At 39.9% G+C, this 54,138-nt stretch overlaps 1 protein-coding gene across 2 annotated transcripts; it reads left to right on the top strand.

Moving 5' to 3' along the window:
• Positions 1-4,267: 4,267 nt before the first annotated feature.
• Positions 4,268-34,253, top strand: LOC127161019 (gastrula zinc finger protein XlCGF8.2DB). Of its 2 annotated transcripts, XM_051103667.1 has the most exons (3): positions 4,268-4,332; positions 4,966-5,114; positions 32,519-34,253. In XM_051103667.1, exons 2-3 carry the CDS (start codon positions 5,030-5,032, stop codon positions 33,352-33,354), a joined length of 921 nt encoding a protein of 306 aa, XP_050959624.1. In that variant the 5' UTR covers positions 4,268-4,332; positions 4,966-5,029; the 3' UTR covers positions 33,355-34,253. The 2 variants fall into 2 exon arrangements, with proteins under 2 accessions (XP_050959624.1, XP_050959625.1); XM_051103668.1 differs by lacking the exons at positions 4,268-4,332; positions 4,966-5,114 and adding an exon at positions 28,776-28,879.
• Positions 34,254-54,138: the final 19,885 nt, after the last annotated feature.

A 54,138-nucleotide genomic window follows, 5' to 3' on the forward strand; every position in this document is an offset into this window, starting at 1 on the left:
ATCTGATGAGGTATTTTGCACTGTAAAATCATCGTAGTTTTTTTTTTTTTTTTTTTTTTTTTTTTTTTTTTTTTAATTTTTAATACTGGTAAGACAATCTGATGAGGTATTTTGCACTGTAAAATCATCCTACCTGTTTATTTTGCACTGGTAGCATAATCTGATGAGGTATTTTGCACTGTAAAATCATCCTACCTGTTTATTTTATACTGGTAGGACAATCTGATGAGGCATTTTGCAATGTAAAATCATCTTACCTGTTTATGTTACACTGGTAGGACAATCCGATGAGGTATTTTGCACTGTAAAATCATCCTAGTTTTTGTTTTTTTTTTAGTACTAGTAAGAGAATCTGATGAGGTATTTTGCACTGTTAAATCATCCTTGTTTTTTTTATAATACTGGTATGACAATCTGATGAGGTATTTTGCACTGTAAAATCATCCTACCTGTTTATTTTGCACTAGTAGCATAATCTGATGAGATATTTTGCACTGTAAAATCATCCTACCTGTTTATTTTACACTGGTAGGACAATCTGATGAGGCATTTTGCAATGCTAATTCAGGAGACCATTGTGGGAGACATAAAAAATGCTGAAATGTTCTCTCTTCAGATTGACACCACGGAAGACATCAACTCACAAGAACAGTGTTCTGTTGTTGTACGATATGTTACAGACACCATTCATGAAAGGCTTATCAGCATTGTCAAGTGTAAGGAAACTACTGGACAATATTTTGTCAATATTGTTTCAGAGCTGGCTGAAAAGCTCAATTTGGACCTGACCAAGTGCATTGGACATGCTACAGATGGTGCCTCTAACATGCAAGGCCAATTCAAAGGCTTTTCTACACAGATGTCCAAAGTGTCACCAAATCAAGTGAACGTTTGGTGTTATGCGCATGTACTCAACCCAAACAGTAATAGAAAGTGGATCACTGTTTACAGTGCTCAGCGATATTGCTGTGTTCTTTCGTGAGTCACACAAAAGGATGAATGTGTGGGAAAATGAGAGCCAGGGCAAGCACCAGAAACGACTCTCACCAATTGGCGAGACAAGGTGGTGGGCCAAAGATAATGCTCTCAGGAAAGTGTTTGGATCATTTGCAAATCCACATAATTGTCTCTATGTGGATATCATCCTTGCATTGACAGCTATACAAGAGGACATGACCATGAAAACAACTGCTCGCATTCAAGCACGAGGATTTGTTGAGGCTCTGCTTAAGTATGAGATGATACTGACAGCACAAACCTTCCTCAGGATATTTGAGCAGACATCACCACCGTCCAAATACCTCCAAACTCAAGGGATGGATATTTTGTCTGCCCACAGAATGGTTATGGCAACACACAAAAGCCTGAAAAACATGTCAAGAGACTTTGCCTCAGTCAGTGCAGCTGCAGAGAAATTTGTGCTGTGGGCAAATGAAAAATTGCAAGAGCAGGACAAGGAGGTAGAGCTGGAAGTTGAGTCTGCATTGCCATCAACAAGGAGGAGGAAGAAGACAACCAGGCCTGGAGAGACTCATCATGCTGAAACTGTCGCAAGTCCAGAACAGGTTTATGAAGTCACAGTCCACAATCAGATCATGGACACAGCTACCGAGACATTGCACAGAAGGTTTCTGGGTCATGGAACACTCTATGCTGACCTTGCATTTCTAGACCCCAGAAACTTCACTCAGTTAGAGTCCACCATTGATGTTTCAAGAGCTCAACAAATGTCTGTTGAGGTTTGACAGTGAAGCAACAGCTGAGAATTTACAATGTGAATTTAGCAATTTTGCTCTACAGTGGGAAAAATTGAAAATGTATCCACTAGATGAGTACAAGGTCAAAACACTGGAAGACAAGAATGAAGATGGGGGGGGTTGAAATCCGATGTAAGGAGTGCCCCTCATGCAATGAATGCCCACTGTGTTGCTACCAGATTCTCAGGAGGTTTAATCTGATGTTAAATGCCTACCACCTCCTAGGACTTGCATACAAGTTCCTGCTCACCGTCCATCCCTCAAGTTGCCTGTGAACATACATTTTCTTTGCTGAAGTTCATTAAAACCAGACTTAGATCCAAGCTGTCACAGGAGCATTTGGAAGCCTTCATGTTGATGGCAACAAAGGGACATCCTTTTCTCTCTGGACTCTGATGTGATCATTGACAAAGTTGCAGAGAAAAGTGAGCTGTTTACTAAGCTTCTTCTGTAGGCCCTTGTAGTGATATTGAAATATAGTTGCCTCAAGCACCTCTTGAAATATAGTTACAGCTAAAATTTTGTACCCTAAGCATCAATATGTTTCATTAGAATAACAACCATACATCAATTAAGACCTTTCATTATTTACAATAAAACCTGATAAAACAATTAGCATTTTCTTATTTATTATGTTTCAATTCATTTTAATAGTAAATAAATTGTATTTATATTCTAATCAGCCATTTTACATGTATATTGAGTATAATGGAAACTGAATTAATACATATAGATACATACAGTGTGTGTGTGCGTGTGTGTGTGTGTGTGTGTGTGTGTGAACGTGGTGGGCCGGTGTGGATGATGTCCAGGGCTGTTTTTATGTCCCAGTCCAACCCTGGTGTCTCTACTGCTTCATGTGAGAGCTCATTCTCTACTCTGACAAGAATTTTAACACCATTCTGCTAAACAATGCTTCATGAGAGGAAAAAAAAACTTGTACTTTTAGCTCATGAAAAAGCATTAACAAAGGAACTGGACATAGATGGGTTTGTGACAGAATTCTCTAAAACGAGCAGAAAGCTAATGCTGTAATTATTATAGTGAAATAAAACGTTATTTTTCAAGACCTGCCCTGTTTTCATCAAATCTAAATACTACTAAACAGATACAGGATCTGTCATGGGGTTAAAAAAAACTGTAAATATACCAACACATAAAAGCAATGTAAAAAAAGAAACTTTTTTTTTTCTCAAGAAAAATAGAATTTCAGGAAAAAGTTACATTTTAAGAATTATAGATGTAAATAGTAAACAAAATTATAGTGATGTAAATAGTTATTTTATAAGACCTGGCCCTTTTTAAAATTAAATCTGAAGTTCTTACTAAATTGTAGTAAGATCTGTGATAAGGTTTAAAAGCAAGAAACAAAACAAAACAAAACACCCCCCTCCCCTCCAAAAAAAAAAAAAAAAAAAAAAGGTTTAAAAAAAAAAAACATACAATGTAGAAATTAAAAATGTAGTCGGTGATGACCTTGTCATCAGTGCGCCGATATGTAGTGCTATTATATGGAATCATTTCACTCATTTCATCAACGAGTGCAATATCACGCAAGTGCTGTTTATGTCCCAAATATAGCACAAGTGAAATATGATACTGATTTTACAATAGTTCGATAAATAGCCTAACCATTAACAACTTAATATTGTTTTACATTTTAGATACAATCTTGTCTGTTAAGGACAATATTACCTATAAAGAAGATCAATTGTGTGTCTCCGGGCAACAGAGAATGAATCCACGTAATCCGCGTTTAGAAAAGGGTGAACCAATGTTTTAATTGTGCATTCATGAAGAAACCCTATTGAGTAATTTACTTCATTCCTTTACTTCATATATATATATATATGTATATATATATGTATGTATGTATGTAGCTCACCCCCACACCCGTTCCACCTGGAATATTACTTGGCTCACACTTCATCTCGTATCTGGAGCCGGGCCTGATCTGAATGTTAAGTCTTGCTGTTTAAACACTTTTATTTAAACCATCACCATTTCAAGAGATTGTCTCACCTCTGACTGTGGTGTATTTGTTGCTCTTGCTCTAGACAGCCATGTATCTGCTGCTCTTGTTGCGCAATTATGTTTACAGATCAGCAGCCATACTGCAATTACACAATCACTGCTAAGATTGTATTGAAAATCTTATCATAAAGATTTCATTAATTTTTGTTAATAAATAATAAAATAATAATAATAATAATAATATAATTTAATATAATATATAAGAATATATTAATCACAGATACTCAAACATAGCAGTTTTGCCTTTTTGACAGAATCTCTTTCATTCATAGTTCCTAATATGTTTAGCAAAATGGGCAACATTTATTTAAATATCAGTTTCACCAATAACCTCTGAATTCTTCTGACACCTGCTTTATTATTATTATTATTATTATTATTATTATTATTATTATTATTATTATTATTATTTTTTTGTATGTTATACACTTTTATGATTTTAGACAGCAGCGTACGAGCGGGACTTTTATTTTGTTGTTGTGGTATGATGTCATGAAAGAGCGCCGCGCTCTTGCATCTGTTGTGATTCGAATAAAGAAAGGTTTGTATTTAGAAGCATTTAAAATGTTTAAATGGATACGAACCATGCAGTCTACTTTAAAGTTTTTAATAACGTTAAAATGAACCAGTTCCTATTTAATATAACATTGTAATTTTTTTATAGCATTAATAAACGTTATTTTTGTGTGTAAAGGGCTTTTGTACGTTAGTATCTAAAAAAAAAGGTGCATCTCATTTCGATCCCTATTTCGTAAAACAGTTTATAGTAAACACGAGTTCGTTCATTGGCAAGAAGTGAAGGAGAAACGGAGCTTTTCGAAAGTCCGAGTCAACTGAACCAAATGCATTGCAAAATGATTAATTCATTGACCTCACGCTGACGACACCTGCTGCTCATAGCAGTGTAACGACGACAACAAACACAAACACGTGTAATGTCAGCTTTTACAAACTAACTGCAAATGTTTTCATGAATGTATAATCTATTAAATTTAATTTACAATTCATGAAATGCCATATCTAAGTTATTGCTTACAGTGTGTGTATTATGTGTGTATGTATGTATTTTATTTTAGTTATTTATAACTAGGGATCTGATTGAAATGTACCCAGAAATTTAGTTAAGATTTATTTTTCTTTTTATTTAAAATTATTCTCATCTTAAATCTGACAGAGTGTCCAAACAAACAAAACTCCTGGTGAAGTAACTGAGATCAACGTGATATACTATTATAAAGATGGCATTTATTAAAGAGGAGAGTGAACACCTGGAGATTCAAGAAGCATTCAGAGTCAAACATGAAGATACTGAGGAACAAACAGGTTGGTTAACATTCTCAAAGCTGAACTTAGTCAATTGATCCTTATTCAAATTTTGACTTCTAAAGAAGTAAATGAAGAATATTGGAAGAATATCATAAAAGTGTCCAATTAAAGTGGTATTGGGCATAGGTGGGACATGCCCCCACCACTTTCTGCCAGGGTCGATATTGTCCCCATCACTTTTTTTAACATATCGCAGCATCTGGTGCTGGAATCTGAATGCTGTGTTTTTTCTGAATGCTGAATGCTGAGTGCTTCAAATTAAATTATTACATGACTCTGTGGAATGCTTGATTCTGATTGGTCAATCATGACATTCCAAGGTATGTTATTCCCCTGGTAAAAGCTAATAACACAAACTCATCCAGGCACTATATGCTTGCTAGTTTTTTTTGTTTTGTTTTTTTTTTTTTTTTGGTGGAAGCTTTTCATTTGGTTAGCTAATATAATATTGAGAGTTTTAATATTTTGTGTACAATTTATTAATTCTGTCATCCTGGTATCATGGACTTGCTCTCTAGTTTCACACAAACGCAGCTGCTGCCATTTTGTTTTGTACACTGTAATGGATTATAAAATAACTAACAAACTAGTACTGTAAGTAATAGTACTTAATTATTTATGTGGTGAAATGATGTGTAATAAAAGTGGTATGAGTGCACCGTACGCCTTAAATGTCCATCTAGTTTGAACTTGCTGCTTGCTAGTAGGGCTGTGCAAATAATCGGATGAGATTATCATGGGCATTTTATCAGCAATGTCGGATCCATGAGTCGTAAATCTCCATCATCTGCTGTCAGATGGAACTGCATATACTACAAAGAGCCGCAGTTCACTGACAAGCTACGCAATATCACGTTCATCATCGGAGGCGATACATCTCCGATAATGAACGCAATATTGTGCGGTTTATCAGTGAACTAAGGGCTCTGTGTAGTAAGTGCCGCTCCATCTGACTGCACGTGATGGAAATTTATGGCTAATCATGGAACCGGCATTACTGACCAGATGCACATGATAATCGCATCCGATTATTTGCACAGCCCTACTTGCTAGGAGCTGCATTCTTCATGGAAGCTTTGTGTTTAAATATTTCAACTCACTTAAGTATTTCATGTTTAATTATTAACTTTTGTGGCAAGCAGCTGTGTAATAAGTGGGATAATGTACATCCAGCCAGTTGTTATCGCAAAAAAAAAAAAAAAAAAAAAAGTTTCAAAATGATTAACAGTTGAAAATATTAGACATTTAGAAAAGTAATCAAAAAGTAATGAAATGTAATTAAAAAGTTACGCTACTTAGTACTTTTTAAAGTAACTTGTAATCTGTAACTTATTACATTCCAAAGTAACCTTCCCAACACTGGTCTTCACACACAAGCACTTCAATCTATTGCTTAATGAGTTGCAAGACCAGGGACGGAAATTTCAGGCCGTGAAATCTCACACTCATCCAGACCATCCCATACACCCACACCAAATTTTCAAACCATGACAACAATATTTTTTATGACCATCATCATCATCATCACATAAAAAGGTTTAAATTGCAAAACCTTTTTTAATTTGTGGTTACCATGGTTTAACTATAGTAACCATGATTTTTGGTTTAATTTTTAGTAAAACCACGGTTAATTTTCAGATGTAACTGACCTGCACTCAAAATCTTGAACAGGACAGTGTTTTCTCTCTGCTCCACCTTGGCACTTCCACTCCACTCTTGTCTCTCGTCTTGCATCATTTTGGCGGACGCGTGTTGCCAGTCAAGACTAACCGATTCGTGCATGATTTATTAGCTTTATTTTTGAATGGTGACTTCCGAAATAATCACTTCAGCAGGCAACAACAGCATTTAAATATTTAAAAAAAAAAAAAATCAAATTGGAGGGCCTATATGTCAAAAATGAGTTCTATGTCAATACACTAACACCCAACTCCAACCCCCCCCTTCCCCAGCACGCACACACACACACTCCTGTCCCACCCACTTTTTTAAAACAAAGTTACGACACACAGTCATTGCTAGTATTCAGTGCTTTTGTACATCGTAACGCTTCTAAAATTTTGTTTTTTTTTTGTTTTGTTTTTTTGTATAATTATTTTTGTATAATTATGACAGGGAGATGTAAAACGTGAAAAATAATTTCAGGGTCAACCTTAGGTATGTAATTTTAAAGTTGATACTACTACTTCAACTTAAACACCATGTAAAACATACCATATGTAAAAATGTTATAGTTCAAATACACTACTTCTTCAACTTAAACATCAACTGCTGTTGTCATCACTATGTACACTAAATGTGTCCACCCTGTTAGGTTTTCTGATTGAACATTTTGACCTAAAATCATCCATTACACTAAGCCTGAGCAAAAAAATGCTAACACAGAAGGTCTGTCAAATAGAGAATTTTTACTTGTACAACTAAAAATTTCTGTTTCTTTCTTTCTTTTTTTTTTTTTTTTTTTCATATTCTCCTTAACAGGGTGGACATGTTAAAATTAACCACATCAGATTGGAAAGATAAAATAAGTAAAAACAGACAATTAACACAACTCACCTTCCCCAGTTGTTTTTCCTCCAAGGAAATGATGTCAGCCATTTGCTATGATATAATTTCCTTTTTCCAACTTTCATGTGAAAAATAATTGTGGTCAGTCTTAGGTATATAAATTTAAGCAATTATGAGCCAAATTCAATGAGAAGGAGGAACAAAAATGTCCACCGTTAGGGCCAGTAGTCAAATATAACAGGGTAGACAATATTTTGAGAAACAAGGTAATAAACTTTATTAATATGAACTTAAAAAAAATACTGATATACCAAATAAGGTGTCAAACAATACAAATAGCTGTCTCGTCTTCAGAATTTGTAAAGCTGCGCAGAATAAGTGCTCTCCATTTGCTCTCGTGGTACTTTGTTGGCAAACATTACAGTGACATGGTGTCGGTGCTGTCTCAAGTTATACAAAATGGGCCTCATTTATCAATCTAACGTAGAAACGAGCGCAGATCCGAGTGCACAAATCATCTTACGACAGAGTTCATGTGTGATTTATGAAACATGCGTATACTGTCAATCCTGTCATACAAAAGATCCTATGTTAATAAATGTGGTGGCAGAAAACAGTCGTCATTTGAATATCACACCCCTAAAAACATCCTTGCCCCTGGAGTTTACGACCAGGAGAAATGTAACCCGGCCCAAAAGAGAAAGTAATCTCATGAAAAAAAATTGATCTTACTCTAAAAATACCCTTTAACCTTATAATTGCAAACAATGGCATTAATTTATATGTATATTAAATACCAGTAAATATAACAAAACATTTACAAACATTATAAACACTATACAGCCTATTTAGTTCTCCATAATCCACAACAAACCCTTTAAATTTAATGGTATTACAGAACAAGAATGAAAAATGAGTAGCTATAAAATTGTATATTAAACTATAAAGTAAAACACAAATTAGGCTATAGTGGCATTCATTATAAACAGAGTACAAACGTCAAGCTAAAATGAATTTATTAAAGTGAATCTAAACGCATTGGGCTATATATACATATACATACGTACATATATATATATATATACACACTGTGTGCATAATTATTAGGCATGTTGATAATCTGGTCATATTTTTTCCCAAGCACATTTTACCAATTCCAAACCACAACAATCTTAATAACTACTATTAATTTTGTATTTAATCATTTGTAAGTGATACATAACTGTCCGTGAAGGCTGGAACTTCTTATATTCAGGTGTGCATAATTATTAGGCATGTTTTCTTTTACAGATAAAATGAGCCAAAAAAGATATTTAACTGACTGAAAAGTCCAAATTATTAAATGCCCATGAGAAGAATGCAATACTAATGCATTACAAGAATTTGCAAAGTTAAGGCTTGACCATTGGACAGCGAAATGCTTGTTGAGTCTGCATGGTCAGAAAAAACAGGTGGAGAAGAAAAGATGCATGTTAACTGCAAAAGAATTAGGAATTAAGGTGAAGAATTAGGTGTGACACCATCAGGAACCGTTTAGTCTCCAGCGCCACCATTTTCCAGAACTGCAACCTACCTGGAATCTTCAGAAGTGCAATGTGTCAGGTTCTCAGAGACTTTGCTTGGTAAAAAATCCTAAAAAATGCCCCTGACTTAATAAGAATAACAAGCTGACGTGTTGTGAAATACATGAAGACAGTTTTTATTTTTTTTTTTTTTTTTTTATAGGCTTTATAGACAGATAAGTTGAGAGTGACTCTTGAAGGACAAGCATCACATTCTCTTGTACCTCTGATTCAAGAATTTATCTTCCAAAATCTGGCAGTAAGTTTTGGGAGTTCATTTTAGTCCATCTCTGCAAGTCAGACTTTTCAGGATAGGAGACTAAACATGAACTCCCAAAATGTATTGCCAGATTTTGGAAGATAAATTCACTCTGGTGTCATCTTTTGTTATTGGTGCCCCTTCTGGAGTAGCATTGCTGTGCTGCAGTGCCTACAACCTTTTAAATGCTGCATTATTAAATGCATGCTCTGTGCACAACCAGGCTTTGCTTCTGTAAAACATAATGGACAATAGGACTACAAAAAGCTACTTTCTGGGTTGGTGACATCACAGCCCTGGCCCTGGGAACATGCAACAAAGGGGGCGAGGCCATGTTGTGCTGCTTTAGAAAAAAGAAAAATAGTTGTTGCCATGCTGTCAAAATTAGGGGTGCATGAAAAAATCTAGCATTCTAATGGATTCACAAGTTTCAAAATTAATTTTCTACGTAAAACGTCCTGTAAAAGCCGTGCTTACTCTTCACTAATATTCTCTGTGTCTCATGCAGGCTCAAATTGATAAGCAATATTGACGACGCCGTTGTTTACAATACAACACGAGCACATTCTGAGGTAAGGGGCGTGACGTTTTTGGACATGCACTAGGCGGTTTAGTGAATCACAACACACTGGGCCAGCTAACCAATCTGAGCCCATTGCGTATTTCTTTTTATCCACCATCTCTATCTTTCTGTCGTTTGGCTCGCCTAATGTCCGTCCTGTGCTGTGAGCGCTCTCTCCTCCCCATCATGAGTAGACACGCCCCTTACTGCTGATTAGATACAAATTGTTTTGGTGCTCGGCACAACTCACAAGCTTGTGAATATGCTTGGAAATGACTACTATTTTTGAAGACTACTGTTTTAGAGAAAGAAGCAACAGCACATCCTGTCTGTCCTTCACTAACTTGAGCTGAGTCATTAAAAAATGGCAAAATTGTTTCTGATTGAACACATCTTCATTCTCCAATGAAACATCAGTCATAGCAGACATCATAACTCACAGAGTATGAGTGAGTGACTAGAGTGTGTTGCAGTATAACATTTAATGCTCTGAGCATCCCCCAAATGGAAGGATAGTCAACTACCCTTTGTTCAAAATACAGAGTTTTTAACCTTTGTTGTAAATTACTGTGGAAAGTGAGCACTCACAGTCCCCCAAAAAGCTGCTCCAACTGTTTAGTGAAGTGGGGAGGAGCTGGTTCAGAGTAGTAAGCAAACTGAGTAGGGGTAGGAGTAAAGCTGGAACTAATACTTTAATCCCTTGTTCTCTGATTAATTGTTAGTAGCATATGATCTGGCTCTCTGTCAATTCTTATTCTCTTGGATCTTAGCTCAGCTTTTGACACTGTTGATTGAATGCTATTACTTAATCAACTGTCCTTTGTGTATTGGAGACTGCCCTAAACTGGTTCAGGTTTGTCATTTATATTTACCCACTTGGTCAGCTATTAATGTCTTGACCTTAATGTCCCCATGAAATAAAGTTTTTTTTTATTTTAGTATGAATATGTTACCCTTAAGGCTATCTATAAGCTAGTGTGCTCCAAAACAATAACAAAATTTACATTTGCAAGATATAACCATTAAAATCTTCCACCAATATGGATCAATCATTTACGCTGTACTTCAGTTCCCCGTCAGGAACTCGAGCCGTGTCGAAACGCTATGGGAATGCCTTCAGCGTGACCGCGCTCTGAATCACGTGTGCAATCAGACCAACGGAAGAGCGAGACGTCATAGGCCGGTGGTGTCACTGACCAGGAAGCATAAAAGCACGTGCGCCAGAACGAGCGTCAGCTTCTGTCTTTCAGCAGCGCTCTGTGTGTTTGTCTTGTTGTGCTCCTTTTTGGTTGCTAGTTTGCATCACTTTTATTTTGAGCACAATGTCTGATAAGAGTGGCAAAGCGAAAGAGAAAACTAAACATTCAAGCAAGCCAGGTTTTAGAGTGTGTGTTCCTCCCTGGTCTTGTTACATCACGAGCAGGGATACACACACTCTATGCGTGGCTTGCTCTCGAGGGGGCCGACTGCCCGCATTGCGAGCGTCTCCCTCTGCGTACGCTCCGCTCTCGGAAGGCTATCTTTGAGGAGGGAGCACTCTCCCCCCGCACTTTCACGAAGTGTGTGGATGCCGCTCTGGCTCCTTTGGGACTCCAGGGCATCCGCATACTCAAATACATCGACGACTGGCTGATCCTGGCCCAGTCGGAGCAAGTGGCGATTCAGCATCGAGATGTTGTGCTCGCTCACATGAAAGATTTGGGTTTGAGACTGAACGCCAAGAAAAGTGTGCTTTTTCCATTACAGAGGACCACTTATCTAGGCGTGGTGTGGGATTCGACCATGATGCAGGCATATTTGTCTCCTGCTCGGATCGAGTCGATCCTCACTGCAGTCGCGAGAGTGAAAGAGGGCCGGTCACTCACTGTCAAGCAGTTTCAACGACTGCTGGGTCTCATGGCAGCTGCGTCCAACGTGATACCTTTTAGCCTACTGTACATGAGACCCCTACAGTGGTGGCTCAAGACCAGGGGGTTCTCCCCGAGGGGAAACCCACTCCGCATGATCAAGGTGACGCGGCGATGCCTATGTGCCTTAGACATGTGGAGGAGACCCTGGTTCTTGTCTCAGGGCCCGGTGCTGGGAGCTCCTTGTCACCGCGTAATGCTAGCGACGGATGCATCCCTCACCGGTTGGGGAGCGGTCATGAACGGCCACCCTGCCCGTTCATGAACGGCCACCCGGCCACCCTGCCCGCGGCCTGGAGCGGTCACCAACTCACGTGGCACATAAATTGCCTGGAGATGCTGGCCGTGTTTCTAGCTCTGAAACACTTCCTCCCAGACCTGAGAGACCGCCATGTGTTGGTCCGCACCGACAACACAGCGGTAGTCTCTTACATCAACCACCAGGGAGGTCTGCGTTCGCGCCCCTTGTACAAGCTGGCGCACCAGATCCTTGTGTGGTCCCAGGACAAACTCCTCTCACTGAGAGCAGTTTATGTACTTGGGCATCTCAACTTGGGAGCAGACATCCTGTCGAGGCAAGGGCCGAGGCCTGGGGAATGGATGCTTCACCCCGAGGTGGTGAAGCAGATATGGAGAGTGTTTGGTCCAGCCCAAGTGAATCTCTTTGCCACGAGGGAGAACACGCATTGTCCCCTCTGGTACTCTCTAGTTCATCCAGCTCCCCAGGGGCTGGATGCTATGGTACAGACGTGGCCGAGGCTTCGTCTGTATGCCTTTCCCCCGATCGCTCTGCTCCCCGGAGTTCTAGAGAGAGTGTGCCGGGACGGGGTGTCCCTCCTTCTAGTAGCCCCGTTCTGGCCGGGCTGAGTATGGTTCTCGGACCTGATTTCTCTCCTCGACGGCTCTCCCTGGGAGATTCCCGTCAGGAGAGATCTCCTCTCAAAGGCAGGGGGTTCCATTCTTCACCCCCGGCCAGAACTGTGGAAGCTTTGGGTGTGGCCTCTGAGGGGGCGCACCTCTTAGCTTCCGGTCTCTCAACCGAGGTTGTTGAGACCATCCTCCAGTCTAGAGCTCCCTCTACGAGGAAACTGTACGCCTTCAAGTGGAAGCTTTTCACTTCTTGGTGCAGACGCCACCAGCAAGACCCAGTTAACTGCCCAGTTGGCTCAGTGCTGGAGTTCCTGCAGGATATCCGCAGGGTTAACCCACTCCACCTTGAGTTCCTGAAGGGGAATGTCTCTGGTTACGTATGTAAGGAACGAGACGGCGCGTCTCGTGGCCATCCTCCTGCGTCCCTGCGAGTGCTGCTTCTCTCCTGAAAGCTGACGCTCGTTCTGGCGCACGTGCTTTTATGCTTCCTGGTCAGTGACGTCACCCGCCTATGACGTCTCGCTCTTCCATTGGTCTGATTGCAAACGTGATTCAGAGCGGTCACGCTGAAGGCGTTCCCATAGCGTTTCGACGCGGCGTCTCGTTCCCTCGGGGAACCAGGGTTACATACGTAACCTGAGACGTTTCTTATCAATCTTTCTGTTCAATCAGATGATCTCTAGAACCCAAAGGATCCCACTCCCTACACTATAAAACACTGAAATTCCATCTGAAATCGGTTAATTGTTCACAGAATTTGCATTTTCTGTATGGTGAATGTCATGTAGTGCACTATAGGAGATATAAAAAATAAAAAAATTAAAATATGCTTTCTATTGGGGCAAATGAAGTCTGGTATCACACTGTGTCACATGAACCCCTGCAGCATGCATAGTCTGCTCCAGTCAAGTCAAGTCAAGTCAAGTCACCTTTATTTATATACCGCCTTTAACAATACAGAATTGTGACAAGGCGGCTGTACAGTATTAAATAGGAAACAGTACATCAACAATGCCAAAGGCAACATTAAACACTCACATTATAGGTAAAGGTAGTTAAGCAAAAACAATAAAATAAAATGCAATATTGTGTTAAGAGAAAGTGTCCCCAACTAAGCAAGCCAGAGGCGACAGCGGCAAGGAACCAAAACTCCATCGGTGACAAATGGAGAAAAAAACCTTGGGAGAAACCAGGCTCAGTCGGGGGGCCAGTTCTCCTCTGGCCAAAGTTCCCGTGGTCTTGTGCCGACAGCCGTCTAGGTGATGTGGTCTTTAATGTGGATCCGTCTCTGGGGCTCATCTAGTTGATGTGGACTCCGCTGACATTCAGGGCTGTAGAGGTCGTCTCTAGGTGCTGATCCACCGTCTGGGCTGGGTTCGGACTGGATCCGGGGGACTGCAGTGACCATCTGATCTGGATACGGACTGGATCTGGTGGTTAATGTGACCTCGGAATAAGAGAGAAACAGACTAATATTAGCGTAGATGCCATTCTTCTGACGATGCACCGAGTACATCGGGTGTTATGGGAAGTGTTCCCGGTTCCGGTTGACCTAATTAGTGCAGCCTAACAATCCTTTAACGGATTTGAATTATAGGAATGTGGATTTGTTATGTGTAAGCAAGGTTAAAGAGATGGGTCTTTAATCTAGATTTAAACTGACAGAGTGTGTCTGCGTCCCGAACATTGTAGGGTAGATTGTTCCAGAGTTTGGGTGCTAAATAAGAAAAAGATCTGCCGCCCGCGGTTGATTTTGATATTCTCGGTATTATCAAATTGCCAGAGTTTTGAGAACGCAGCGGACGTGAGGGACTATAATGCAATAAGAGCTCACTCAGGTACTGGGGAGCTAAACCATTCAGGGCTTTATATGTAATTAGCAGGATTTTAAAATCTATACGATGTTTAATAGGGAGCCAGTGCAGTGTAGACAGAACCGGGCTAATATGATCATACTTTTTGGTTCTAGTAAGAACTCTAGCTGCTGCATTTTGGACCAGCTGGAGTTTGTTTATTAAGCGAGCAGAACAACCACCCAATAAAGCATTACAATAATCTAACCGTGAGGTCATAAACGCATGAATTAATGTTTCAGCATTTGACATTGAGAGCATAGGTCGTAGTTTAGATATATTTTTGAGATGGAAAAATGCAGTTTTGCAAATACTAGAGATGTGGTTTTCAAAGGAAAGATTACCATCAAATAGCACACCTAGGTTCCTAACTGATGACGAAGAATTGACAGAACAGCCATCAAGTATTAGACAGTGTTTTAGGTTATTACACGCTGAGGTTTTAGGCCCAATAACTAACACCTCTGTTTTTTCAGAATTTAGCAGTAAGAAATTACTTGTCATCCAATTTTTTAACTCAACTACACAATCCATTAGTTTTTCAAATTGGTACGTTTCGCCAGGCTGCGAAGAAATATAGAGCTGGGTATCATCAGCATAGCAGTGAAAGCTAACACCATATTTCCTGATGATATCACCCAAGGGTAACATGTAAAGCGTAAAGAGTAACGGCCCTAGTACTGAGCCTTGTGGTACTCCATACTGCACTTGAGATCGATATGATACCTCATCATTTACTGCCACGAATTGATGGCGGTCAGATAGATACGATTTGAACCATGCCAATGCACTACCACTAATGCCAACATAATTCTCAAGTCTATTCAAGAGAATGTTGTGGTCAACAGTATCAAACGCAGCACTAAGATCCAGTAGCACTAACAGAGACAACCACGATTGGATGACAAGAGTAGATCATTTGTAACTCTAATAAGAGCAGTCTCAGTACTATGGTACGGTCTAAAACCTGACTGAAAATCCTCACAGATATCATATTTCTGTAGGAAGGAAGATAACTGTGAGGATACAACCTTTTCTAATATCTTTGACAGAAATGGGAGATTCGAGATTAGTTAATTAGTTAATTCGTTGGGGTCAAGTTGTGGTTTTTTAATTAGAGGCTTAATAGCAGCCAGTTTGAAGGTTTTGGGGACATATCCTAATGACAGTGATGAATTAATAATATTTAGCAGAGGATCTATAAGATCTGGAAGCATATCTTTTAGTAGCCTAGATGGAATAGGGTCTAGCATACAAGTTGTTGGTTTAGATGATTTAACAAGTTTATACAATTCTTCCTGACCTATAGTAGAGAATGAGTTGAACTGTTCCCCAGGAGATCTATAGCGCACTATCTGATGCGACACTGTAATTGACGGCTGCATAGTGACAATTTTGTCTCTAATTGTATCGATCTTAGAAGTAAAGTAGTTCATAAAGTCATTACTGCTATGCTGATGGGCATAGTCAGTGCCTGTTGGTTCTTTATTTTTTGTTAACTTAGCCACTGTATTGAATAAATACCTAGGGTTATGTTTGTTTTCTTCTAAAAGAGTCGAAAAGTAGTCAGATCTGGCCGATTTTAACGCTTTTCTGTACGATAGGGTACATTCCCACCAAGCAGTACGAAAAACCTCTAATTTTGTTTTCCTCCAGCTGCGCTCCATTTTCCGGGCTGCTCTCTTTAGGGCGCGAGTGTGCTCGTTATACCACGGGGTCGGACTATTTTCCTTAATCTTCCTTAGGCGCAGAGGAGCGACCATATCTAGAGTCCTGGAAAAGAGAGAGTCAATAATTTCTGTTACATCATCAAGTTTTTCTGAGCTATTGGACATACTGAGGAATTCAGATAAGTCAGGAAGATTACTTAGAAAGCAATCTTTTGTAGTAGAAGTGATGGTTCTACCATACTTGTAATAAGGAGTTGAATTTACAGTTTTAGTCATCTGGAGAATACACGAGACTAGATAATGATCAGAGATATCATCACTTTGCTGCAGAATCTCAACGGCATTGACATCAATTCCATGTGACAGTATTAAGTCTAGAGTATGATTTCGACAATGAGTGGGACCTGACACGTGTTGTCTAACTCCAATAGAATTTAGAATGTCTGTAAATGCAGCTGCCAGCGCATCATTTTCAATATCAACATGGATGTTAAAGTCACCTACTATTAAGACCTTATCTGTAGCCAACACCAGCTCAGATATAAAATCAGCAAATTCTTGAAGAAAATCTGTATGGTGCCCTGATGGCCTGTATACAGTAGCAAGTACAAACGTCATAGGGGATTTATCATTAACACTTGTTTCTCTGGATAATGTTATATGAAGCACCATTACTTCTAATGAGTTATACTTGAAATCCGCTCTCTGTGAAACACTAAAAATATTGCTATAAATTGTAGAAACACCTCCCCCTTTACCTTTTAGACGTGGCTCATGTTTATAACAGTAATCATGAGGAGTAGACTCGTTTAAGATAATGTAATCATCTGATTTTAGCCAGGTTTCTGTCAAACATAGCACATCTAGGTTATGATCAATGATCATATCATTTACAAAAAGCGCTTTTGTAGAGAGGGACCTGATATTCAAAAGGCCAAGTTTTATCATTTGTTTCTCTGTATTATGTAAGTTTTTTATTTGTTGAACGTTGATTAGATTGTTACTCTTAAATTGGTTTGGACGTCTTTTGTATTGTCTAGCTCGGGGAACAGACACAGTCTCTATAGCATGATATCTAGGTGAAAGGGTCTCTATGTGCTGAGAATTAACTGATTCTGGTGACGTGAGGCGGCTAGCAGGCGGTCGGATTAGCCAGTCTGTCTGCTTCCTGACCTGGGCCCCAGTTAGTCAAGTGCAAACTCTAAGACTATGTGCCACATTACTAGAAAGAAGAGCAGCACCACCCCTGGAGGGATGAAGACCATCTCTTTTCAACAGGTCAAGTCTGCCCCAAAAACTTGTCCAATTGTCTATGAAACCTATGTTATTCTGCGGGCACCACTTAGACATCCAGCCATTTAGTGACGACAGTCTGCTATGTATCTCGTCACCACGATACGCAGGGAGGGGGCCAGAGCATATTACAGTGTCTGACATCGTACTTGCAAGTTCACACACCTCTTTAACATTATTTTTAGTGATCTCCGACTGGCGAAGTCGAACATCATTTGTGCCGACGTGAATAACGATCTTACTGAATTTACGTTTAGCATTAGCCAGCACTTTTAAATTTGCCAAGATGTCAGGCGCTCTGGCTCCCGGTAAACATTGGACTATGGTGGCTGGTGTCTCTATTTTCACGTTCCGTACAATAGAATCGCCAATAACTAGAGCACTTTGATCAGGTTTCTCAGTGGGTGCGTCACTGAGTGGGGAGAACCCGTTTGATGTTCTGATCGGAACGGAAGAGCGGTGTTTTGACCCGCGACTATGCCGTCTCACAGTCACCCAGTTGCCCTGCTGCAAAGGCGAAGTTACCGGAACCGAACAATGTACGGGACTTCCTAAGCTAGTCGCATCCAAAGCCGTATCTAATGCCCTCACATTCTTACTATCCTCGATTAAAGTTTGGATGCGTGTCTCTAGTTCTGAAATCTTCTCTGTCAGCCTAACTATTTCCCTGCATTTATCACATGTGAATCCCTCGCTGCCGACAGAGATTGATAAACTATACATATGACAGGTGATGCAGGTTACCAGGAAAGGAGAAGAAGCCATTACTCACCGTAGATGTAGAATGATTTCAACTCACCACTGTTGTCTGATGAACTTGTGTAGAAAAAGGCGTAGAGAAAAATTAAAAGTGAATGGCAAGCTAACCGGCTAACACACTACAAACACGCTGCACTCGCGGTTGTAGAATAAAAACGAGCGATCAACGAGAGCGAGGGAAGAAAGGAAAGCGGTAGTAGACGTGAATAGAGACGTAAGTGGGAACGCAAATGGCAGGCTAACCGGCAAACGGAATGCTAACGCACAGCGCGGCGTTGCACTGGCGGTTATAGATTAAAAGCGAGCAATCGGATTAGTTTGATGGATAATAACAGAAATCTGGTGGGGAAAAAAGCTATATTTTATCACTTTAAACAACAGAAAGTAATAGTAAAATAGAGATTTCCTCAGAAGAATAAAACTCTAGGGAGCTACAAACGCACACCACTCTGCAACAGGAGACCGGAACCGGAAGGCATGTGATTTGGGCGAAAGGCATGTGATTTGGGCCAAAGACACGATAGCACGGAGCAGATCGTATACGTGAATCATCGAGAAGGGTCTGGCTGCAGACATCTGCACCTGCACTCTCAGACGCCTGCACTGTCAGACGACTGCACTTCCGGAATTGACGTCACTTGCAGTCGATTTTGTTTTTACTTTATTTTAGTGATTTATTTATTTTTTTAATTGAATCTATCAACATTTTACAACAGTAGCCAGGTGGTGAAGACAAGAAAAAAAGAAACTAAATTACAGTGTCACTCGCGATCGCCACCTGCACTCTCTGCTACCTGCACGTTACTTGCAATCTACACAAATAGTGCATGTTGCCAATGGAGACAAGACGCTGTGGTCGTTAAACAATTTAAACTAATTTAGCATAACATACAGGGTCCTGCAAGTCATAAAGCTTGCAGTCACAAGTCACAAGCAAGTCACAAGATAAAAACAAGACCCACAAATCTGTGGCCATAGAACAGCAGAATATGAACGAATATGAATATGAAGCAGAATATGAACGAGAGAATATGAAGTCTCTCGTTAAGTGTTTTCCTCCCGTAGACCAACATTAACACTTAATATGGCTTAATGTATTAAGATGCAATTAAAAGATCAAATTTGATATAGAGTTTATTAATATAATGTATATGTAGGCTATATAGTGTTTTCCTTCGCAAAACGTGGCATAATGTGGCATAACGGATTAAGATGATAAAGACTAAACTCAATATGCTCCTATTCATTATTAAAACAACTACACATAAGCAGGTGAGCCCAGAATAAATGCAATGCCGCGTACATTCGCGTTTTCCCATAAAGAATAATCTCTACAGCTGTTTCATATCATTGTCTTTTGTTTATATTGATTTTCTATGGGAGGAAAACGTCTATTAACGCATTGCGTTCACGTCTGCTTGCCTATACAGAGTTGGTCCTTTTAATATCACATAATGCCTTTCTTATGGCGTGTTCATATCTGCTGGTATATCATTTGACAACAGTAAGGTTTATACTGAATTTGGTCTTTATCATCTTAGTCCGTTTTGCCACATTAAGCGTTTGCTGGGCAAGTATGTAAGTGAAAGTTTGCGCATTCATGGCCATATGCTTGATAGAAGTACATTAAATTAATAAACAGTATTACAAATTTGATCATTTAATGGCACTTAATGTATCTTAATACATTAAGCCATATCAAGTGTTAATGGTTTTCTACGGGAGGAAAAAGCTTAACGAGAGACTTTGCGCATTGCGTTCATATTCTGCTGTTCTGTGGCCACGAATTTGCGGGTCTTGTTATCTCCTGCAGATGACGTTAGGACCCTGTACGTTATGCTATTAAATGAAGTTCCAAACGTAGGTTCGGGAGGAGCCTAATCATTCAGTCCTGTCAATCATCATTACAAGCCTATATAAGCAGCTCTCATTGCACCGTCCCAGCCTCAGTTCTTCCGGCATATTTCTGAAGATGGTCCGCTCAGTTCAGGCTAACTAAAAGTCAGCCGTGTGCCCTGATGCTACATACTTTGGCTTATGAAGTAGAATACTTTAAATGGCTTGTATCATCAGTACTTGATGTCTCACCCGTTTCATTGGCACATTACATTTCTTTATTACTTTGTTTTACAGTAGGTTCATGATTACATTTTGTTGCTTGTCTGCCTCAGCAGTGATTTCACCCTGGGCTTCCCGTGTCCACTACCCTGTGGTCAAGGAATGGCCTCCTAAGCATTTCCTTCCATTGGGACAATTCAGTGGAGTGCACCGTAATCTATTGTCCCAACAAATGCAGATCAAGTTCTGCCGAACTAATACAGTTAAACTAAACTTTGGTCAGCAGTGCCCTGCTATTAATTAATTAATTAACCCTTACACCGTCCTCCTTTTAATACATCCAAAAATTTCTACCCAGTCATCTGGATTCTCATTTGCCATTTCTCAGCAACCACAAGATTCCCATTGGGCTGTTGCAATCATCACAATACCACATTATTGACGAACTAACCGCAGAGGAATTGCAAAAACCGCAACAACCGCTATATTCACGTTTTTTCCTTTTTCTGTAAGTTCATGCCCTTCTTGTTCTACGCCTATAAATAAGTTAATGATAATGTGTACCATGCTGATTTCTACAGAGGCTGTGTAGATTTGTTCTTAACAAGCCCAAACAGACAGCGAAGGAAAGAGAAATTGACTGAGTGCGGATGATTACCAGCTTCTGACCTTCAGGCCGAGTCATATATTCGTGAAAATAGCTTGTCATTCTCAAAGAAGCCCTGTCTTGGCATTGTCACATTGCTGGCCAGCTGAGCTTTCTAAAGTCGTACTTAAACTTAAAATGATTTCAACAGCACCGTGAGCCATCCACCTTGAGATTTCTTTCAGGAAACTGTACGTATTGGACCCTCGCTTCCCTATTATTGGGTCTGTCTTCCAGAAAATCTTCAGTATGTCTCTGCCGCAGCAGTAACATTTCCCACCATTTTCAAATAAGCTCTGTTATCTCTTAGTGACACTGCAGTGATTTACCCTAACAAATCACTTATTACTTCACTGCCGCAGCAGTGAATTCCCCCTACAAAATGTACAATTTTACTCCCACATCAGCGATTTTTAACCTATCAACTATGATCGCACTTGCTTTTACTATCTACAGAAGAGCTGCTCGTAGCTAAACTAAACTGGGTAAAACTCTGCACAGTCATTACATGCAATTGAGTCCTCACTGATCAGAACTGAACTGAATAGTCACTATTTTTTGCTTCAGTTGACTTACAGCAGAACTCGAATTCATCTCCTTGACAAATTGGCATCATTAATTCTGTTACTTTACTATCAATCCTGCAATCCACTTCAGGCAATTTCTATCGTTTAAAGCTCTGTTAAAATGTAGGGGGGCACTTGATTTGACCTGAAATCACTGCCGCAGCAGAGAAGATTCCCAGAGAAGATATGATGCCAAACTCTATTACTCCCCTCCTCGGCAAGAGACGTCATATCAAACTCTATTGCTCACTGCCGCAGCAGTGATTTCTCCCACTGGCCTCAGCAGATGTGATACTAAACTTTTTGTTCACTGCCGCAGCAGTGAATTCTCCCACAGGCCTCAGCAGACGTCACACCAAACTCTTTTGCTCACTGCCGCAGCAGTGAATTCTCCCACTGGCCTCAGCAGACGTCACATCAAACTCTTTTGCTCACTGCCGCAGCAGTGAATTCTCCCACTGGCCTCAGCAGACGTCACATCAAACTCTTTTGCTCACTGCCGCAGCAGTGAATTCTTCCACAGCAGATGTGTAGAGGTCAGTATTTCTTCCACTGGTCTTGGAGGAGTTTCCATTCTAAATCACTATTTCTCACCTCCGCAGCAATGACATCCCCACCTTTCTTGCAGCAGACGTCATACTAATCTCCATTTCTCACTGCCGCAGCAGTGACTTCCTCCGCCGGTCCAAGAGCAGTTATACTAAAACTCTTTCTCGCCTCCTCAGCAATAATCTCTCCCACTTCCCTTGCAGCTGATGTCATGCTAAATTCCACTTCTCACTGCCGCAGCAGTGATTCTGCACAGCACCCCTTGCAGCGGCCTGACTAATTTTCATATATTTTCTTCCAATTTTGCAAGAGCAGAGATTTCTCCTCCGATGAAAATGTTTCTTTATGTCACTGCCGCAGCAGTGCTTTCCCACTACTCTCCTACAGGAGTGATCTCGTTTGTTAGCCCTTCAACTGCCGTATATTGCCCTAATGCGGCAACAGGGAAACGCATTCTGCACATTCTTGGGGGGGGAGAGAGTCGAGTCAATTAAAAGATCAAATTTGATATAGAGTTTATTAATATAATGTATATGTAGGCTATATAGTGTTTTCCTTCGCAAAACGTGGCATAATGTGGCATAACGGATTAAGATGATAAAGACTAAACTCAATATGCTCCTATTCATTATTAAAACAACTACACATAAGCAGGTGAGCCCAGAATAAATGCAATGCCGCGTACATTCGCGTTTTCCCATAAAGAATAATCTCTACAGCTGTTTCATATCATTGTCTTTTGTTTATATTGATTTTCTATGGGAGGAAAACGTCTATTAACGCATTGCGTTCACGTCTGCTTGCCTATACAGAGTTGGTCCTTTTAATATCACATAATGCCTTTCTTATGGCGTGTTCATATCTGCTGGTATATCATTTGACAACAGTAAGGTTTATACTGAATTTGGTCTTTATCATCTTAGTCCGTTTTGCCACATTAAGCGTTTGCTGGGCAAGTATGTAAGTGAAAGTTTGCGCATTCATGGCCATATGCTTGATAGAAGTACATTAAATTAATAAACAGTATTACAAATTTGATCATTTAATGGCACTTAATGTATCTTAATACATTAAGCCATATCAAGTGTTAATGGTTTTCTACGGGAGGAAAAAGCTTAACGAGAGACTTTGCGCATTGCGTTCATATTCTGCTGTTCTGTGGCCACGAATTTGCGGGTCTTGTTATCTCCTGCAGATGACGTTAGGACCCTGTACGTTATGCTATTAAATGAAGTTCCAAACGTAGGTTCGGGAGGAGCCTAATCATTCAGTCCTGTCAATCATCATTACAAGCCTATATAAGCAGCTCTCATTGCACCGTCCCAGCCTCAGTTCTTCCGGCATATTTCTGAAGATGGTCCGCTCAGTTCAGGCTAACTAAAAGTCAGCCGTGTGCCCTGATGCTACATACTTTGGCTTATGAAGTAGAATACTTTAAATGGCTTGTATCATCAGTACTTGATGTCTCACCCGTTTCATTGGCACATTACATTTCTTTATTACTTTGTTTTACAGTAGGTTCATGATTACATTTTGTTGCTTGTCTGCCTCAGCAGTGATTTCACCCTGGGCTTCCCGTGTCCACTACCCTGTGGTCAAGGAATGGCCTCCTAAGCATTTCCTTCCATTGGGACAATTCAGTGGAGTGCACCGTAATCTATTGTCCCAACAAATGCAGATCAAGTTCTGCCGAACTAATACAGTTAAACTAAACTTTGGTCAGCAGTGCCCTGCTATTAATTAATTAATTAACCCTTACACCGTCCTCCTTTTAATACATCCAAAAATTTCTACCCAGTCATCTGGATTCTCATTTGCCATTTCTCAGCAACCACAAGATTCCCATTGGGCTGTTGCAATCATCACAATACCACATTATTGACGAACTAACCGCAGAGGAATTGCAAAAACCGCAACAACCGCTATATTCACGTTTTTTCCTTTTTCTGTAAGTTCATGCCCTTCTTGTTCTACGCCTATAAATAAGTTAATGATAATGTGTACCATGCTGATTTCTACAGAGGCTGTGTAGATTTGTTCTTAACAAGCCCAAACAGACAGCGAAGGAAAGAGAAATTGACTGAGTGCGGATGATTACCAGCTTCTGACCTTCAGGCCGAGTCATATATTCGTGAAAATAGCTTGTCATTCTCAAAGAAGCCCTGTCTTGGCATTGTCACATTGCTGGCCAGCTGAGCTTTCTAAAGTCGTACTTAAACTTAAAATGATTTCAACAGCACCGTGAGCCATCCACCTTGAGATTTCTTTCAGGAAACTGTACGTATTGGACCCTCGCTTCCCTATTATTGGGTCTGTCTTCCAGAAAATCTTCAGTATGTCTCTGCCGCAGCAGTAACATTTCCCACCATTTTCAAATAAGCTCTGTTATCTCTTAGTGACACTGCAGTGATTTACCCTAACAAATCACTTATTACTTCACTGCCGCAGCAGTGAATTCCCCCTACAAAATGTACAATTTTACTCCCACATCAGCGATTTTTAACCTATCAACTATGATCGCACTTGCTTTTACTATCTACAGAAGAGCTGCTCGTAGCTAAACTAAACTGGGTAAAACTCTGCACAGTCATTACATGCAATTGAGTCCTCACTGATCAGAACTGAACTGAATAGTCACTATTTTTTGCTTCAGTTGACTTACAGCAGAACTCGAATTCATCTCCTTGACAAATTGGCATCATTAATTCTGTTACTTTACTATCAATCCTGCAATCCACTTCAGGCAATTTCTATCGTTTAAAGCTCTGTTAAAATGTAGGGGGGCACTTGATTTGACCTGAAATCACTGCCGCAGCAGAGAAGATTCCCAGAGAAGATATGATGCCAAACTCTATTACTCCCCTCCTCGGCAAGAGACGTCATATCAAACTCTATTGCTCACTGCCGCAGCAGTGATTTCTCCCACTGGCCTCAGCAGATGTGATACTAAACTTTTTGTTCACTGCCGCAGCAGTGAATTCTCCCACAGGCCTCAGCAGACGTCACACCAAACTCTTTTGCTCACTGCCGCAGCAGTGAATTCTCCCACTGGCCTCAGCAGACGTCACATCAAACTCTTTTGCTCACTGCCGCAGCAGTGAATTCTCCCACTGGCCTCAGCAGACGTCACATCAAACTCTTTTGCTCACTGCCGCAGCAGTGAATTCTTCCACAGCAGATGTGTAGAGGTCAGTATTTCTTCCACTGGTCTTGGAGGAGTTTCCATTCTAAATCACTATTTCTCACCTCCGCAGCAATGACATCCCCACCTTTCTTGCAGCAGACGTCATACTAATCTCCATTTCTCACTGCCGCAGCAGTGACTTCCTCCGCCGGTCCAAGAGCAGTTATACTAAAACTCTTTCTCGCCTCCTCAGCAATAATCTCTCCCACTTCCCTTGCAGCTGATGTCATGCTAAATTCCACTTCTCACTGCCGCAGCAGTGATTCTGCACAGCACCCTTGCAGCGGCCTGACTAATTTTCATATATTTTCTTCCAATTTTGCAAGAGCAGAGATTTCTCCTCCGATGAAAATGTTTCTTTATGTCACTGCCGCAGCAGTGCTTTCCCACTACTCTCCTACAGGAGTGATCTCGTTTGTTAGCCCTTCAACTGCCGTATATTGCCCTAATGCGGCAACAGGGAAACGCATTCTGCACATTCTTGGGGGGGAGAGATAGAATCAATAAAGGTTTTCTCTACTCGTATCACAAAAACTACTTGCAGTTGATTGCCTGCCTTGCTGTCCCTTGTAAGCACTTTTTGGGGGGTTTGAACTCTGCGCTCAAACCGAGCCTCGGGTTCGAGCCTCCATTAAGGACAGCAAGCCAAGTTTGTTTATCATTGCCCATCAGGACTGAATGGGCAGGTGAACTTGTGAAATGAAGTTCCAAACGTAGGTTCGGGAGGAGTCTAATCATTCAGTCCTGTCAATCATCATTACAAGCCTATATAAGCAGCTCTCATTGCACCGTCCCAGCCTCAGTTCTTCCGGCATCCCTCCACCTCCCCTTCTCCTCCTCTGTTTGTGTTATTCTCCCTCTAGGTAATATCGTATTGGGGGGGATTCGAACTCTGCGCTCAAGCCGAGCCTCGGGTTCGAGCCTCCATTAAGGACAGCAAGCCAAGTTTGTTTACCATTGCCCATCAGGACTGAATGTGCAGGTGAACTCGTGAAATTAGTTTTAATCGTTTAACGACCACAGCGTCTTGTCTCCATTGGCAACATGCACTATTTATGTGGATTAAAAGTGATGTGCAGGTAGCAGAGAGTGCAGGTGGCAATTGTGAGTGGCATTGTAATTTAGTTTCTTTTTTCTTGTCTTCATCACCTGGCTACTGTTGTAAAATGTTGAGAGATTCAATTAAAAAATAAATAAATAACTAAAATTAAGTAAAAATAAAATCGACTGCATGTGACGTCACTTCCGGAAGTGCAGTTGTCTGAGAGTGCAGGTGTCTGAGAGTGCAAGTGCAGATGTCTGCAGCCAGACCCTATTGGAATCATCACAGACCACAAAATGTATTGGACCCATTTGAATTCTACACACAATGCTATATGTTATAGCATTATTCGATGAGATTGTGGCCTTAATCCACAGTCTCATACAGGCACATATACTAGATCATCACCTCATTGACTCAAACCATGTCAATATGTACCATTTCTCATCTTTCCAGCTGTATTCCTGAGATATGGTTCTCTAATAATTTTCAGTTTAAATAGTTCTAACACTGATGTAACGGTGGCACTTCCTGAAAAATTCATAAATTGTGACACGGAAACAGTCTGACACAAGTAGAGTCGACACATGACTCTAACCATTAGGCCATGACTGCACCAAAAGTCGTGCTATGTGGGAATCGAACCAGCGACTTTCAGGTCAAGAGTTAATTTCTCGTCTTGCTGCGCCACTCAATCCACAACCATGTAAAGGACCTTGGCCATGTAAAGAGTGGGAAGAAAAAAGGAAAAATAAAAAACTTCACAGCAAAGAGGTATATATGTCCAAAACATAAAACTAATACACTTAAAGTGGTCATTGGATGCCCTTTTTCCACAAGTTAATATGATTCTTTAGGGTCTTAATGAAAAAAAAAAAAAAAAGAATTTCATTCTGGTCGAGGCTGCTTTAAATGCAAATGAGCTCTGCTTGCCCCACCCCTCTCTTCTCTCTGTGATGTGATGAGCCTGGTTACTTTAGCCGCGTTTAGCCGCTAAACTTGCTAACTAGCACATTATTAGGAAAGACGATTGCAAAATTAATAAAAAAAAACCCTTATACTCACTTCTGCTGTAAGTCAAGCTGGATCACAAATGATTTGCACGAACATAGACGGATATATGTAGATCAGGAGGTGCATTTCCTTCACAAACAAATGTAATGCACTGCATCTTCAGCGGCTCAGATGTCGGAAGACAACCACTATGTGCATTATTACATCCAGCAACACAACACCTTAGTCGCTCAATTGGAGATATTCTTGTCTAACTTACATCCCTGCTCCGGCATTGAAACAAAGAGGGCAGACTGTTACAACTGATCTAAGGTAAGACGCTCATGTCAATCAATTATCGTGGGAGCGGCCTCTGTCGGTGTGACGCCACAACGACAGGCATCTGAGAATAGCTCAATTTGACAAAGGAGATATTATTTTTACAGATTAATTAAAAACCACTGCATGGATTTTTATCATTATAGGGTAGATTTGTGCATACACTGCCAACACACATTAATGTTCAAACAACATGTAAGAGTGAACTTAGCATCCAATGACCCCTTTAAGGTTAAAGAATATGTGTGAGTATTTGTATTAGTACATGTGTGCATTTGGGTATGTGTATGCATTTGAATGTGTTTGTGAGCAGTTGTGTATTTGTGTGTGTGTGTGTGTGTGTGATTGTGGGCAGAGCAACCGTGGAATCACTGACCAGGTTTGAGCAGATCGCGGGGTTACTGATGAGTGCTTTGGGAAAGTCGAGGCATCTAATTGACAAGAATCCATTTGTATCAGCTGTGCCAACATGTTTAGACCAGAGTCGGTTTGGGTGAAGCTTGTACATGAAGGTACACAATGCCATTTTTCCCAACTTACTAGAGAATGTCCAGAAGCAATAGGTTAGAAACACGTCATACGTCACTTGTCAATCCACGCGTCATGCCGTCAGCTCCCTTTTCTGCAGGTGATTTGCCTCAAGAATTCTCCTAGGGGCATCATTCTCACTCTTTTTATTCACTGTTTTTTATTCATTATTAGAACACGCCTCTTTTATGACATTAATCAAAAAGAAAGTAAATTCGAGTACTTTGTTCTTGGCCCTTCCCATCAACTGTGTAATGCAGGCTCTATAGCTTTGTCAGTTGTTGCCTTAAAGTTGCAAAAGTAAACTAAAAAAATCTTTGATGCCAGCCTGTCATTCAAGCCTTTTGTGCAGAACACTGTTAAGACCTCTTTCTTTCACCTTTCAGATTTCAAATCTTTTCAAAATATTGCATGTTTACAACCCATGCTTTTCTGTTGCTGAAAGGCTGATATACTCTTTTGTTTTCTCGCATGTTGACTACTCTAATGCTGTCCTTGTTGGAGTTTCTAAATCTTCCCCTAACAAACTACAATATCTGCAGAATCCCATATGTGGCCAGGGTTGGTGACAATATAACCCCTATTTTGGAGTCTTGGCCCTGGCTTCCTCTCAGGTACCATGTAGATTTCAAAATCCTTATGCTTACATATAAGACTTGCATGGTGTGGCTCCACAGTATTTGGTCAAGTGTCTAACACCAAACTGCAACTTCAGTCCTCTCAGAGTGGTCTTTTAGCTGTTCCTAAAACAAACCTTCATTCTGTTGGTGATAGGGCCTTTTCATCCTATGCTTAAGAAAAAAATTAGGCCAAAACTAAGTTTGTTTTTGTAGAGACTTAAAAAAAAATGTAAATCCTACAAAGAAATTGCAACGAAGCTTGATGTCGGCGACCCTGAGTTATGCAAAAAGCAAAATAGAGAAACATCTGGACAAGTTTTCAAATTTTCAAATAAAAGTAATTACACCAAATGTTCTTGCATCATACTGCTGCTGCTGTTGTTTTTTCTATACGGGAGTTTATATGCAATAAATGAAATGACAAATCAACATAGAATAATAAAACTTTTTTTTTTATCGAAATGAAATCACAACACCACATAAAATAAAAAAAGGTTTAGTACCTGTCACACCTAGATACACATCATGATTGCATCGTTGTTGTGTTTGGGGATATGCACAAGTGGCACGACATATATTTACATTATCTACAGCCCACCTCCAGCACCGCGGGGGGTCGGAATATTCAAAAAGGACCTCCGTCTTTTCAAACTTTTTTTTTTGCCCCCAAACGAAGAATGAAAATGAACTTCGTTTGAAGTATATCGGGGCCTTTACTGTCTGGTGAAGCTTACCTTGACTACAGCACATCATCACAATATATTCCAGTTTTTCTTGTGCAATGGAGCAGTTCTGCATTGTAACTGAACAGGGTGCTTATTTAGACAGTAAGATGATGCACCTCAATTTTTCTGGCAGCATTTTTAATGTGACTCAAACCTGTGTTGCCAGATTGGAAATGTCCAAGTATTGAACCGGAAGCTCTTATTTATTGTATTTGGAAGAAAATTATCGTAAATGAGTCAAACTTACAGAGTACAATTATAATCCAAACCAGTGGTTCTCAAACTTTTTACAGTCGCAGGCATTTAACATCCTTCCGCGTACCCCCTCTCTCTTACACTTGTAGCCTACTACAGTCACAGTATTTTAAAAATGTATTTAAAAAAAAGTATTTTAAAAATGTGCACAAGAAACACATACACCTTTGTAAAATAATTTATTTCTTTAACGAGATGGGTGTGCTTGAAATTACTTTTGTGAAGCCAAATGAAATATATTTCTCATTTATGCCTCTTTGATGGTCTTTTTGCGAATTGCTGGTGATGGTGAGATGGCGTTTTGGCTTTGGATGCATCGCTGACAGTATCGGTGTCAACCGTATCATGCGGTACACTCATGCTCGCTACTGAAGGACCTGGGGTACTGCTGTCAAAGGGTTGTAGATCAGCCGAGCAGCTGGGAGTAGAACTTCTCTCTGTGGCTGCAGGCCAAATTCTTTGTAGCCACTTGTCCATTTTAATCTTCCGCTTTATTAGCCTACTACATGCGGTACTTCAGGTTGTGCACTTACGCATGACACTTGAGTGGATGCATTTTTTGACTGCAAAATATGAGGTAACTTAATTGGATGTCATGGATTTGACCTTTTATGGCACTACCTTTTTTGTGCACTAGAGGGGACACACGCTTATATATTTTATCTGTGAGAAACACGCTGTTATTTAAGAATGTGATATAATTAACAGTATATTTAAATATTTTGTTCACGTATTCCCTCTGTCCCTTCGCGTTTCCCAGTTTGACAACCACTTATCTACACCAACAACTTTTTGACACAACCTGCAAATTACCACAATACATGAATAACTAGGCATACCTTAGTGGGAAGGTCCAAACACCTTCTGAGTCACTGCCATCAGAGGCCTGCATGTTGCCAGATGTTGAGGGGATTCTTTTGCGATACAGATTTGATGCCGCCAAGGACTGCAACGTAGTGCTTGTCGGCTTAAATGCGGGGCACAGTAGACTTAGGATCCACAGCTAGATCAACGAGCATGCTGAAATGATCATATATTATGGGATTTTTTTTCATTATTGATCGTGCATCGCACAGAGGTCAAGATTATCGTACAAATATGATAAATATATTTCTGGCAACACTAATTCAAACATGAATGCATTGACATTTAAACAATACAAATATTTCAAACATGGAAACTGTAGAAGTTACACAAAATTTCAGAATTTAAAAAAATGTATCACAAAGAAAAAAATGTCACATATCTTGCTCCACCCTTGGAAGCAAACAGGACAAAGCCTTTTTAACTGAATTGCTGCTGTTTGTGAAATGCGGTATACAAATTAACTTCATGTGTCATACCTTTATTAATGTAAGGCTGAAAGTTCACAGTGCTGTTTTCAACCGAAAAGCAGTTAAAGAATGGCATAGTTCATTTGTTTTAAAATATCCGACTTCAGTATAATTAAACTGACTCCACAGAAGTTGTGGTATTAGTCAAACTCTTATTGTTTAAAGGTAAAAGTCTTTCTTAGAAGAGGATAACTTAGTATTTAAAATGAATTATGATATGAACGTGATAATGTGTAAAATAGTGAACTGGAGCCTCTTTGATTTACCAAGCATAAGATAGACAAAAGTCTAAAGGTGTTTAGTTTTAACCTCCTACTACAGTGATTAACGAGTGGATGAAAGTTATATTTAGCTTTTCTTCTTTATATCAATAATACACTGCTAACAGCAGTTTCATCAGGCTGCAAAAAATATTACACTAAGTCTCATCAGTATAACAGTGAAATCTAATGATAATGTCCTTCAGGGAGAGCATATACAAGCAGAAAAGCAGAGGACGTAACACTGAACCCTTTGACACTCAGTACTTTGTTTAAAAAACTATATAAATACATGAATACAACATGAATACAAAAGTCTCAAGCCATCCAAGAAAATGTTGTGGTCTGTGTTGTGGAAAGATCTAGTTGCACTAGAAACTAAAAACTAAACATATGTAAGAGGACACTATTTCTCTAATAACTTAACATAAATGGCAAGTTTGAGTTCAGCCTCTAATTAACCAGTTATCTTGGGCCAAGCTATGGCTTTTATGACAGGGGGTTTAACATCGGCCAGCTGAAAAGTATTTGGGACATGTCCTACAGAAAGCAGACAATATTGAGAAGAGATTCTGTGATTATAGAAAACACCAATTCAGTAGTATACAGTAGTCAACGTTTGAAGTGGATCAAAACTTTTCATCAAAGTTGTCCTAAAACTAAAACAATACCTGTTCGTGTCTTAGGACAACTTCGATGAACTTCTTTGATCCACTTCAAATGTTGACTACTGTAGTGGGTATGGAATCTAGCACAGGGGTTTTCAAACCTGTCCTGGAGGCATCCCTGCCCGGCACATGTTGTATGTTGCCCCTATTAGACAAACCCAAATAGGTTCTTGCAGTCTCTACTAATAAGCTGATGATTTGAATCAGATCTGTTAGATGAGGGAGACATGCATAATGTGCAGGGCAGGGGTGCCTCCCTGACAGGTTTGAAAACCTCTGCTCTAGCATACACGCTGCTGGTTTTAATGCTTACATGTCTAAATGTTTTGATATCTGTTCCCGTTGTAAAATTAAACTGGGGTTAACTTGTATTTGTCTCTATTCACATTAGACCTGATGACACTGAAAGAAGAGAGCCAAGAGCGAGAAATGGAAGAGCATGATCAGAATGAAGAACATCATGGTTTAATAAATGGGGAAAAATCTTTTAGTTGCTCACAGACTGAAAAGACATCATTAGAAGAGAAAAAAAAAGCACAAAAGACAGGAGATTATGTTACGTGCCAACAGGATGGAATACGTTCCACTCAAAAAGGAAACCTTAAACGGCAAAATAGAATTCACACTGGAGAGAGCCCTTTTACCTGTCAACAGTGTGGAAAGTGTTTCAGTCAACATGGAAACCTTAAAGTCCACATGAGAATTCACACTGGAGAGAACCCTTTCACCTGCCAACAGTGTGGCAAAAGTTTCAGACGAAAAGAAAACCTTGAAGTACACATGAGAATTCACACTGGAGAGAACCCTTTCACCTGCCAGGAGTGTGGAATAAGTTTTAACAGAAAAGGAATCCTTGACAGGCACATGAGAATTCACACCAGAGAGAAGCCTTACATATGCCAACAGTGTGGAATAAGTTTCACTCAAAAAGGAAGCCTTACACGTCACCTGAGAATTCACACTGGAGAGTGCCCTTTCACCTGCCAGCAATGCGGAATAAGTTTTATTCGAAAAGGAAGCCTTATACGGCACATGAGAACACATACCGGAGAGAAGCCTTACACATGTCCTCAGTGTGGAAGGAGTTTTCCACATAAACCAACACTTAATGCCCACATGAGAATTCACACTGGAGAAAAGCCATTCGTATGTGGCCAGTGTGGAAAGAATTTCAGATTCAGTGTAACACTTAATCAGCACCTGAAGATTCACTCAAGAGACAACTGATTTATGTCATTGGTGTGGACTGATTTTCACAGACAAATACTTTAAGAGGCATGTAATAACTTTTTATGTGTGACCACTTTAGAAAGACTTGCACAAAGCAAACCTTGACATAAGAATAATATAAGAATTCAGAGTGAAGAGATGCCTTTCACCTGCCCTTTTTTGGGTATGTGTACAGTGCACATACATTTTGAATTTCTTCACACTAGTTTTCACAAGGTGGCAACACTGGCCTGGGGTGGTCTTTTACGGTCTGAAAAGAAACAAGAAGACAGAACAAGAACAATTTGATATCAGAATTAAGTTTATTCACCAAGTGTGTGCAAACACACAAGGATTTTTATTTTTTTTTCGGAGCTCTTGGTACATGCATACCTATTATGAGAACAGAAAGAACATTTTAAAAAGACAAAAACAAAACAATTGTATAAGTGTGGAACAGATTTATGTACAGATTTGTGCATTATTAGCTGTATATGCGGCTGTATAAATGTGTATGTATTTGCGAGAGAAGCAATTATTAGAAATGGAGAAATGAATTACATAAAACAGGTAGGCCCTAATCAATTCTGTGTTAGCTGTTTAAGAGTTAGAGTGACTGATGAAGCAATGCTGTCATCAAAGGCTTTGAATGAGTATACGGCAGAAATGAATAAAACATTTTTTTAACTCTTAAGTTGTAGTCTATTTTAATTAGTGTAATTTCAAACAGAGCTATTCCAGCACTTTTCTGATTCTTAATTTCTGTGCATTTGATCCTGACACAATAAATAAATAAGTGACATCACGTTGATGGAATATATATATATATATATATATATATATATAGCTCAGAATGTAAGTCTGAATATAAAATTAAGAGTCTTGATATATAAATGTAAATTTATTGAAGTGTAAATATATAGAACTAAATCAGAATATATATTTATAAGTCAGAATAAATCTACAAATGTGTGCATAATGTCACACAGAATATATGAATTTAAATCAGAATATATAGTTGTAAGTCTGAATATATATATAAGCAAATCAGAATATATATTTACAAATCTGAATATTTAAATGAAACTCATATATAGTTGTGTATATAGATGTAACTCAGAATATATAAATTTAAATCAGAATATATAGTTGCAAGTCTGAATACAAAAAAAATCTTGATATAAAATTGTAAATCATAAATATATAAAAGTAAATCAGAATATGTAGTTATAAGTATGAATATATAAGTGTAAATTGCAATGTGTAGATGCAAGTCTAAATATATAAATGTACATTATGAATGTATAGTTGTGTTCAAAAGGCTTCTTGAACCTTCTTCCTGTGACCAATCAACATCGGCAACGTCACCATCATGTGCATCACTCGCAGTTGGGAAATGGACCAGGTGCGCTGAGCTGACATGCCGAATGCGAACTCTTTCCTCGAGTAATCTGCTTTATCTCATGTTTGTCTGCAACATCTCATTCTTACTGGTGTAATATAGTTGTGCGTGCATAGAAAGTAAGTGTATTTGTTGTTCTTTATTTAAATCTGCCGATTGTTTCATGCCGCGAGTGAGACTCATTTAGTGCTATTGCGCCATATGTATGTGCGTGTTTACGGCATTATATAGTGGATTTTTCACCTTTAAGCTTGCTTTCATGTTCATCATAGCTGATGCAAGTAATTTCAAGTGTTTATTGTGAGATATGTTATTGTTTTATCGAGTTATTTCGTGACTAATAACTCGCTGTTTACCATATCTTAAACCCGTGCCTCAGTCACGTCTAGTGTAGAATAGCGCCTTCTTGTGGGTTGTCCTAGAATAACTGCTTTAATTATTTGCACAGACGTGTTAAATTGCCTTAATTTGTACTTTAATTTATAATCCAAAGGATTGTTATTGCATGATAATCGTTTGTACATGTTATTTAATAATTTACTCATGTAAGATTATTCTTGTATTCTGTTCTAGAACCACAGTTTTACCATCAGTAAATGCTTTACTGAGATTCTGGAGTCTGGGGTGAATTCATCAAGTTAGATGTCATTGTACAGTTCTGACCGACTGTCTGCAGGGGTTCGAATCTACACGAATCAGTATTAAAATTTGAAACCTCAATTACAAGTGGTCCTTCGAGCCGGAGCTCGAATTACTGCAGAGAAATGACAGCCCGTCCAGAGCCAGAGCCTCCAGTTGTACGCCCCAGACGACATGTAAAGCCGCTTGCATACCTAGCAGACTTCGAAGTACAAAGGCCTGGATCTGAAAGGAGATCCCAGCAACCTGCATGTTCCAGTGATGATGAAGCTAAGGCTGAAGATCTTCCACTGTCTTCAGAGTATGAGTCTCGTGAATGGCGAGATACAAGGGGAGACTTACAGAGGGAGAATGATGAGCTTCGCAGCTGCATTCGACAGCTGCCAGAGATTTTAAGCGCGTTGCAAGGTCTTAAAGCAGAGAATGCCATCATGAAACGAGAGATCCAGCAGTTAGCTACCACCGTGGCCACCCCATGCAAATCAGTGCCTCCCGTACCAGCTCCTCAATTCCATGAGCCAGAAACATGCCATAGCCAGCCAGTGCCCACCACACAAAGCAGAGACTTCCACCAGTACCCTTCTGTGCAGATCAGGCAGATAACAGAGCAGGTGAGGGACTGCACCATTTCATCAATACCTGATGGTCAGCCTGAAGCTACGCCAAGGTATCGTACCCCTGCTCAGAGAGGCAGTACTCCTTCTCATGCTCCGCCTCATCCATATGCTGAACCCATCCACTCAGATGAGAAGGTGTCCAGAGAAAATTATTATCCATACTGGGGTGTCAAAGTGTCCCATTCTACACAACGATCTGAGGACGTTCCCAGAGCTGCAGCGCCATGCTACCAGGAGAGGGCGTACAGAGGACCTAAGCCTTCGATACCCTCCTTGACAACACCAGATCCAAGAGAGTTTTCAAGATTGCGCATGGCATTAGAGAACCTCCTCCCTGTCGACGCCACTGAACGTTTCAAGTATCAGATACTTACAGATCATCTACAGCTAGAGGAGGCACTGCTAGTTGCAGATTCCTATTGCAATTCAACACACCCTTATACAGACACTATGCAAGCTCTCATTAAGATGTATGGGCAACCGCACAAGCTGGTCCTGCAGAACATTGCTGAAGTTATGGATGGTCCAAACATCAGAACTGGAGATGTGAAGGCTTTTAAGGTGTTTGCACTACGTGTGCGGTCCCTAGTGAGCATGCTGGAACAGCTGGGACCTGAAGGAACTGTTGAACTGGACTGTGGGTCGCATGTGTCCCAACTTCAGAGTAAACTCCCTCATGAGCTGAGAACTAGTTTCAAGAGATACATCCACCCACTGAGGGTAACCATACCAACTCTTCTTGATTTCTCTAACTGGCTGGAGTACGAGCTCCAAGTACAAGATGATGGCTCCAGGATGACAGGTCTCCCATCAGAACCCAGCAGTAGGAGAAGGCAGGACCGCCGTGACCCAAGGGCTTTAAGAAAACCAACCTCCATCTTGCTAGGCACAGAGAAACCCATCACTGGGTGTGAAATCCAAGCACCCGCTCCAGATTTAACATTTAAATCTGCCAGATTCAAAGGGAGACTGCGTGCATATTGTCCCTACTGTGACAATTCCAATCATTTCTTGAATGGGTGTGCTAATTTCAAAGAGCTCACAAAGGAACAGAAGGAATGTTGGATCCGTAAGAACAATCGATGCTGGTGCTGCGGACGGAATCATCATGCCTCAAAATGCAACCTGAAATCCCCGTGTAAGATGTGCCATAGGAAGCACCTCCTTATACTGCATGATGTAAATGAACGGACTGTAGCTGACGACACCGAAACAGACTCTAGGGAGAACTCCTGTCTGGTTAACACCACCAAGGACATCCTGTATGTGGATCGCCCAGTCTACAGCCGAAAGGTTCTCCTAAAGGTGAGCAAAGTCATCATCACCAACGGAGACAAATCTATTGAGGCATATGCTCTGTTGGACGATGGGTCGGAGAGGACCATACTGCTTCACACAGCAGCACAGCAGTTAAATCTGAAGGGGCAGCCTGAGGACCTTATACTGTGGACGGTGAGGCAGGACCAACAGGTTCTTCATGGGGCAGCAGTCTCATTCACTGTGTCTCCTGTCGCTAACCGACACACGCCTTCACGGCCGAAAGGCTTGGTCTCGCTGAGCAAACTCACCCCGTTGCATCCCTCCAGAAGATGTACAAACATTTAGCTGGATTGCCCTTGCAGCAAATGGAAAGAGTACAGCCTGTACTGCTAATTGGCTCCTTGTTACCCCAATTGAGCCTGTTTGCCTAAGCCCTCCAGGTGGACCTGCTGCAGTTTCGAACTCGATTAGGCTGGACTATACAAGGCCCTACACACAAGATCAAGCATGGGCTCAGCACTCACCAATGCCTCTTTACTGCCATATCTCCCAATGCTGATCTGTTTGCCCATGTGGAAAAGCTATGGCAGATGGATGTAATTCCGTACCGCAGTGAGAAATTAGTGACGCGGTCTAAACTTGATCAAGAGGCCATCAACCTCTTACAAGAGAAAACGGTGAGAGTTAATGTGGAAGGTGTCATGCATTATGCGACACCGCTCCTTCGCATACAACACATGCCAATTTTGCACATGCCAAAAGAAGCTATTCTGCCACAGCTAAGAAGCATTGAGCGAACCCTGATCAGGCCTGTGCTTACAAAATTGAGATTGAAAGACTCAAAAATGCTGGCTATGTGGAGAAACTGCAACCATGCGAAGCAGAGAGATCACAGGAATCATGGTACATCCCTCACCATATGGTCACACACAACGGCAAGAATCGGGTCGTTTACAACTGCTCATTCCAGTATGAGGGCCAAAACTTGAACGAGCTGCTTCTACCAGGTCCCACCTTAAGTCCCACCCTGTTGGCAGTATTACTGCGCTTCCGTGAACATTCCACAGCCTTAAGCAGTGACATTCGTTTCATCAGGTGAGGTTGCTCCCTGATGACAAACCTTTACTTGCAGTCCCTGTTGTGCCACGTTCGCTCTGCAAAAGCATGTGCTGGACCACAATCAACCAGGAGATCAGGTGAGAGAGGTGATTGAAAAGTCCTTCTATGTTGACAATTGTCTTCACAGTCTCACCTCCAAAGATGCCACCAAAGATCTGGTTGATCAACTCTGTGCCCTGCTGAATAAGGGAGGCTTTGAATTGCGACAGTGGGCCAGCAATTGCCCAGCAGTGATTGCTCACCTTCCCTCTGATAAAAGATCGAACAGCTGTGAGCTCTGGCTTAGTCAGGGACTGCAAGATACCCATGAATCTACTCTTGGACTCCTCTGGCATTGTCAGTCGGACACTTTGCACTACAAGCACAGGGTAGTGAATTGCACTAAAGTAACCATGCGCAGCATTTATCGTGTTCTGGCCAGTCAATACGATCCCCTCGGCTATATTATCCCATACACCACTCGAGCGGAAATACTGGTGCAGCGCCTATGGGATAAAAAGCGTGACTGGGATGACCCACAACCGCCAGGAGAACTGCTCAGCTTATGGAGTTCATGGGAGAACGAACTGAGTGATCTGGAAAAGATATCACTGCCAAGATGCTATTCCAGTCCATACATGGATCTTCCAACTAGCAAACGTGATGTACATATATTCTGTGATGCATCGGAGCAGGCCTATGGCTCCATGGCCTATCTGCGGACCGAAAATGCAGAAGGCCAAGTAGAAGTTGCATTTCTAGCGGCCAGATCACGGGTTGCCCCTCGCAAGCAGCAGTCTATACCTCGCCTTGAACTATGCGCAGCTCTGAGTGGTGACCAGCTCTCCAAGGTCCTTGTCACAGAACTTACAATCCCCATTGGTTCCTTAACTCTCTAGTCAGATTCTATGACTGTGCTTACCTGGCTGTTGTCGAGTTCTTGTCGTTACAAAGTGTTCGTGGGAACTCGGGTGGCAGAGATACAAGAACTCACAGCATCTGCAACCTGGCGTTACATACGATCTGAGGACAATCCTGCAGACAGCATCACAAGAGGTAAACGCCTGTGTGACCGAGTAAAAGGAAGCCAGTGGAATCAGGGTCCTTCATTCCTCAAACTGCCACCAGCAAATTGGCCCGAGCAACCTTCCTTGCCTGCTGAAGAACAGAGTAATGAGTTAAGGCAGTCTGTATTTTGTGGATTGACTACAGTTAAACCCTTGCCAAATCCACAGCAGTATGACACACTGGCTGAGTTCATAAAGGCATGCAGTCAGCAGCTTCACGGGGCGGCGAACGTTGCATGTGCCAACAAACAGAAAGAGGTAGAACAAACAGTGCTTCATCAAATGCAGACCGAGTCCTTCCCTACCGAGATGCTCTAACTGAAGTCTGGGAAACCAGTATCCGGGGCGAGCAGGCTGGCTTCTCTCTCTCCTGAATTTGACCCTACCAGTGGTCTCATTCGTGTGGGTGGGCGTTTAAGACGCTGCAGCGATGCAGAATTGGATTCTATTCATCCCATCGTCCTTGCCCCTCAACATCCTGTGACCAAACTCATTATCAAGGATTATGATGAGAAGCTGCACCACCCTGGACCAGAACGCGTGTTCGCGGAACTAAGATGTTAATTTAATGATTCTATGGCATGACATATGGCATATGTAGAAACGTATGTAAGGTAAAAAAAAGTTTAACTATTGCACTGAAAAAATTATTCATTGAATTTACCCTTTTTAAGGCAAGTGGTTGCAAACTATTTATTTTAGCTACATTTAAATAAAAAAGTTGAAAGTCAGTCAATCAAATTTGTTTATTCAAAAGCTTAAATAAATTGATTGCAACCACTTACCTTAAACTTAAAGGAAAACTTTATTTTAAGGTGTCCTTGATACAGGGTAAATAACTAGTTAAGTACTTAGTAGTAGCCATTGTACTTACATGGAACAAAATGTACTTACCATGTAACTAAGTTATGGAACAGCCTGTAATTAGAGTTTGTAATTGGGTAGATGTAATAGGCAGCTACTGTTACACATATGTAACAGACGAGCCTGTTACAAAGCTAGCTACTTATGTAAACTTAGTTTGATTTAACCCACCAGTACACAGCTTAAATACATGTAATACCTTTCGTGAGCTACTTAAAATAGTGTATCAAGATTGTACTTAAGTGTACTTGTGCGTATTCTTTTTAGACACTTACATTGTTTTTGCTCTGTTCATGAAATAAATACACCCAGGGTTTCTGCAGGTCCTTAAAGAGGCTGAAACGTACCTGTATCAAAATTAAGGCCACAAAAATTCTTAAATGGTACATGTCTTATTTATGATTTCAAGAGTTCTTAAATTTAGGGATGGAAAGACAAGAATTGCTAAATGGCTTAATGTGACAATTCAACTTCAAAAGGCCATGATTTTATTCAATAAACATGAGTTTCAAAGTCAGGTTTTGCAATGCTTTGTGTATTACTGTTACTGGGGAAACCGCTATATTTCTGTCGACCCAAATCATGAATCTGTTAATTATGCTTTATAGTGATTCTACAGATTAATATATGTTACCATAGACATTGCACTACACCATTTAAAAAGCATTGATTTTATTGGTGTATGTCTTAAAAAAGGCCTTAAAAAGTCTTACATTTGAGCTCTAAAATCCTGCAAATACCCTGGCTATGCAATCGTGCTTAAGTGTTGCACAGTTTTAGACGTGAATATGACCTATGTATAAGTCTAAGAAAAATGTGTTTAAATGTCTTAAGTTTGAGAAATATAAAATGACCATAATACTGAAATTTGTGTCAATAACAAAAAATACCCATAACACGCAAGAAACCAGCCATGCAGAGGGTGCAGTAAATGCAGGTAATTTTATGTTTGCACTTCTTTAATTACAGTATATTACTATCGACTTTACGCCATAGCAGTTCATCTGGCAAGACCTTCATGCCAATATCTATATATATATATATATATATATATATATATATATATATTTTTTTTTTTTTTTTTTTTTTGAATACCGCACATTAGGGTTGGGCCAATAGACAATGCCATCCTCCATCACCGATGGCTGATAGACATCACAATGTTGAATCAGCATTGTGATCCCCCCCTTCCTCACGCAATCCGCCACATCCCAATACTGTGTTTGGAAATTGCGCGCTATTTAATTAAAATGCCCCAACCCTCCTTTTCTAGCGCCGTTGTTATCGTCAATCGTGATATTTCACAGTAGACATCGTCCGATGCCAATTTGGTAGACATTGCCCAACCCTACCACACTTATGCTAGAATAGCACCAAGCAAATAATTGAAAGTCAAAATACCATTTTTTTCCTGTCTTTTTTTTCAGGTCTCCAGCAACTCATCGAGCAATCTGAGCAGCGGTGCTGCTCGCAATAGAAAGAATGCAAACAGACATTGCGAATATTCGAAAGATTGCCTAGTTCAGGCTATTCAGCAGAATCGTCCTGGTCCAGCATCGTTCACAACACCACCACAGGAGACCATTGAGGGACCCTGCGAAACACTGGAGGAGCTACAGGCGTTAATGTTAAAACTGGAGGGCACAGAGGAAAAAAAAAGGATGGTATGTTAAAGGGTTACTCCACTCCAAAATGAATATTTTGTCATTAGTCTCTTACCTCCATGTCATTCCAAACCCGTAAAAGCTTCGTACATCTTCAGAACACAGTTTAAGATATTTTTGATCCATTCTGACAGCTCTCTGGCCCTCCCATAGACAGTAAGGTAATTAACATGATCAACGTCCAGATACGTAGCAAGGAGATTGGTAAAATATTCCATGTGACATAAGGAGTTCAACCATAATTTTACAAAGTTACTAGAATACTTTTTGTACACAAAGAAAACAAAAATAAGGACTTTTTTCAACAATTTGTCTCCTCCGCATCGCAATTTCACAGTGTATCCTTTTTTTCTGTCAGCAGCTGCACAAGGATACGTTTTCTACGTTTATTTATCCACAGAACACAGAACAGTGTACGCTCTTCAAAATGGCGCTAGGGTGATGCGGAGGAGACAAATTGTTGAATAATAAAATAATGTAATATTTTACCAGTCTCCTTGCTACATTTCTGGTGGTTTTAATTACATTACTGTCTATGGGAGGGCCAGAGAGCTGTCAGAATGCATGAAAAATATTTTAATTTGTGTTCTGAAGACAAACAAATCTTTTACGGGTTTGGAACAATATGGGGGTATGTGATTAATGATAACATTTTCATTTTGGGGTGTAATGACCCTTTAGTATGCATGCATTTAGTATGACATCATCTTTTAAAAACCCACTGTGCTTTTTAAGATATTTTTTTGAATTGCAACACTAACACTTACTTTTTAATATTTATCTTCATATGTTGCATAGACCCAGTTTTTGAGCTTGTTGGGAGGCAGCACCATTGGGGATGCTGTGAGAAGAATCCTCAGAAAAGTTGCTACCAATGAGGCCTGGTCAAATTACAGCCTGAAAGGCTGAAAAGGAAAGCTGCCCTTCATGGGGACATCCCTCCACCATATTGTTTTTAATAAGCTTTTCACAGTCTCTCTCTTCCTCTTACTTATTCATGCAACTGTATTAAAGACAAATGATGAATCATGTCTGCTAGGGGTGTAGTGAAACACAAATTTGTATTGAACCACTGAACCATTGGTACATATTACAAACCAAAAGATTTGCTGGACTAACCCTATTACATTTGGAAAATAAAAGCTTAAAATGTGTGAAATATAATGTTCTCAGTGCAACTGTGCTCAACAAGGCATCCCAAACGACGTAACAGGCAACGTGAGGTCTGCCACTCCCACCCTCAAAGAAAAACGCACTACTCCAGTAGAGTTGTGACTGTAAGGTCATTTGTTAGAGTTTTCCGTCTTTTCCTCACTTTTAAATAGCTGGTAAATTCCTGTGCGCAGATTACCTTCACTTTCGAATTAGCAGTGATTTGACGTCAACTGATTCAAACTCACTTATAATAAACATAGAATGTTTAATTTATTAACAAAACAAATATAAATACACCATTCTATAGGCCTAATATAAAATTACAAATAAGTTTACAATAAATCAAGTTTAAATGCACTGAAAACCAGCAAACATGGTGGAACCAAATAAATAAGAAACACATTTTAAAAAAAGCTTCCTAGACCACAAACAACAAAAGTCAACAGGCATTCCAAAGTCTAAAATATTTTTAAAGCAGGCGCTTTTGTATATCATTTCAGAACTAAATCTTTCATCAGCTTGTTGTCTTTCTCACCTTATTCGTCAGTTCGACCCACTCTCCTCACGTGATAAATGATATCTGACTCCTGCTGCTGGTCTGAGATGCAACTGTTGTTTGGCACACTGCATTGTTCAGAGTACAAAAAAATATCATACTTTATGATGTTAGTTTTAATAAATAAATAATTTTAAAAAGTAAAAATCAAGGATATTTTTCTGCCATTTCTTTCTTTTTGCTGTTCAAAAACGTACCAAACTGTGACACCGCATTGCAAACCATAAATTTCATGAACCACTATACCCCTAATATCTGCACACATACACTGCTGCAGTGTTTAGCTTTTTTAAAACATACTTTATTCACCATTTTACATGGATAATCATTTTAGATTTAATATAGTGTTGTCCTTTACATTGCATAGACTTATAGAGATTTTCACATTTATTGCTGTATCTTCTTTTCTAGGTGCATGTGCCAAACAATTTCCAAAAATCACTGAAAAGGAAATTGATGCATGTATATATGGAGGAAATTGATGCATGTATATGCATCATGTATGATGCATGTATACATATATATATATATATATATATATATATATTTTTTTTTTTTTTTTTTTTTTTTTCATATTTTCTTTAGAACAGTGGTTCTCAATAACCACTCAATATAAATTAATGTTAAAATACAATGCACTGGTTTCACACAGACAAGAATTTAGGTTAAGCCACACTGGGAAAAAAAAAAAAAAATACTTTTATGGAAAATAACTGATTTTTTTTTCAGATTGTTTTCTTTTATTTTGAATTGCAGTAAAAATTGTAAAATTATATGTAAATTAACTACTTGACTGTTATTTTAGGTATTGAAATACAGTAAGTCAATTTAATTATTATGCAAGTTTTTTAGCACAGTGCAGTGTTAATGGTCAAACTGTGTATTTACAATGTTAAAGTGGCTGACAACAAAAAGTATTTTTACAGAGCTGTAGCTAGCTAGTTAGGCCTACTACACTACAGTATTTTAATGCTGGTTGTTATGGTGGTATTTGCAGAGACAAATATTTTCTGAAGTGGTACTTGAGATAAAAAGTTTGAGAACCACTGCTCTAGAATAACAGAATTATCTATATTTCTGCATAAACCTACATAAAACATCATTAGATTTTCATGGTCCTGAAGGTAGACAAAGAGAATACAACCAAGGAGACAAAATATGTACTTTCTCATTATTTATTGAGAAAAATAATCCAGTATTACATATATGGCAATAGTATGTGAATCTTTGCTTTCAGTGTCTGATGTGACCCTCTTTTGCAGCAATAACTGCAGCTAACGCTTTCTTTTAACTTCTGATCAGTGCTGCACAACAACTTTTAGCCCATTCCTAATATAGAACGTTCAACTCTGTGATGTTGGTGGGTTTCCTCCTATGAACTGCTCACTTCAGGTCCTTTTACAGCATTTCCATTGGGCAGACACTGATGCCTGTTAGTCATTCCATTGATTAGAAACACCTCTGAACAGATGGACTCTAATTTCACCGTCATATTAACTGCTAATCCTAGAGATTCACATACTTTTGCCACTCACAGATGTAATGTTGGATAAATTCCCGGAATAAATAAATGAGAAAGTATATATTTTCATCTTATTTGTTTGATTGGATTCACTTTGTCAACTTTCAGTACTATTTTGTTTTACTTATCCAGAAATATTGAAAATTCTAAAGGGGTTACAGACTTTCAAGCACCACTGTATACACCTGAAAGTAATTAAAAGCAAAAAAAAAAAAAAGTGAAGTGATTTGTAAATATTGTTATTTATGCTTTGTTTCAGGCAGCAGGGGAACAGCTTGGGACATCTCTTGAAGATAGAGACAGTGACTGATACATGCGCGCACACACACACACATATGCACACACACACTGTATATAGTATGTTAACATAGTATAATTAACATAAATATCTTTGTTGTTACAGTATGCCAATGTTTTGATAAATGCTTTGTAAGTTTTAATGGCAATAAAGCCAGTTTGAATTAAACTGATTTGATTGAGCTCTCTCTGCCCCCTCTCTCCCCTTATGCCTGATTAGGTTCTGCAGACAAAGTACCAGTGTGAAAGAAGTGCTGCAGTAACATTGTAGATTGAGCCCCTAAAGTTTCCTGTAATGTTACTAAAGGTTCTGAAAACATTCAGTAAATGTGATGGAAGGACCTAAATAGAACCAGAAAATAACATTATAGGTTGGTATCCTGAAGGTTTTGAAAATGTTGTGGGAATGTAGCGTAGAGACCTATAGGGAATATCCTATAGTAGTGGTCCCCTAAAAGTCCCGAGAACATCCTGAATGTTCTGTAAAGGTCCCCCAAATAACGTCGCCTGACACTTTAAAGAACTCCACATCATGTCCTTCTCAAAACATTCTGGGAACGTTACTAGGCAACGTCCTTGACACCAGTGTGCACGTTTTGAGAACGGTCTGGGAACATCAAATTTCCTAATAAATTATGGTCTCCTAAATGTTCTGAAAACATCCTGAATGTTCTGTAAAGGTCCCACAAATAACGTCCCCAACCCTTTAAAGAACATCATGACCTTCTTACAACGTTCTGGGAATGTTACTAGGCAACATCCTTAACACCAGTGGGGATGTTCTGAGAACGTTGTGGGAACGTCAGCTTTCCAAGTAAAATATGGTCACTTAAACGTTCCAAGAACGTCCTGAATGTTGTGAAGGTCCCATAAATAACGTCCCCCAACCCTTTAAAGAACTCCACATCATGACCTTCTTAGAACGTTCTGGGAACGTTACTAGGCAACATCCTTAACACCAGTGGGGATGTTCTGAGAACGTTGTGGGAACATCAAATTTTCAAGTAAAATATGGTCCTCTAAACGTTCCAAGAACGTCCTGAATGTTGTGAAGGTCCCTTAAATAACGTCTCCCAACCCTTTAAAGAACTCCACATCATGACCTTCTTAGAACATTCTGGGAACGTTACTAGGCAACATCCTTAACACCAGTGGGGATGTTCTGAAAACGCTGTGGGAACGTCAACTTTTCAAGTAAAATATGGTCCTCTAAACATTCCAAGAACGTCCTGAATGTTGTGAAGGTCCCTTAAATAACGTCCCCCAACCCTTTAAAGAACTCCACATCATGACCTTCTTAGAACGTTCTGGGAACGTTACTACGCAACGTCCTTAATACCAGTGGGGACGTTCTGAGAACGTTGTGGGGACGTCAAATTTCCTAATAAAGTATGGTCCCCTAAATGTTCTGAGAACATCCTGAATGTTCTGTGAAGGTTCCCCAAATAACGTCCCCCAACCCTTTAAAGAACTCCACATCGTGACCTTCTCAGAACGTTCTGAGAACGTTACTAGGCAATGTCCTTAACACCAGCGGGGACGTTCTGAGAACATTCTGGGAACGTAAAATTTCTAGCGGGGTTCCGTGCTTTGGCTAATTTTACTGGGACTTGCATAGCCTAAAAATAGTACAGGGAGGTTTGTACATTTTATTATTTCTACCCATCCTCTATTCCACAAGCACACGTACATATACACTACAGTCCAGATGCGCTTTCGCTTCTCCCAACCGCATGAAATCATCTATTAACGGTGGAATAAACCAGATAAAACATAATCTACTGCAAAACAGAACACTAAAAGCATACTAAAAACACTTCCTGAAATTAAAGACTTTGAAATAACACAAAGAAAACATCTCGGTTACGTATGGTAACCCATGTTCCCTGATGGAGGGAACAGAGACATTGTGTCGAGTGTACGACACTAGGGGTCACTCTTGGGAGCCCAAACACCTCTGAAAACATTAGGGCACATAGGGCAGCACGGGATTTCCAGGCACGAACTGTTGATGGAGAGGGCTTGAAGGTCTCCCACTCTTTTGACAGAAGTGAGCGCAGTTAGGAGGGTGCCATTTGAGGTCATAAATCTGCCTAGTGGAGAGGACTCTAGCCTGTAAAAGGGTGTTTACCACTGCAGGGGGAAGGTCTCTGAAGTCCTCCTGGTTGCGTCCAGGGACCATAGGTGGAGGTTCCAGAAATCTGGACGTGGGTTGTGACATGCGAAAGGAGCATACACCGCCCTGGTGGTTGATGTACGCCACAGACGCTGTGTTGTCTGTTTGGATCAACAAATGCTTGCCCTGAATCAAGGGTCGTAACCTCTTCAGGGCCAACTGTCAACAACTCCAGGCAGTTGATATGCCAAAGCAGCCGAGGGCCTGTCCAGACCCCCGAGGCTGCATGCCCATTGCACACGGCGCCCCAGTCTGTCTTGGAAGCATCTGCTGTGACAACAATGCATCTGGACACTTGTTCCAAGGGCACCACCGTCCATAGGAATGAAATGTCTTCCCAGGGGCTGAAGGTTTTGCAACACGAGGGTGATGTTCACATAGTATGTGTCCTGACGCCATGCCCATCTCAGGACTCAGATATGAAGCCAGTGTTGCAGCTGTCTCATTTGCATCAGGCCCAGCGGCGTGACCATGGCTAAGGATGCCATGTGCCCCAGAAGACTCTGAAAGTATTTTTTTAGGGGGCCGCTGTTTTGAGTCTGAGTGCTTTCATGCACCTCAGCACTGACTGTGCACTATCTGGGGAAAGACGTGCAGTCATATTTACAGAGTCCAGTTCTACACAGAGAAAATAGATACTCTGCGTTGGGAAGAGTTTGCTCTTTTTGACCTGAAGTCCCAAACGAGCCAGATGGTTGAGAACCACATCCCTGTGAGCGCAAACCAAATCTCGCGAATGAGCTAGGATCAGCCAGTCATCAAGATAAAGAATCAATAATCAAGATAGTTAAAAAAATGTGAATGCCCACTTCCCTGAGAGGGGCAAGGGCAGCCTCCATGACCTTCGTAAAGACGCGGGGCAACAGGGACAGGCCGAAGGAGAGAACCTTGTACTGATAAGCTCGACCTTCGAAGGCAAACCGCAGGAACGGCCTGTGTCTTGGAAGGATCGAGACATGAAAGTATGCGTCCTTCAGGTCTATTGCCACAAACCAATCTTGAACCCTGACACAAGTGAGAATGTGTTTGAGGATTAACATTTTGAACGGGAGCTTGTGAAGGGCCCGATTCAAAACTCTCAAATCTAGGATTGGTTTGAGCCCACCCTTCTTGGGTACAACAAAGTAGGGAATGTAAAACCCCTTCCCATATTGAGATTTTTATTAAATTAGACCTACAGTTTTTTTTTTTCCTTCAAGTTTACATCATGCTTGAATGAATTAACTTGAAATAAAGAGGAAACACACACACAGACAGACATATATTTTTATTTTTTAATTGTTTTTGATAAAACTGACAGAATTTGAAAGCTGAGCTGTCAAAATAAGATAAAAAAAAAATCTGAGATGGAGACCTTGGTTGAGTTGACATGGAATGATCTAACAAACTAATTTCTCTGTTTCTGTTTTTCCTCCAGGTTTGGTTGGTAAAGGAGATGGAGTGAAGTCAGTATCAGTTAAGGAGGGAGATTCTGTCACTTTACAAGCTGATACTGAAATTAACACAGATTACCTGATCCTGTGGAGGTTTGGATATGCAGGAATCCTCCTGGCTAAAACTGATGTAGAGACTAATGAGACCTCATTATATGATACTGGTGAGAGGTTCAGACATCGACTGCAGCTGGATCATCAGACTGGATCTCTGACCCATCAAAAACACGAGAACCACTGACTCTGGACTTTATGAACTACAGATTAGAGGCAGTGAGAACTCACACAAGACATTTATCCTTTCTGTCAGTGGTGAGTAACTAAGTGTTTTACAGTGCTGCCTTTCAGTTTAATTACATTTAAAGTACATTTAGATCAGCACTTTGGACAGACAGAGGGCGAACCAACTCCAGGGTAAAGCTAAAAGCAGCCAAATATAATAACTACAAACTATAAACTCTTTTTAGGAAAGAACCAGACAGGTGTCATAAAGGGATAAAAATTCCTTTAGCAAAAAGCAAAGCAAAATATTTCACACTTGCTTAAATTCTCATCATGTTGATTATTTTCACTATAACTGTCTCTCTTTATCATTACAGGTTCAGGTCTATCTCCAGGTGCAATAGCAGGAATATGTATTGCTGTTCTGCTGGTTGCTGCTGGTATGATTTTCGGCTGTTATAAAATGCGTAAGTATTACAGCAAGAGAAAAATAAGCTTTGTAATGAAAGTCCACTGAATGGCGGGTTGTGATGAACCCAAGTGCAGTTTTATTAAATCCACAGTGAAATCCAAAATGCAAACAAATGAAGACTAGACTTGATTTGACACAGACTTGACTTAGCATGGCATGAACAGACTTGTCTTGAACAGAAATACGGACTCACCAACGGCAGGTTACAACATCAATACACAACAAGAGATAATGGCTACATGAGGGCTATATATACCAAACAATGAGGGTCACATGACACAAACCAAGCAATGAGCAAACAAAGGTTGCATTAACTGAAAATTGTCCGTCATTAACAGAATTATTTTATCAGTGACAGACTTTGACAGATTGCTCTGAGGGTGATCTATGGTAAATTGTAGCTGTAATTCCCACCCCTGTCCAGTTGGTGGCGAGTATGCTCCAGTGTTGCAGCAGAGCATGGGATCCAAAACAAATACACAATTGTAGCGAATGTTTCGCTATGTGTTTGATTAAGCACAGGTCAGTAGCCTACCCACTTTAGCTCCAGTGATCTATCACATCACATTAAAGAGTGCCAAATGGTATTTATTGCTTAAATTTCTTAATAAAATGGACAGAATTTGAAATTTGAGACTAAAAAAAAGTAACATAAAACATAAAAGTAACAAAGCACAAAGCTTAGCCTATTGCGATTTATTGGATGGGAGGCGCACTATGAACTTTTCATTCATCAACTGAAAGCAGCATAGACCAGAAGATCAAATGGGATTTAAGAATAGATATTGGTTCATTAAAATGAGAATCTATTTAAAATCAAGATTTTTTTTTTTTTTACCCAGCCCCAGCGTATTTTACTGCACTGTTTTGCTGTAGTTTCATTATTAAAAATGAAAATGTGAACAAAATTAAAAGTAATGAAAAGTGTCATATAATTAAAATATGAAAATTATGGAAAATGATGGATTATGACAGAATTTTACGACCATGTCCCTCAAAATGACGGAAGACACATCCTGTGGTCATGGAAACGATGTTAATCTGTTTCAGAAGTGTCAAATTACTGGCCACTAAAACCACTTATCATTAGGCTAATCAGAGAAAAAGGCTTCAATTTGCTAGGCAGCATAAAGATTAGACTCTGGAGCAATGTAAGAAGGTTGTGTGGTCTGAGTGATGGGCGCATCAGGGTAAGAAGAGAGGCAGATGAAGTGATGCACTAATCATGTCTATAGTGTCTACCGTACAAGCCTGTGAGGGCAGTGCTATGATCTGGGGTTACTGCAGTTGGTCAGGTCCAGGTTCAACATTATGTGCCCAAAGAATAAGGTCAGCTGACTACCTGTACATACTGAATAATCAGGTTATTCCATCAATACATAATATATTTTTCTTTTTCAGTATTCATACCCCTTTCTGTATGTATTTATGTATTTATCTATTTATTTATTTATTTATTTATTTTCCATGTTTTATGTTGCAGGCTCAAGTTAAACTGCTGCTGGTTTGATTTACTGTTGCAAAAAGTGTAAGTACAGCTGATACAGCAAATATAAGCTTTATTGAGAGTAAATGTGTAAATGTGACCCTGGACCACAAAACCAGTCTTAAGTAGCATGGGTATATTTGTAGCAATAGCCAAAAATACAATGAATGGGTCGAAACTATACATTTTTCTTTTATGCCAAAAATCATTAGAATATTAAGTAAAGATCTTGTTCAATTTAGATATTTCCTGCTATGAATATATCAAAACTTAATTTTTGATTTTGAAAATTTTAACTTCATTTGAACAACTTAGATTTTCTCAATATTTTGATTTTTTTTTTTTGCACCCACAGATTGCAGATTTTCAAATAGTTGTATCTCTGCCAAATATTGCCCTATCCTAACAAACATACATCAATGGAAAGCTTAATTATTCAACTTTCAGATGATGTATAATTCTTACTTTAAAAAAAACTGACGCTCATGACTGGTTTCGTGGTCCAGAGTCACAAATCTATTATATGATTTTTCATAGTATAATTATATATGTCATATATATCTATATGTGTGTGTGTGTGTGTGTGTGTGTGTGTGCGTACTTGTTTTTGCTACATTGTGGGGACCAAATGTCCCCACAAGGATAGTAAAACCTGAAATTTTTGACATTGTGGGAACTGGCCTGCGGTCATGTTTTCTGTAAGGGGTAGGTTTAGGGTTAGGGTTGGGTTAGGGGATAGATAATATCGTTTGGTCAGTATAAAAACTATAGAAGTCTATGGAAAGTCACCACAATTCACTAAAACAAACGTGTGTGTGTGTGTTTTCCACAGTTTTAGAGTCACTGTTTCAGTTTTTTTCAACAGTGACTTGGTTCAGTATGTGCTATGGTAAGGGAAAAACTATACTGTCAAATAAAAATAAAGAAAATAAGAACAATCTGTCTAACTACAACCAACAGCACAAATAAATACAATATAGTAAAGATAAATTAAATAAATAGTGATTTTCAGATTTGTGTTTTTTAGGTAGGTTTAACATTAGTTAAACCTAGTTGAACATCATTGTTCTTCCATTGTTAACCATGGTGACCTGCAAAGAAACGCATGCAGCCATCATTGCGTTGCATAAAAATGGCTTCCCAGGCAAGGATATTGTGGCTACTAAGATTGCACCTAAATCAACAATTTATAGGATCATCAAGAACTTCAAGGAAAGAGGTTCAATTCTTGTTAAGAAGGCTTCAGGGCATCCAAGAAAGTCCAGCAAGCGCCAGGATCGTCTCCTAAAGAGGATTCAGCTGCGGGATCGGAGTGCCACCAGTGCAGAGCTTGCTCAGGAATGGCAGCAGGCAGGTGTGAGCGCATCTGCACGCACAGTGAGGCGAAGACTTTTGGAAGATGGCCTGGTGTCAAGAAGGGCAGCAAAGAAGCCACTTCTCTCCAAAAAAAACATCAGGGACAGATTGATCTTCTGCAAAAAGTATGGCGAATGGACTGCTGAGGACTGGGGCAAAGTCATATTCTCCGATGAAGCCTCTGTAACCCATTGTTGAAACACCCTTAATGGTGACCAAGTGCAGTTTTGTGGGCGCAGTGATCAACTTAGGTTCGGAGGGAGGATTCTCTTTTCTTTAAAGAATGACAGCAACACAACAATGATTGTTGGAGTAGGACAATACTGTATTGGTACCGTTAAAAAAATGAACTGTAGTGTTACCACATATGTTCAAAAAAAAAACAATCAGGCCTGTAAACAGAGAATGAAAGTCCCAAACAGGAAAAAAAAATAAAACAAAAAATCTCCTCGTCTGTCTTTTGTAAAGTCACGTCCAAGAAAAATGTGGAAAGGGGAAAAAATGTTCTCTACCCGGGTAGTTTCAATGATGAATGCAAATGTGTGTAGTATGTAGTGTATCTTCCTTATCTGGATACAAGAAAACAATGCCCTCCAGGAAGTGCTGAATTCGACCAGGAAAAATTCAGTGCAACGTTGAAGATCGCGGATGGCTCGCCGTTCAATTTCCGTTACCGACTCAGGAACTGTACATCAAAAAGGGGACTAAAAAAAAACCCAACCTGCACAATGCAGGGAATGTGTTACTCACTGTCTAGGTTAACAACAAATTTTTTCACATGAAATTATATGATATTCAATAAAATGAATGACTTTCTTTCAACTTTGTCGGTTACCCTCTTTTTGCAAAGAAAAATACTAAATTGTCACACTAACACATTAAACAGAGCACATTAAACATACATACGTTACGTTATCGTACACCACAAATGAAAAAAAAAACAAATAAAGTCACACTTTAATATATGATAGCTTTGGAGAAAACAAAAATACCCCATTAACATGACTACCACACAGGTGGGTAACGTATGACGCAGCAATTTTAACAATCGACTCGCTCCGATTGTTTTTTTTCCACAGAAAATAATGCTTATGTCTTAATTTCAGGGCACATCTGTCATTATTCGTTCGTGATTCATTACAATCAGTTATATTTCTTAACATTGAACTTGTAAGAACAATTACAAAAGTCTCAAACGAAAAAAACTAAACTCACCAGAGTTCCATGAAATAAATCATGAAATAGTGCTACATCCTTTGAATTCTATCAGAATAATCTCTAAACTCTCTTTTTTTCCACTAGTTTAACTCTTCTCACTAGTTTAACTCTTCATAATAAAGTTTTCGTGCCGAGTCAGCAGATCTTCTACCTGTTCTGTTCTTAGCACGAATTTTCTACTTCTCCCTCTGATTATCCCATATTGTTCAACAGGGAAGTCGCCCCCTAGAGGAATTTGCTAGTCCCCACAACCATTTTCTGTTCTCTCTCTCTGAATGTCTGTGACCCTGAAATTTTA

The sequence above is a fragment of the Labeo rohita genome, unplaced genomic scaffold (genome assembly GCF_022985175.1).
Source record: "Labeo rohita strain BAU-BD-2019 unplaced genomic scaffold, IGBB_LRoh.1.0 scaffold_527, whole genome shotgun sequence".
In the NCBI taxonomy this organism is placed as follows: domain Eukaryota; kingdom Metazoa; phylum Chordata; class Actinopteri; order Cypriniformes; family Cyprinidae; genus Labeo; species Labeo rohita.

Coding starts and splice junctions, on each gene's coding strand:
- LOC127161019 (XM_051103667.1), top strand. CDS start 5,030: ATGGCATTTATTAAAGAGGAGAGTGAACACCTGGAGATTCAAGAAGCA. Junction 5,115..32,518: donor AGATACTGAGGAACAAACAG/GTTGGTTAACAT, acceptor TATTCACATTAG/ACCTGATGACACTGAAAGAA.